This window comes from Dreissena polymorpha, unplaced genomic scaffold (genome assembly GCF_020536995.1).
Source record: "Dreissena polymorpha isolate Duluth1 unplaced genomic scaffold, UMN_Dpol_1.0 chrUn012, whole genome shotgun sequence".
In the NCBI taxonomy this organism is placed as follows: domain Eukaryota; kingdom Metazoa; phylum Mollusca; class Bivalvia; order Myida; family Dreissenidae; genus Dreissena; species Dreissena polymorpha.
This window is the reverse complement of record NW_026273326.1, coordinates 207370-279458: the sequence shown is the minus strand read 5'-3', so window position 1 is coordinate 279458 and position 72089 is coordinate 207370. Positions and strand designations below refer to the sequence as shown.

At 34.7% G+C, this 72089-nt stretch overlaps 1 protein-coding gene and 2 non-coding genes across 3 annotated transcripts; 2 read left to right on the top strand and 1 right to left on the bottom strand.

Moving 5' to 3' along the window:
* Positions 1-32067: 32067 nt before the first annotated feature.
* Positions 32068-32138, bottom strand: Trnag-gcc (transfer RNA glycine (anticodon GCC)). The gene has a single exon. It is a non-coding gene; the product is annotated as a tRNA-Gly (tRNA).
* A 1928-nt stretch (positions 32139-34066) lies between these two features.
* Trnag-gcc (transfer RNA glycine (anticodon GCC)) lies at positions 34067-34137 on the top strand. The gene has a single exon. It is a non-coding gene; the product is annotated as a tRNA-Gly (tRNA).
* Positions 34138-45321: 11184 nt separating this feature from the next.
* LOC127863523 (DBH-like monooxygenase protein 1) lies at positions 45322-61506 on the top strand. Its single transcript, XM_052403069.1, has 13 exons — positions 45322-45522; positions 46537-46627; positions 51848-51997; positions 52327-52509; positions 53194-53274; positions 55482-55652; positions 56225-56336; positions 57063-57247; positions 58887-59075; positions 59549-59608; positions 60451-60573; positions 60946-61080; positions 61241-61506. Exons 1-13 carry the CDS (start codon positions 45329-45331, stop codon positions 61307-61309), a joined length of 1743 nt encoding a protein of 580 aa, XP_052259029.1. The 5' UTR covers positions 45322-45328; the 3' UTR covers positions 61310-61506.
* Positions 61507-72089: the final 10583 nt, after the last annotated feature.

Here is a 72089-nt window from a genome sequence, read left to right as displayed (position 1 = left end):
GGTTACAGCGCATGTTATTGCGCATGCAGCCCTATGACATGCACGTAAGATATCGCCCAGTAGGGACATTCCTGTTCCAGACACATTGTCTCGGACACCGTTAAGTGAGACGGGCCCTGACCTATCAGACCAAGCAGACATCCAGGTCAATATGGTTATGTCATGTTTACATGTACTTAGCAAGAAAATGCAGGAAATAAGGGAAGTAACAGAGAAAGATACAATACTTTCAAGTCTCAAACAATTATTTCCGGTTGGCCTACCACAAAAAAAGCATGTGCATCTCAAATCTTATATTTCTGGAATTATCGGGACGAATTAGCAGTTGTTGAAGGAATTACTTTGAACTGGGTAGATTAAACAGCATCAATTCCTCACGTGTCATTAAACATCTTCAATCGTGGTTTTTACGCCATGGTATCCCAGACATCAATCATGTTCAGTCATCACCCCACTACCCGAGGTCAAATGCCTTGGCAGAATCTTGTGTGAAAAGAGCTTAAACTCTTATGTTAAAGGCAAGATAAAGTATTCAAGATATACAGGTTGCACTTTTGGAATACCGTGTAACGCCATTGTGTTCAGTTTATTCTCCAGCAGAATTACTTATGGGGAGGAAAATAAGGTAATTTTACCAACCACAAGTGACAAACGTGTACCTTACAACATAAATCACCAAACTGTTAGAGACAAATTTAAGATTGAGAAAGAAAAACAAAAGAAAAATTATGACAAACACTCAAAACAATTACATCAACTATACAAATGTCAGTCCGTGAGGTTTCAGCAAGTAGAGAAGGATTCATGGAAACCAGCTGTTAGGTTACACAGGTACACATTAACAGGTCATACACTATTCAGACACCTGAAGGCGTTTCGTACAGGCGTAATCGACATCACCTCACGAAAACCAATGAGTAATTTCCTGAAATACCAAGCTTTGATTGTCAGACTTTGGCAGAGGAAACAATTAACAATGAAAGCAATGGCTTCATTCCTTTGAACCCTGAGTCATTGCAAGCCAATTACCGGCAATACTACCATCCCCAGTTCCTGCAAAATCTAAACCACCTGATCAGCCAGTGTACACCACAAGATACGGTCGCAAGGTGAAGCCCAGGCAAATAATGGGCATTTAATGAACTGTTCAGTTAACATCGAGTCCTTGTTTTACCTGTATCAGTGTATAAGTGGCAAATAAACAGGTTTACTGAAACAGCCGTGGTTTAAGCTAGGACCTCTGCTATTCATGTATTATCTATCGGTTAACAGTGTTTGAATATACCTATAACTACATGATTGTACTGTATTGTATACAATTTATTTTGCATTACATACTGAAACTAATTAAAAGGGGAGATGTTATATACTATCTTTCTAATCTTTACAGGTAGCCAGTCTACTATGAGCCACAAGGTTTATCAGTATAAATAACACGCGCCAGCATGACAGTTCAATTTAACCAGTCTCTCTCTTAACAATAGTACTCTTGTTCATCAAGTAGATTCATATAGTTGTTGTGTGTTAATAAATATTAAGATTAGTAACATAGACTTGTTGTTAATTAACACCCTAACAAAACGCAACCGTAAAGCATTTCGCCAAAAAAAGCATTTCAAGTAAACTTTGTCCTGTATATATGTCTGTACAACGGGCATTTATGGGTCAATAATTAAAAAGGATATTACTTTTATCTAATGATACTCTCTGGAAAAAATGTTTCAACACATCATCCATTCTAATGGTCAGGGTCCAGAGTGTTTGCAAATATTTCTTTGTCATTGGTACACATGGAAATGAGACAATCCTTTAGTTCGCAATATATTAGAAACGAGGGAGTTGCCTATATTGGCCAATTGAATATTATGTTAGTGTTGAATACAGATAAAGTTTAATCATAGCCGTTAATCACGCGCGCCACCTCTTTTTTGAGATGCATTAATAAATTAGCCAATGCTTCTTCCGAGGTGGCGCTCTGGTTTGGATGTTTTGAAACTTTACAGATAATTTTACAGGGTGATTAGGTTTTATATGTTGTTTTTTTTCAACATATTTCGCATTAATTTATATATCGGGCTAATGTAGTGCGATTATTAATCCAAAGACGTACAGAAACATGCAATCACAACCCATTTGCAAACTTGAGGACCTTTGTAAGTTGTGGCATGGTAGAATTCGTAAAAGTAAATCGATGTCTTTGCCTGTGTGACGAGCAAATTCCGCGCAAATGAAATCGCTCATAACATTAAACCATTGCTTTGAACCTGTACAAGTTAATGCGTGCACAAAACAACGGCGTCTAGCCGATCTAAAATATATTTTGCATTTTTTCAGAAAGAGATGGAGCCAAAGCCAAGGAGGTGGCGCTTAGATTAGGAGTTGGCACCAATGCATATTTTTAGCTATTTTAAAGTGAAATATTTTATGTAATAATTTCTATGATGTTTACAGGACTTATATTGTTTTTTGTTGACTACTTCAGCACATTTGAGTCGCGTGCGTTTTTCATTAGAAAAAGTAGTTTTATAATTATGTATTGATGGATTTAAACATTCGTTTTTGTAAGATAAGAACATTTAAAGAAATCAAGATCTATCTTATTGTTATTCAGTTGATAGTTAGAAAAAATATACCATATATGAGCCTAATTAAAATTCGTTGATCTTGGCCTTTTAGTAAATTTAGCATGTGAATTAAGGGGCACACATCATTGTTTCAAGAAGAAGTATTATCATACTGTTTACAAATCTTGCTGTCGATGAATTATTTTGGATTATGTTCAACATTAAGTTATTACAAGTATTACAAATTATTAGTGTATATCGTACAATATGTTTTATTCACGTAGTGGCTTCTTAATTGAGTTGATGAATTACATATTTAAAACACTACATCTTATTTATTTTAGAATGTGTTTATGTTCTGTAAATATCTGGGCATTCGTTTGTACGTTGAAAAATAAGTTTAATAAAACTAACAACAGTATCTATCAAATGTTTGTCATGTGATAATGTCATAGCGAAACGACTGTTAATTGATACATACTGCATTTGCGCCACTTCCTTTCATTAGCGCCATATCCTTAGCTCCATCTGTTTTGGAAAAATGCAAAATTATCGACTACGTCGGCAAGAAGTCAATATATTTGTGCATGCAGCATCTAATGTATGTTGTACACAGTCGTTTGAAGCCATAAGCGATTTAATTGGGTTGAAATGTTATCGTCACACAGGAAAAACTCATCAAAATGCTCCACCATGCCACAACTTATAAAGGTTTTCACGTTTTAAAATTTGTTGATAATGTATGTTTCTGTACATTTGTGGATTAATTTATCTTCGCTGAACCGCACTACATTGCCCGATTTAAAAAAATAATGCGAAATATGTTGAAAAAACATATAAAACCTTATCACCCTGTTAACTTATCGATTAAATTTCAAAACATCCGGGCCTGAGTGCCAGCTCGGAAGTTGCATAGGCTCTTTTATTAATACATCTACCAAAAGAGGTGGCGCTCGTTTTACGGCCGTGTTAATGTTGTAATATCAATCATCAAACTGAGTGACTATTTGTTTGCGTACATAACACGCCCATCACCATACATCCAACTAGCGATGCAATAAAGATAATATCTTCAATTTATGTAGCAGACAAATGAGTTGCAGCAAAATATATTTGCATTGGAATACCTATTTGAGGAAGGCATTACCGTTGTATTAATCGATCTCAGTCATGATATTTAAATGTCATTCGTTATTCACCGTTATCCAAGTTTAATACCAGCAATATACGTGGCTAATCACCTTAAGCATTTAGAGTATCCAGACAGGATGCTTTTTGAACATTGCTTGTTCAAGTATATTGTGAGTGGTCGTCATCCATTTTTCCGATAAATAAATACAAATTCTAAATCTGGTGCGTTATTATTTACCGTAAAGTAGAATAACAGAGATCTTATTGGTTATTCAAGAGTTTAGACGACAGGACACCTTTGGAACAATGCGTGTTCCTGGTTTTAATGGATGGCAAAGTAGACGAATGTTGCAGCCGTTTAGAAGCAAGTTATAATACTAAATCATTTCTCGACTGATAACAAGTGTAACAGAGAAGCAATTAGCATATATATTGACCTGTACATACGCTTTAATCTATAATGTAGAAATAGTTGTGTTTTAATATACGCAAAACACGTTGTAATGCATATTAATTGTTAAAAAAGGTCCTAATTAATTGTGTCACCGTGATTTCAAATGATACTTCAAGATTAGGATACATGCTCGATGATCATCGAATAGCAGCTAGTCCTCAATTAAATAATAATTAAGTGTCATTTCGGAACAGAAAATTAACACATGATATTTTTAAGAAGTACTAACAAATGCAAGATTCAATTATAATTATTTGTAAGGCAATGTTATTTTGAATAGGTGACAATCTCTATAGCATTGGTCAGTTAATAAACACATCGCAAATAATTCGATCGTGTATTGGAGCATTATATCAATTCGAAGCGTCAGTTGATCAAAATAATTCCAGGGTATCTCAATTTAAACTCATGGGTAACGATAAGTTAACTGTCATATTATCTTATTTTAATTTCGCATACATATATTTTAGTTGATGAAATATCACAATAACTATTATATTGCAAGACGACCTCGGATTTCATTCGTATATTACAACATACAAAAACACATTTATCAAACTGGTGAAGGAAAAAATAATAAAATTCATTTAAAAAATATATTTAAGAGTATAATTAAAATGTACCCACATCTTCTTGTGCAAAGATGATGTATAAAGACGCTACCATATTAAATATATCACCAGTTAAAAGATACTACATAACAGTAGATATACCTTGCTATGAAGTTGAGGTGGCTATAAATAGCGCAGCAAGATATCGTATAAAAACAACAAATAGTCATGCGAATATGTCATTTTCATTATCGCTAATTATTCCATTTTTTAAATAATGTTCTTGAATATGTAATACTAGTAATTTCTTCAAGAGATTACACTTGGGTGGGCCGTTCCAAGAAATTGAAAGTAGAAAGGATCCTTCCAAACACGCAAACGCCAGATGTTAACTGAGTCATCAGTATAACTGCACACGTATATATTATGAAAATAATGGCATAATTAAAAAAAACTTCAGATGGTCAATTAACTTCAAACTCTGAAGCAGTGTCTTTTTTCTCCATAAAGTACAATACCATTTGTGTAAGTTACATGAATCTCAAAACGAAACAACGTAGCTTTGTTTCAAAGTCTGTCAAAAGGCTTTTATCCGCACGTATTGCCCTTCGTTTAGCACATATCGGTTTAAGTTTAACGCTTAATAAACAATTAAAATGACTTAAAATGAAGTTTTAATTGATCCAAAATTGATTTAACAAATACGAAAAACACGTCTTTAAATGTCATGAATAATAAAATCCAGATTTATACGTTTTTCTAAGTATCGGGCAAAATGCATCCATTTACAATTTTGACTGCTGTGTGTACTAACATATTGTCAATCTATTTTCGCACACGTTTTTAATTGGCCTTTATTAGACATTGACGTGTATACAATAGTTCATTCATTCGTGAACATTTAAAGAAATTTGCATATGATATGTATAACCCTGGGCTTCCGTAATCGATTTCCAATTTGTATCGTTAATATAATTTAATGGTTGAAGCCAATACTGATGCGTCAAGTAAACAACGAGTAAATATAATAATGCTTCTGGCATTGTTAGCCCAGTAATAACAGTAATTAGCATCTTTTATTGCTTTTTCAGTTTATGTTTCCAACATCTACGAATACCTTTTTATATTGATTGTTACATTGACATGCGTGTTCATTCATTGTTACGCATAAACATGAAATTCTTTTTATAAAATCATATTATCATAACGTGCATATCGTTTGATCAAATTCATGTTTAGTTGGGTTTTGATGTGTTTAGTTGTTTTATCAAGGCCAATTGTCTTTAATAAAACACTATCTAATGCTAACTATAATCGATCTCATAAATAATGATTAGTTTATAATTTTTAAAACTTTTTCATATGCATTTATACAAAATATGTGCATAGAATTGAACACGTTTTAATGACTCTGACGTTGAGTTTCACGCAACAAACAAAAAGGGTGAGGGAACAAGTTTTAAAAACATTAGATAACGATCCTTCCCAACAGATTGACTACCAAAGCATGAACATGGTTTTGTATAAGCAATTAAATACCGGGAATGAAGCGCACAATAAGCATCATTGTGAATAAGTATACATAATTTAAGATTTGAATTATGAAATACATCATTATTTATTTCATTGATCGTGTCCTTTACGTATATGTATCGTTCTAGTCATTTCTATTTATTTACATTTTAAAATACAATATTTTGAAATTTGAAACAAAAAGCCAATGTTAGTTTTATTTTCATTAGTCATTTTCTAAATGGTTATAAGTAATATGATTAATTATTATTTTTTATATATAAATAATGGGTTTTTGTCTGTACTAAAAACCGTATGCATGTTTATTTATTTTATAAAATTTTATGTATAACGAGCATTATGTGAACCTGATATAATTCGTCTAACAGCTCCTCAATAAATGTTAAACTTTTCAAACAAAAACAAATACAATGTACCAGTACATCCCACTCAACAAAGCAAACAAACAAAGGGTTAGTTAACATCCATCCATACCTGCTTTTAAATTTTAAGTCCAAAACAATATCCTATATCCTATCTGAACTCAAATTAATTTCATATGGAGCCAAAACTCTCTAAATTTCGTCCTGTCACTAATATTTACCGTTGCTAATTGTGTTACGACTTAATAGCATTTTTCACGCATGCGCATATTACTGGAGTATTTGACGCACATTTGAGCATTTACAAAATAACTTAGCAGCGTCGTTCACACTATTTAAAAATTGACATGGATTAATACATCGGGTCTAATTCTCATCTGACTTTGTATTATTTTGAACAAACTTTTTAAAACTTTTTTCCAATTGTTTGCACGGCGAATAAACTTGAAACCCATTGAATTGCTTTCATTACATATTTAACACTAGACACATTCATGCATAATACACCCATTAATGCATAAGAATCAAATGACAAGAACGGCAGCAATTTCGAAATCATTTTTTATATCGAATTAAATTATCTCTAAGCATTAGCCAAGGAAAATTTAATTTTAGTTATTATTTAGTTAATGTGATGTATTACTTTACGATCAGACTTTTAAACAATATCAAAGCATTTGGAAATTAGTAAGCACAATTAAAGACATCAATCATGTATGAAAGAAATGCCTTTAAAAATGACAATTAGACGTTGTTAAATTTTTAGATGTCATGCTCAAACTAAGAAGAGTACAAAGAGGATCGATGATCTAACTTCCAAGAGCCAATTGCATACTATATGTGTGTGTGAGTCGTTCATAGTGCACACATACAGATATTTAACACTGTTGCTCATGTTTGTCACACAAAAAATGGATGCATAAGGATCTCTCGAGTGGAGTTGGAGTTTTCTTACTGTTTTTTGCGAGCTGTATGATTAATATTAGAACCATAGAAAATGTGTGTGTTTTGTTTCACTCTGAAATCACTTAAAATTCACTTGAATGTTAAATGAACAATAAATAACATCGTTGCTACGTCGTGATTTCTATAAACGTTTTTATACGCGATAAATATGTTAGTAAAAAAAATAAATTCATTGCTGCAGTTGATGTATATCTAATGTCACAAATACATTCATTACTGGTTTTGTATACATTTGTCGGCTTGGTGTGTCAGCTTTTTGTAAACACGCGTGTTCTCATGCTAGTATATGTAAGCAACGAACGGAAAATTCGTTATTATTATCCATTTTTTGTTCCCATTTAATTGAAAAGTGTACCTCACATTAAGTTTTTCTACTTTATCCATATAACCGGTTAAGATCCGTAAACGCCATAGAAGAAATAACGAGTATATAAGATGGTCTGTCCATTGTTTTATACACCTCACGTGCAAATTATGGACCAAGTGACGTCATTATCGGGCCACACAGAGCTATGTTGCACGTTGCAGTAGCATTATAATGAATTTCGCTGTTGATTCTGGTACTGTTTGCAGCATAAATGTATTTAAAATAATACATTTTTAAGGTTTTATCAACCCATCGGACTTCAACGTTTGACGATGTACTGGATAAGAACTTTTAAGAGCTTAACCAGTTTTGCCAAGTTCCGGGAAAACAACTTTTTTTATTTTACACTTATTTATACACAGTTACAAGATGCAAATGCTCTGTATACTATACGAAATAAAAACCAGCACTCCGGGCCCAATGGCATAATAATAATCAGCCATGAAGCCCGGAACGATATGATGACCTAAACCTTAGGCCTAGGTCCTTCTACAAGTTGGGGCTGACTGTCTTGTCACTTTCATGTCATAGGCCCCTCCGTGAGGTTGCTTTTCTTAAATAACTCATGTTTGCTCGTGTCAATCAAATTACTTAAAATACGTGGACAAACACCATAATACAAACAATGCATGAACAACTGGTAAATTAAAGAAACATTGTTAATTCAAAACTAACCATACAACCAATATGCCTTTTTTAATAAATATAACTTTCAAATGTTAATATTGGAACATTTCAAAGTCCATTAAATGGTCCGTTCATGAAATTAAAAGTTAAAAGTTTGATCCAAAAAGCAATTTCAACCTGCTAGAAGACGTAATGTGGTCCTTCATTTTACACCATTACATGTATGTATGATAAATAACTTATTTAGTTACCGGTTTTAAGCAAATCATTATCAAAGACTCTTTGACATTGCGAACTTTTTCTTCACAGCCCATCAACCTAATAGTCGTGGTAGACTTTGCGTTCAAGAATGTGTTCATAAATGGAGATTTTCCATCCACCCAACCACGTGTATAATACAGGCGTTTGATCAATAGCAAGCGCTCATGTAATAGCATGGGTTTCTCACATTAAACGGGTACCTTATGCAAATGTTGATTTTCTGTTCCATTAGTCGCTCAAACTCTGTATAAAATATTGACTCAAAAATTATTGCTCCAAAGCTAATGTTTTCGATGTGCTTTTGGAATGATAATTCTTAAGGTTCATGGGAGGGATGAAATTCATTAAAACTTTGCTTTGGTTTTTCTTCATTCAATGTGGTACAATATGGTCAAACTATATATCATTTTAAAGTTAAAGACGAATAGAATAACATTAACACATTTTTGACATTCAATATATTTTTGCTTTATTCATATTTTTGTTTAAAACCAATACATTTTTACACTAATTTACAAACTCTCAATCTAAAGTTAGGAAGGATATGCACGACCGTAAGTTGAATAAATACAAAGTTATATACATATAAAAGGTCAAGTTAGCAACATTTCACAGAAAAATATTGTCGGAAAACAACAAATGAGTTATTATTCAACTGCATTATTTGGATAATTTTCCTAAACAAAGCTCTACAAATAACTAAACTGAATTACTTTTTAAAAAATTCAGGTATGGTGGATAATAAGAGTCACCATTCTATTTCAAGAGCTTAACAATTTTGCTATAACCAAATGGAAAATTTTAAACCATCTCAAATTGAAAGAAATTGCAGACGACATATAAAATTGTAAATAATAATAAAGAAATAGGTTTGGCTGGGTAGAAACCATTATGATAAAAGGAGATATTGCTTATCAATAACAAGATTTTATGATTTTTGTGCAGACGACTCTAAAAAGCATAGTTTTACATAGAAATACACAGCTAGGTATTATGTTTTTTTTCTTTCTTCCTTCCTAAACAACTACTGTCCTTGTACCGTTTTGAATAATGTGTTACTTTTGGCAAACCGAATCTTGTTTATACATGTGTATATCGAGTCCTTCTACCCATTTTTAAAGCGTGGCACTCGCTGTGCTCCGTAGAAAAACGTGCATTACAAATCGGTCGAAATCACGTGAAGGAGTTAGAAAACGTGGTATGTGTATACACATACCTGAGAAAACACATCATTATTTTGAAAGTTGGGACGCGACTAGTAAAAAAACTGTTAACATTTATCAGGAAGAGATCGCGCTTAATAACAGAAATGATCACGCAGAGATATAATCACTTAACCCATTTCAAATATTTTCCAGCTTAAAATTTCCCCCCACACGTCTTGTTTTAGTGTATTTGTATTGTTTTTCTGGAGCCGAAGTGCATCTCATAGAATATCCATCCGACTTCCGTTGTTTTCACTTTCGTTATTTAAAACTCCGTTTAAAAGATTTTTTTTAACATTTAGGTTGTTGAAGCGAATTATTATTATATATTATCAATGAAATAGTATACCGTGATGAATTGAACGGAGTTTGGTATCGATCTTTCTGTCAGTCTGTAAGCGTACTATTTTGTGCGCAATAATACAAGTGCATGTGATTCGACAACAATTGTAAACATTGGTGAAATGCTTCTTACAAAGTTATTTTTTGGAGTGTTTATGAGGTCTGATCATAAAGTTTGCACCAGCAACGGAAAGATTACAATTCAATGCATTTGTCATCGTCAACCGTTTGGAATGTCAATAAGCGATGAGTGAGTTTTTAGCATGTTTCTTTCGATTTTATTAATTTAAAAATGGCTGCCCCCATCGTCATGAAATGACATGTGTTCGAGTTTTGATATTTCTAGATATGTAAACTTGTTTTTACTATTTAAGCGTAACTTGCCCTCATCAATGTAGATATTATTAAATAGTTATGTAATTTTCCGCCGAAAAACGTTGAATAAACATCATTCAGATTTTGGAAAATGATGTCTATTTTTGTGTTAAAATAGCTTTGTATTTTGATTGATTTTGTCGATGTTATGATACGTTGCTGCACAAAATTGGTAGCAGTTTGAAGGAAAACCATCCTTTTAAGCAAACATGTATACATTGCCAATGTGGCACTCTTCGTTTAGTTAAATTTGAGGTCAATGCTAGGGGTCCCACATTTTTCAAACTGAAGCCTCTACATGAACCTTAAGATTGATTGAATATCAGACATTATTTAAACAGGCTGTTTCATTGCAGGTCATAATAGTACTAAAGGCACATTTAAGTAAAGGCAGCAATTTAAATCGATAATTTGAAATATATGTGTGTAAAGAATATTGCTTTAAAATAGTATTAATTTTACCACTCTATCAGCTTATTTGTAGTTGTGTATGATTAGTTCAAACATTTGCTACTAAAAAATGTTTTTCACCATACTTCAACTATTTTAAAATACATTTTAAGAAGAACATTTCAATATAAACCATACATATGCTTATAAAGCTGTAACCGCAATGTAATAAACCTTGTTCGTTTATTTGAGTGCATATGTTTTGTATGGAACTTACGTCAAACATGCGTTGGTCTTCTGTTGTTTAGACGTTTCTATTGATATTCAAACGTTTGAACGATTTTCATTCATGGAAGCATCACAACACTCTGTGAGGTAAAAACATTGACATGTTTATCATGAACTTGGTTTGAACAGCATCAATGGCTTTGTGTTCGCCAAAAGATATGAAAGCCTGTAGATTCGTGGCAGATAATCAAGAAAGGATGCATACATTTATATTCTTGCAACTTTAAGACATTCTGAGAATTCAGTGAAACAATTTGTGGAGAGATAGTCTCATGATAATCCGATAGTCTTTTATAATACATGTTTTTGACCAATATCAGTAAAATTTCAGTACATGTCTAATGCAGACCATCACAAAACGCTCAATATCAGAACATGATTTACGACCTTTTAACACAATGAAAAACTGGCAATTTCCAAAGCTCTTTGGCTGGAGTCCCGTTGAAGCATTGTTAATTATGTTTAATGTTTCTACTTATATATATATATTTGAGTTTAGTAAGGAAATTTAGTAAGTGAAAACTTTTTTAAAATATAAGACACTGTCCCTATATACTGTATTCACATATGCATTTAATCTTAAGGTTGTTAATATAAATCTAAACTTATTGAAAAACCGTTTGTTTACAACACAGTCGATACATTATTTGCGTACACGTGCATCAGCAACATTGTTTGGGTTTCAAAATGTTTATGGCTAACCTATTGTCAATATTATTTTAAGCAGGTGAACATAATGAAAACCATCTAGTTTTACTAAGGCCAACAACACGTGACAAAGTATTGAAAGAAAAGTTTGATTAATACATCCTTTCCTGAAGACTTAGGTTTACTGAACGTGACAACTATTGAGAAGGAAAATATCATGAATAACTTGTTTTAGGAGACTAGAGTACAGTTGGTGTCTTTCAATGCCTGCGTTAGACGTTCAAGCTTAAGGGGCATGTGGATATCGACATGAACATCGTTATGTTTTTTAACGACATTCAATTCGCAAGTCAGCAACACGACACTTGTGCAATTTTGCATCAAACACAAAAGGTTACCGCAACTTTAAAAAGCAGATCAATTAATACTCAGTCGATAATAAATATTAATAATACTACTGGTACAATTTTTTTCAACTTCAATCACGATACACTTTGGCCTTTACAATCTGCAAGATAGGTAAATAGAAAATAATAATAAAACATGCAACATTTTGCTATTTTGGGGTTAAATTTGAAAACATTTTAAAATCATAAATTTGACGAGCTCTTAAATACACGGTTGTTCGTCTGTTAGTGGTTTTATCTGAAATGTTATTTATCTATAAGTGCATTTAATCAACCTATATTAAATCATAATTCTTAATTGAACTTTATTTTTCTGTTGAGTTTTCAATGCAAAACTTAAACAAGGTTGCACTCTGTGAATATGTTTAATTATTGAATTAAGAGGACGCATGTGCTATGTGAATTTGTTTCCCAATAATGTTCATGTTCATCTCTTAAACTCAATAAAATTAAAACATGAAGTACCATTTTGCCAAATTCTAGGCGTTATCTGTGTTATTTTTAAATTCATTCCCATGAGAGGAAACAGTTGATGTTTTCCAGATTTTGTTAAATTATAAATTAAAAAAAAAAAAAAAAAGTTTTCACAAGTAACTTGTCAACAAAATAATCTTTATAACATAGGTGTGCATTTTTGTCAGAGTAAAAACACTTAATTTTTTTTCTAATTGTTGAAGTTATAGTATTATAGCGAGCACACTGGTAAATTGTCGTTATTTTTTACAATTCCATGTATTTCCATAGTATCTCGTTCTTTAACAAACATAAGATATTTTCTGATAGTGTCATTTTAATAACAGCAACAACAACGACAATAGCAAAAAATTGTGTGTATATATCGTAAAACAATATTTGAAATATGCTTCATTACAAAATAAATTCATCACTAAATAGTACCACTACGTATGTGTTATAAATGTACGTAACTGTATATGTCAATAATATTACCGTTCATTTCAGGGAATACGTGTAGGTATAACACAACTTCAATATCATTGTTTATCTGAGTTTGAGGAACCAATTTAGAGTTTTATTATAATTGTATTCACGACGGCAAATGTCCATAATACATAGTGCCAGTTACGCGGTCTCGGTAATTTTCAGACTATACTTACGAGGTCAATATAAAAAACGGGGTCTGTATACAACCCCGCGTTCTAGGCACCTTTAATTACTATGAGGGGGTGTAGGAGAGTTAATGCAATCAAATGACACTAAAAAGGTCTTTAATCGAAAACCACAATCACGTCTGAAATTGAAATTGTATTTACCTCGCAATTAATTTCGCTATATATTTTCTTGTATAAGAAGTTAAATAAATGACGTATCTATATATAATAATATATAAGGTACCCCTATATACCTTAATTCGATCTTATATCGGATAAAAAAGGGTATGGAGATACATGTGTTTAAAGTGGGAACCCCATGACCTATTTCTAAATCAGAGACCCCGTAACTGGCCAAATGTGTGTATATATATACACTTTACACTTTATTAACTTTGCAGCAAATCCACTTGTATAGCTCTTATTTTCTAATTTTTCTGTTAAGAAACCTGACACCGAAAACGTCACGTTTTTGACTTCCAATCTGTATCAAATAGGCATTCGTCGTTGTGGTTATTTTCGTGTCGTTTATGATATACTCAAGACTAAGTCCGTTGATTTACATATTGAAATGAAGGAACACTTGACAATCCGATGTAATTACTTCAAATCCGATATCCGATATAAATATGTATTACACGCGTCATGCGGAAAAGGATCCAATGACTTATTTGGCCAGCGAAGCTATTAACCAGCCTGAGCATGCGAGCAGTCTGTAACGGAGCTACACTGTCCGCTAAAAAGTCAAGCCATATTGCCTGGCCTCACGCGCAGGCTGTTTTGGAGCTACGCTTGAGCATATGACATAATACCCATATTCGCATGACGCGGCTGGTTATGTTTAAAGAGGACAAATGACCTCAAGCGTCTTCTCTAAAATACTCTCGGTTTTCTCTTCAATGCGTCAATTCCAATATTTACCACGTCATAATTTCAAATATAAATTAAAAATAATTATAATGTTGTTAGTCGAGGCATTTTATGACATTCAAAAATAGTAATGAACCAGTCCCTTTTAGTCTTAAAAGACAAATTATGGCTCGCATCTTACACGTAGGCTGGATATAATTTTTCGTTTGATAGAATTTCGAAACCGTGTCAAGGATTGTCAGATATTTAGTTCATAAATATGATCCGTTGTATTCTCCATGACACCGGGGGATATGTTCAGCCGAAAGATACCATCTGCTTATTCCATGTCCTAAATAGTTGTTAGAATTTGAACTGTTTATCAAAAGCAGTAAGTGCCAGTTAAAATAATCGCAATAACAATGCCGTCACATATGTTGGCGTGTATAAGAGTTTGCCATTAAATGCTTGAAATTGATACATGTTAACATCGGAAATAAAGAGCTACAGTAAAAAAAAAACAATAATAAAATTAAACACAATAAAAAAGTAATAACCAACACGACTCGAACCAATGACTCTTGGAGTAAAATACTTGCATTTAAACCACTCGGCCATCCGAATAACGACCGGCTATCAAGCCATACGAGGTCATGTAGTAAAAACCAATCAACGTAATGTCACAAAATATAAAGATACCATCAGAACTCTCCAACTTTTTCAGTCGGTTTGTTACGCATTATAATGATCACGTTTTTAAATCGTAAACAGACGCATATCATTGTATATTTTAGAACATAGCACATTTTCAGTACTGTTAATGTTTCATCGCAAATATGATCCCCGAATAGAAAGCAGAAACAGTTTTTTTTTCAATTTTATCATTTCACCAAAACGTGAAGGTCCCTTTAAATATAAATTAAAAAATTGCGCATAATAAGACATATATTTAAACAATGACAGAAGCATATTATAAATAATAATTAACGGTAACTGTTTTTGTTTGTAAATAGGTCGATAAGGGTTCACATAAATTGTATTGTATTTGTCTTTAAACTCGAATCAGTTTTTGGCGTGGTTTGACCAGTGCATGTGTTTATCCATAAGAAAAGGTGAAACCTCTTAACAAAAAAAAGAACGAATCATATTTTTGACAAAACGATTTTTTTAGGCATATTATTGCAAAAGTATAAACACCAAAACACTATGAAATCACATAGGCTGTTACAACTTGTGTCTGTTGTAGTGACCTTGAAATATAACGATGTCTTTCGCCGTTCTATTCTATATCATAGAATTATCAGAGCGAAAAGTCAAGCCAAACATAAAATAGCATAGCTCATTAAATATTGAAATTGTTTAGAATGCCGTATATAAGAACACGTATTCATAGACAATTAATGATAGGCATACCATTTAAGTTCACACTGATTAAGGTCTGTTTAGTATGTATTTGAACTTCTTTTTTATATACAGAAAGTGCCAAAATGTAACAATTAAAAGCAATAACCAAACAACAAACATAATAACATGGATATCGGTGTTCATTTCATTACTAATTTTTAAATATGCTTCGCGCTTAGTCCTCTTTCCTTTGTTATAATGTGAGCCGCGTTCTGGTAAAACTGGGCTTAATTCATGTGCGTAAAATGTCGTCCCGTATTAGCCTGTGCAGTTCGCACATGCAAATCATGGACGATACTCTGCTTTTAAGTTGTTTAGTCGTTTTAAATTATCAAACATCAAGCTTAGGCGAAGCGTGTCGTTCCAGAATAGCCTGTGATGACATGTTTGACATATATTTAACGTGAAAAGAACTGTAGTCTGCTTATAGTATAAGCTTATTACATTAGTATGAATCCGTTTTTATAAGCACTGTGAATGTAAAATAGCTCACATGCAAATGTATATTTTGTATAATGTTCCACATATATACATTTAGTTCAAAGGGAACTAATTCATATTAATTGTTTGTAACCAATCTTGGATATTTAGAAGTACTTGTGTGATGTCATTTCACTCATGCCTAATTAACTTACTAAACATTTTTATTTATGTTGGGCATATGGTTAGTAAAAATTGCAGCTTATGTACGTTTTCTTGAAAAGAATGAAATTCTTCTTAGATATTGTTCTATTAATGGGACCATTTGTAGCGCAACCTGCTCAGATCAGGAATTATGTGTAGACTACCGTTATTTATTAGATTCATTGATGGCATTGATTTTACAAGGCAGCGAATCACTGAATAATGCATTTGCTAAAAACGACGACTCTATTCGCAATGATGCAGATACTATTTTAATGGAAAATAATAATTCAAAAATGGAAAATATTGTATTATAAATCGTTCAGACTGGTTAGATGTAGATTCATCATCATCATCATCATCATCATCATCATCATCATCATCATCATCATCATCATCATCATCATAACAACCACCACCACCACCATTATCATCATCATCATCATTATCACCACCATCATCTTCTTCTTCTTCATCATCATCATTATCACTTTTATTATTATAATAATTATAATATGTACATAACATACATGATAGCGCTCTTCATTCAAACTTGCGGAGTAGACTTTTACTCACAATATTGGGCAGTTTACCGCTTGAACAACAAGCAGACGTATTAATGTGTTTAACGTTCCTCAACGCAAGCGCGTTAAACTTTACAATGCTTAAAACATTGTGGGCTGAAGGGATACACATAAAAAGTAAAAAACTTGATCTTATTATTTGTTAAGCTTTTCATGTATGTTGCGGAAATATAGTTATACAGTTAAGTAAACGTCATTTTCTTTTAATAGGCATCATGTTATTTTAGCATACATTTAATTATGTTCACAATACTGCTATCGATTATATTTACAATTTTAACCCAAAACATTATTAAAATACCTTCTCAAGATAGTTTTTTGATCAAGCAATCCGAAAAGAAAAAAATATATTTCCGGTTTTTGTGAATATTTAGAACCTCAAGTACTATAAATCCTTTAATAAATTAGTACTTTACAGGAAACGATTGCAACATTTGAGCCCATTGGCGGTCCAAAAGTCTCAGAACTAACCAATAGTGTAATTCAATATACATAGAAATAATAAATAATAGAAGAGACGTGCGGGGAATGGGTGGTGGCAGAAAAGAAGCAAGAAGTTTCGATTGAACGTGTAATCAAAATACGATCATCTTAAAGCGTGACCAGCAACAGTACGTTTACATTAGTCGACTGTTCATATCGGCTCGGAAGTGTTACAACAAAGTCCTTCTCATATTTGATATCAGTTAATTTACATCTACTGGATTTGTTCTTATAAGTAAAACGGAGAGCATAACTCGTATATTTCTACTAGATGTGCCTAATATATTTGTTCCGTTTCCCGACCGACTAACAAAAACTGACAGTGGTAAAAAGCATGGCATTGATCACTAGTTTCTTTTTTGGTGATATTGTTGAATGGACAGTAAGCTAGTTCCTTTTTCCTTGTTATCTATCAGGGCGCATAATCAATGGGGTTTTTAGGGGTTTGCACGCGGGCTAGACATAATGTAAACACACCGTTAAGAACTTTGTTTTTCAAATATCCCAAATTATTGAAATACATTTGCAAAATGTTAACTGCACACAAGACAGTTTTTCTTGAAGTTTATTCCGATATCTTTATGTATAAGAATAGATCCTTGAATACGTCTGAAATCGGTGACAAAATTTCACGTTGCGTGAAGCATAACCGTGCAGTTCACCAGGATTTGTTTAACAAGAACACAGGCTTATTAAATGATTTAATTCTTATTGCTCACACAACGATAAAATCATATGCAAAAATGTATCGTTGTCTCAAATGATATCGACACTCGAAAAAAAGACATACCTATCAAGGTAAATGTAACGCTTTTATCGTTAATATGATATATGTGTACATTGCATAACAAATAATAGTGTTATCTTCTCAGCTCTATTCGCTTATTGGAAGCATTGAGCGGTTGCTTACAACTTCCCCGGGTTTATATTTGTATTTAAATATTGTTTTCTTGCTAATTAACCCATTTATGCCCAGTGGACTCTCCCATCCTTTTAAATTGGATCAATTTATTTCCAAAATTAGAGATGTCTAGTATATTTATTTCTATATTTCTAATATATCTTACATAAATTTCTGTAAGCAACCAGCGCAGACCCTGATGAGACGCCGCATAATGCGGCGTCTCATCTGGGTCTACGCTGTTTGTCAATGCCTTTTTTCTAGACGCTAGGCATAAATGGGTTAAAGTAATTTAAAATATGACAAATATAGTTGTTAGTAAATACATTTCAATCTCATCTCAGGTATGCTTATACAACTCCAAACGCAATGCAGCATTCAGTTTCGCATATTTGTTGGTATGTTTGCTTAAGTAATTGCCAAAAATCTGCGTTGGTCTTCTGATGGTGCTGACATTTCCTGTTAATATTCAAACATGTGAAAGCTTTCCATTCACGGAAGCACCAGCTCACTCTGTGTGATAAACAAACTTTATATTTCGCACGGAATTGAAACTTCTTTTACCAAGACGTAGTGAATGCGAAAAGTGTTGCCTATATACTGGCATGTTTAATGTGCGTCATACGTTGTGTAAGCATGTTACTTGTTGGCAGAAATCTTGAAGAAAAAATGCATACGTTTATATCTAAAACTTTTTGAAATATTAAACATTTTAGAGACGATATGTGGAAAGACATTGTCGTAATCATCTGTAAGTCTTTTAATAACTGATTTGAAAAAAGATAATGCAGATCACAACATAATGCTGAATAGCAGTAATTAAAGGCATTTGTTGTAAAAAATCGTAAAAGAAAGTTTTGAAACAAAATGTCGAATAAAATAAATATATATAGATCAGCGAGATCAAACTTATGCGTTGAAAAGTACTTACACAAATGTTGCTTTGGATAAGTATCTCGCGAAAAAGACATATGTGCATATTGGTTATTACGCTTTATCGATTCCTTGAAAAGATACAGACAAAACAACATGTATTACCTATATGTAATTGACGACATTCTGCTTAATTAGAAAACATGATTTCTCCGGTGCTAGCTGCTTAGATTATTTTTAATAATGGGCCCCCGGTCGGAAACCCGTTGCAGCATTTTTTTAAATTATTTTATTGTTTCTACTAAAATAACTTGAATATTTAAAACATCACAGCGTAGTTAGTAAACAAATTTCGTGACATCTTCAAAATACTAAAGTCTTTGAACACGTCAATTTATAAATTTTAACAAATACATTTCATCTCACGTGTTGCACAACCGTTTGTTTACAACACAGTCGATACATACTTTTCAACTCACTTAAACGTGCGTCAGAGACACTGTGTGGGTCTCAACATATTTACGGCATGAGAACAAACACAACTGGCTAGAAAGATCGCAACAAAACAATATTTGTTTTTAAAGGAGTTAAGCGCGCAACAAAATATTTAAACAAAATCCGACATCGGTAATTTTGCTTTAAATGGTGAATGTCTCTCTTTTGAGTTTTGATACATAGGAATTTTAACATGACTTCCTTGGCCCGGTGTATATTGCACTAGTTGTTGTGACCACGGAGTGAACACACTGAACTAATTTAACATATAACACTGCCCAAAGCCCTCTGAAAACGAACAAATTCATGTTTTGTTGTTTCCGTTCTATCGATTGTTGTACAATTCAATGTTTAAAAAAATCTAAATTCACACAAATTATGTTTATAATATTTCATGTTTCTACATACATGTACACTTTTCACGCTATAGTTGTATTGTTGGCTATAAGTATACATTGTGCTATTTTATGCCAGAATAAAGTTATGTTATGTTATGTTTATTGTGGTAATATTCCTCATAATAAGAATTTTGATTGGCATATAATAACACGCGGTAACACACAACAAACATGTATTTGCTAAAGACCGTGATTTAACGATGATAAATAGTTTAATTGTATCTACAACTTTCAGAGAATAAGACAGGGGGTTCAACAATAAACATAAAGCACACCTTTTACATGACCTCGTATTACATTTCTATGATACAATAGTATAAAGACTATTTGATTTCAAATCTTTTGTTATAAAATCGCAATTTCGACACGCACTTAAATATTCGACTGTTGGTGGATTCCTCCAAAATGTATAGTGTCATTGAATAAAAATGGTTTTTGAGTTTGAATTGCTAATTGAAGCAAACTTCATTAATTTTGTATAATGTTGATTGGTTTGAAATGTTTTGCGCGTTTCGGTAAAACTAAAAAAACTGTGAACACTCAATAAGTAATTCGCCAATATTTTCATGTTCTTGTTCATGTTGTTAAATTAAGAGAATTGGAACATCAAGGACCGTTTTTCCAAAATATAGAAATACATTTAAAATGCAAGCCTGCTCGAGGCAAAGGTAGTGGTCAATATTTTTGGTAAATTATTATGAGCAAGAAAACAACAACAACAAAGATATTTTCATACGTCATTTTTCATCAAACTCATCTAAAACACACTTTTTCTTTTCTAATTAAATGCACTAAATCGTGTTTTATGAATGTTTTCGTTATGGTATTATGACAATCACGCTGGTGATTGATACTGATTTTGTGCAGTCAGTGTATTTCCCCAGTATATTGTTGTTTAGCAAATAATAGAAGTTGTCTACAATTGTCCTTTGAACAACAAAAACAACAACAACAAAGATTTTAATTTATAATTTGTTTCGTGTTTGCACTTCTCAAAAATAGCATACACATTATGTAAAAAAATTGTCTTAAAATACCCTGCATTACATCACATGTTCATCATTTAATAGCGCCACTAATTGTGAAGTATATGCACGTTAATGTATATTACAATTTAGAAAAAACTCACAACATCATTGTTTCTCTGAGCTTGGAGATCCATTTTATTATTATCATTACAGTTACAATGTCAATTGATTATTAATGTTGGTGAGGGGATTTATATGTAAAACAAGCACATTAATTTACCAAGAATAGTTTTTGTTACTGTGATATATGCAATATGTGCAATTCCTTCCAAACCGTATTAACCTGTTATTTGCGATGAAGCAAATCATGTCCTATAGTTTTTATTGTCTTCTTCTGCTGCTAAGAAGACTGACACCAAAAAGCGTCGCGTTATCTGCTTACAATCTGTATAAAATAGACGTCAATATATAAAAAGGTATCAGCTATAACAATATATTAACCGCGTCATGCGGTAAATAGATCTTAAGCAATATGCGGCTTGCGAAACTCAGGACTAGCCTGCGCGTGCGTCTGTTGCGGTGCTACGCTGTCCGCTATGACCTCACGCCAGATTGCGTCGTCTCATGCGCAGGCTTGTCTGGAGCCACTCAGGTCGCATTTGACATAAGACCCCTTTTTGAATTGCGCGACTCATTTTGTTATAGGTTTAAGAACACGCAACATTAAACATGTACTTTATATACTCTTATTTCTCTCACTGTTATGCCTCAATTTATATATTGAAATGACATCTTTTCAAACATATCTACACACATTTATTATGATGTAGGTAGCATTTTATTTCGCTGTTGTAATTTTTTTCGAAACAGCGACATGTGATGTCAGTTTGTTGGTCTATAAATATCACTCGTTAGTCTCCATGACTTCGCGGACTGTGTTTAGCCGAAAGTCACCACCTGCTGGTTTAACACAAACATTATACGAAATTTGCGGAAGGTGAAATACTGAGAAGCTGGCGTGTCCTTTTTGTAAAGCAATTTTTTTATAAATATTTGCCGTGCTCTGTGAAAAGCAGATTAAATGCATGTGCATTAAGTGTCGTCCCAGATTAGGGACGACATTTTCCGCTTTAATGGTATTTTTCGTTTAAAGAAAGTCTCTTCTCAGCCAAAATGCAATTTAGGCGGGAAGTGTCGTCCCTGATTAGCGTATGAGGACTGCAAAGCCTAATCTGGGACGATACTTTACGCACATGCATTAAGCCCCCTTTTCACAGAACACGGCCTTTATTAATTAATACATATTTATTTTATAATATGTAACCTAAATATGTGTTCTCAGTTGAACTGTTTTTCTTTAAGAAGTAGTACGCTTCAGTTCCAATAATAGAAATAACAAGGCTATGAAATATAAATTAAAGTTGCCCAAAGCCATCAGTAGACATTAATTTGATTTGAACAGATACTGAAGATGATTTTAAAATAACATAATATATATTATAAATAATAACTGTTTTTGTTTGTAAATGGGTCAGTATTACTACTTTTATATTCTTCTTCATTTTGGTCTCGAATCAGATGGTGTTTTGGGTAGTTTTAACAATTGATGCATATATCCATCAAAAAAGGTAAAGTCTTCTTAATAAAAATAACTTCTTAACAGAATGACCATCTTCTATTGTTAAAATGGGTCTTATTGCGCAAGCATAAATACCAAATACTCTGCAATCACGTAAAAGAGTATAACTGTTGTTATTTATTTACATAACGATGTTTTTAAACTTTTTAATATACCATATGATTGACTATAACTTTCAAATAATTTCGGATCGTTTTTCTGACATTCAATGTAATAAAATCCTCTGAGTAAAATGTCAAAAATAAGATTGCATAGCTCATTAAATATTAAAACCGTCTGGAATGGCAAAAATGAGAAAACTGATTTACAGACAATAACAGAGTAATAAAAGCCAAGGTCATAACGAGGATATTCGGGAAAATCTGTGATTTAGCTACTTGTGTTTATATCAAAAAAGGGAAAACACATAAAATAAAAAGCATGTAGAAAACAGCACAAAATAACTACATGTATATCGTGGTGTATGTGTAACTCCTTGTAACCCATTTTAGAATCAATTCATTGGGATTGGTCCTTTGTTTGTGAAATAGGTGGACAGAGCGTGTTTGTTATACAGCATACGTTTTCCTACAAACGATTAAATTAAATCACACGCACTATGAATGTAGAAATAGGTCACATACATGTATAGTTTTGTATGATTTTCATATATCTGCATGTTAGGGCAAATAGGTTTTGTTCATTAGGAACGCATTCACATTAATGGTCGTAATCAATACTGTATTTTTCGAAGTTCATGTGTGAGGTCCTTTGATCCTACCTAATTAACTTACTTTTATAATGTTTAGTTTCGGTTTAAATTAACAGCTTTGAAAGTTTTACGTAAGATTACTTAAAAGTATTTCATTTCGCTGTGGTATTGTGCTACGGATGTCCACTTTATCGCGTAACCTGTTCTGATCAAGCATACTTTGTAGCCTACATAACATTTATTAGAATTATTGATTTATATTGAACGTACACGCAGAGAATCTCTGAAAAACGCATGACATAAAGTAACCGATGCAATTCATTTCAAAGGAACAATGCATATCTAACAAGTCGAAATGTGAAAAAAATGTTCAATTATTTAGCTTGCAGACTGTTGTATAATTGTTGAATTTTAAAACGGAGTTAAGAAAACATATACATTAAACAAACAAAAATATTGAAGAGCTATCGTCATTGATATTGAACGATTACAAGCCACATTCTATAAAATATTTAGAAAATTCTTCATGTCAAATACTAATTAGAAAAGCGATAATATATTAATAGCAGATAGCAGATTTCAGCAATGTTTTCTCTATATCAGTAACGTTTTTCCATGTTGTAAACGATGGTCTGAACTATGGTCTGTCTGAAAGTTTTGCTCCGCACGCAATTCTGAAATACCGAATACGTTTCTTTGAATTAGACCAGCCTTCAATCATTAAAACGATTAAATCCGATGCTATGTTGTTGACACGTAACAAAACGTAGAGAAGCGATTGTATTTTAAACGATACTTTAATCAAATGAATTGAATTTTATAATTGCAAATATTATGGGATTTGTGTAATGCTGTTTTGAACTCTGATCATTATCCTGAGAACGACAGTTTGTTTGACCCCATAACATGAGAAAGGCGATAGTACCGATATTTATTATCATAGAGGAATTACGCAACTTAGTCGTTTATCAAAACAATTTACTTCAGTTGGTAATAATATTATAATTTCTTTGTTTCTACATGATGTTATTGGGCGGGATTAAAAGTTAATACTTGTAAGCTAAAATAGTGCATTTCGAAAACCATATATATGCACATATATAAGAACCCCGTCCATTTCAAATAAAGTATGTTCACAGTGTTTCATAATAGAATAAATTAATTTGTATTCTGATACTAGTAGAATATTTTTATGAAGTAGAAAACAAAATGATTTTTTTCTCCTACCTGCCTGCCTTACCTTGTTTGAATGGGTATGAAAGGGTTGACAATCATGTTTGTTTTGTACTAAGCGATTCCCATGAGTATATTTGTCACTTAATTCATGGAATCGTTTGACATTTCTAGTATTTGCCAATAAAATATTCAATTGCAAACGGTAAAGGCTTTGAATTGACAAACATGATCTCAATAAAAGAAACATTAATACAATTATTCAACAACATTTTGTTTTGTTTTGTTTCGAATTTAATGCGAACTACTGCCTGTATAGCTTTGTGTACATCCAGACTCATGGGAAAAAACATTAACGATTTATTAGTTCACTTAAAATGTTATTTGACGGGCGTGGTATTTCACATTTTACAATATAGATGTAACGCTCTTGGAAACTAATTTGATTTACTCAACGTGAAGATATTGATTGCAAATATCACAACATTAATTTAGTTGTATTCAAGGACGCACATCGTAGAGGACCTATGAAACACATAAGATGAATACACGTTGTTTATATGTTTTTCTCCAGAGCATAACAGCAATACATTTCGATTTACGCTCGCGTATTTCTAACATAAGTGGTAAAACAATGTATAAGTGTCAACGTAACTAGGATACGCATGTCATTTGCCCTTACCTTGATTTATGTAATGGAGGCGAATGTTGAGACATTGGAATTGAATGTAGCGATTACAGTGGGAGTTTGTATAATTTTATGCATACGCAAACCATGTTTTATTAAAATAATGTTTATGTGTTTAACAAAATTAAGGAAAACGTATGACATCATACATGGAAACAACTACCTACGTATGTATTTGGTTTATACATATATAGAAAATACAAGGTAAGCGTTGAATAGAGAGAAGTTTATGTTGCGAGGCTTAGAACACCGGGTGCGCGAGCCTTGGCGAGCGCTTTCGGTGTTTGAGCCGAGCAACATAAGCTTCTCAGTATTCAACGCTAATCCTAGTATTCTATTTATCCCATTGAATTTTGTGCAACGTGTCATTTAACATAAATAGATCTAATAACCATAACAATAATTTTAACTCATTCTTAAAAGCGCTTAAAATCTATATCTTACGAATGTAACCATGCGTTGTGATATAGAATGTATTTGTTCTGGTACGCAAAATAGTCTTAAAAAATGTCACAAAAAACTGTAAAACGAGACCAAAAATCACTATATGCCTCGATTTAATTGTACTCAGCATGCAAATTGTAACACATTACGACCGCGATAAGAAGATTTTATTTTAATATAATTCATTTTATTTTTGAAAGAAAATGATCAAAATCCAATATGGCGGCGATTGCTCCTGACAAATTTGTTCAAAGACGCTGCCGATTTTGATGGCGACTAGATCTAGCCTTCACATCATGTAGTTTGTGACCCGAACACAACATAATCCGTAATAACTCTATTAAGCTTTGAAACACTTGTTGCAAACGGGTTATTCTTGCTGAATAGACTTTCTTTGATAAAATAACAAAGACAAAGTTTATTCATCAAAGAAAATACCCTAACGTTTACTTACATCCAAAAGCAAAATAATTCGAATTGACTACTGAACCAAAATAAACACCCATCCGTATGTTTACACACACCATTTCACATCCAAATAGGCACGCACATTCTGAAAATCAATAACACGAATAAGCTAGATCTACACGTAGATCTAAATCTTTCGTCTCACCGGTTCCATCCGAGGTAAGTAGTCCATAGAATATGCACTTTTTCATAATTACATCCAGGATACATTAACACGAAAAAAAAATGCGCGTCTTCAATGTTCAATTCCCAGACATCGCATACTAGTTTCGTGTACACCAACAGATGACATCACATATTTTTAAAAAATGACACAATAAGTATGTCATTTTATGACGCCGTCAATCAGCTGATTCATTATACGGATGTCGAAAAATTATGTCCCTTGACTAGATCTAAAGGTTGAAGGTGCACGCGACAGGTTTATTCAACAAGGTGGGATAAAGGTTAGTTTATTCCATGGGGTGTTATACCGTAAATGCCGAAGTGAAGATGGGATAAAAGAGTATCTCCAACATAGATTGTTAAAAAAAATAATATACCAACACTGCTAATTATTTTTGTTATTTTGTATTAACGCGTTTTATTAGGCGTTCTAGTGTAACGTCATGTTGACATTCTTCTTACAATACGACATTAAATAACTATAAATATTGGTGAATCTAAGACAAATGTAAAAGCGTCTTGCAGAATGGCAAGACGGCATTTGAATTATTCATTATAGCGTTCTTATTGGTCGTATTGGTACTGCCTATGTTCGAAACATGCAAGACGCCACCACGCCAAATGATTTTTGGAAAAAACAAATGACGTTTATTTCGTTGAAAATACAAACTTGTCGTATTCGCGCTCTAAGTTTGTTGTCGTAAATGCTCCAATTTGAGTCGGTCTTGTGTGTCGGTGCGTGTTATATTATCTCAAATACGACAGACCGCAATAACACAATTTCAGAAATGAACCGCAACAGATTTTCACGCACTTTACACGAGTCTTATGTAAACAACTACGACAAAATGAGTTATATGTTATGGCATATCACTATGGTTAATATTAAATATTAAACGGTAACAAATGAGGATATACGTTTGTTTCACGGTTCCGTGCCCACAAAATTCACTTTTTTAAGCCTTACCGACCAATTTCGTTATCCATGATAAATATTATATATATATATATATATATATATATATATATATATATATATATATATATATATATATATATATATATATATATATATATATATATATATATATATATATATATATATATATATATATACATATATGTATATACAAACACGCGAAGGTAATAACACAAAAACCACGAACATCAAAAGACGGATGACACTTTAAAAATCAACGACGTCGGAGTAGTAATGCGCACGTTTACTTGAATCTACACTGTTATAGCAACGTCTATTCCTACAAATAGTTAGTGGTTTTATTACTTTTTGAAAACCAGTTATCGCGAAATGTTCGGCTTGAAGATTAGTCCCGGTTTAGCAGGTATTTCAAATCCAGTAACTAATAGACCAATGGCCACCTTTTTGAATGGGACGTCTCCTTTATCTAGCAATACCACGTTACGTTATTTACTGGTCTCGGGAGATGCGTCCATAGTCATTTGAAAAGAATCCATTTTTAAATTACAACTAATATTACAGATGTATTTAACCTTCCTTTAAAGAATTTTGGTGTGCTGTCTTCACCCCTTGGCGGTGAACTTGTTTAATATAATATTTATGATACGTTTGTTTAGACACTTTTCTTATAAGTGTAGAACATTATAACGTTCAAGGCTGGCATTTGGTATTTGAAGTTTCTTTGCAAATGATGTTGGTGTGTGTCAGTTGCTAATTGGGCAACATCCACACGAAGAATAACCTTTTCCAAGCATTGAAATGTTCCACCGACAATAGTAATAGTTAAAACGTCTTGTTGTACATTTAAATAGTGTTTATGAATGCAGATCCGCCTAGGCACGATAGAATCGTGATGTTTTCGTTCCTTTTTTCAATAGGTTCCGTTTATGATTGACCTGAAATATCTAGAAACATGATTATAATTAACATTAATTGTTTTGACATTTAAAAAAATATTAATAAATTATCCGGACATATACTTCGGTAATCAAAGTATATTTTACGTGCATAAATAATCTATCATATGTAACACAATGTCACGACATTCATAAGGCTTACAAATTTGCACTAAACCAATCGAAACAATTATGTTACCGATATAAACTAGTTAATTGTATTATATGATGAGTTTTCCATATCGCGTTGCTGCATTCGCTCTCTTTTTTCGGTACAATAGATCATGTTGGCAAAATATATTAACATTTACGAAAGATATATGGCACAGTAAATTTGAAGATATGTGTCGCAGAAAATCCTCATTAAACGAAATAATAATTTGGGCGACTTACCTTCCCTATATTAAGAGATGTTAGTCAGTCGAAACAAACATTTATTTTGCCATGATGTCGTGTATTGGATATTTACCATGTATATGAAACACCACTTAAATAATCTTGCCCGGGAGGATAATTCTAAATTACAGTGTAGTTCGCTAATAATTCAATCATATTTTATCATCATATATATGTATTTACATTACCAAAAGGATTTTCAGACTCGTGTTATAGTACTTACAAGACCTGTTCGCTGTAGCTAACCACGTATCGTAGGTTTACAAAGGCGTGACATATGAATGGTCCGGTATAAATCAAATATCTAGAAATGTATGCAGGAAATCAATGTTTTACAGGTACGTAGGTAAACATTCTTTGCATGTGGTATGTTTTGTGAATCTGCATTGTCAAATGTAGTCGAAATTGTAGAATAATGCCGGAAAATGTCTCGTATCGGCATACGATGTACAGTTAGGCCGCGATTGTCGTTTGATCATATGACGAGATTTTTTTAATTGTAAATTTTCGGTTTACGAGATGAATAATCTTATGATAAATCCTTTAATCATTGTCTATGTATTAAACCTATTTGGTTTTCATAAGACACGCATTAAACGTGATTAGAGTCCCACTGTTGGGGCAAGCATGTCACTGATTATGACTGTTTAAACGTTGATATCAGCCACACACATGTCAAGATCGTCACTGATGACAACAGCCTGACAAATGAAAAGGGCCTCACTAATAACACGAGTCCCGTCGATGAAAAGTGCTTTGTTAATGACAAGAATCTCACCTTTGTGAATGCTTTCAATAATGATAATAGCCCTAATGATGTCAGCAGTGTCACCTATGACATGATTTTCGCTGTTGACAAAGTTTCAACTCTGATATAGACCCCAAATAAGTGAAAGGACGTCACTGATGTAGACAAGGGCCTCACAGATGACAATAGCCTAACTGAGTGTTACTAATGCTAAAAGCATCACGGATGATAAGCGTCTCGCATATGCCACACACACGGCAATAATCTCACTGACGACCAAGGCCTATCCTGGTGTCAATGGCCTCGACGGGGACAAGAACCTCGCTACTGAGCAGGGCGGCACTGATGACCAATGCCAATCATGGTGACAATGGCCTCGATAGTGACAATAACCTCGCTATACTTGATTATACCTCCATTGCATATGCCAAAATATATTTTAATTAAAAAATGCCTTTAAACAATTATAGAACTGGATTAGCTTACCCTACCGAAATTCAGCAAAATTTATCGGAAACTTTTCCAAGCACGTCCAACTTTTCACATCATATCGGGTTTCCGTGGGTGCAGAGGAAAACATTTGTTTTGCTATGTAAAAAAATAGTGTGGAGTATTTAAACAAGAACAATTTGTGCGTATTGTTAAAAGATATACTTAGTTATTTAGAATAGTATGATGCTTGGATATGTTGGAAATAAAAATATGTTCATATCAGCCGTAAAGCGTTGAAAAAGCGACACGTGTGTTCAGCACTGGAATGAGAGACTTCACATTTCTACTAAGGCACATTTTCATAAACATATGTTCAAGAATTAAATATAAATTATTTAAATATAACTGCATAATAAAATAAATATGGGTAAAATGTATTCTGTATTCAAACATATATCATAACATATTTAATAAATATGACTGAAGTCTTGCGGCATTTAAATCTATCAAGGTAATAGCACATTATCATAGACTGCTCATGATTTTAATATGTTACAGAAACTGGCTGTAATATGAATTGTTATTAGTTTCATATAATTGCCATGGTAACATCTGCAAGCAGGATAGACGGGAACTGTTTGTTTTGCACAGCGTTCCTATTCTCCCCTTTTATATCACAAGTATTGCGCACATAGGCTAAGTATATTCTGTAGGTGTGGTATACAGTTATTTATAAAATTTCTTCTAAAGAAGGTCATATATTCCTTAACATCTTATGCACAATGACCATGTCTGGCTTTTAACCTTCCAGCTGGCGTGTCTGATGTTATTGTGTTTTTAAACAAAAATAAGATATAAACAGTTGTCACGAATTAAATAAACAAATTGAGGCCATTATACTGCAAGACATTGACTGAATTAGAATTTACATACAAGGAGTTCTCCAAAACAAAAATGTGATTTTATTGGGAAAAAAAATTAGATGGAAAATATATATAATTAACAGATGGAATTTCTCATATATTATCGTAAGAAAACTTTGACAATAATTTATTAAATTAAAATGTAAACAAAATATAACAGGAAATGAGAGCAGTCACAGTCGCCTTTGTACTTTCCGTTTTATTGTAAATATGTTGTTTTTTTGTAATTATTTTGAGTATTTAACCAAAAAAAGTAAAATTGACTAAAAGAATAACACTAACGTTGTTCAAAAACAAATTAAATCCAAAAAATATTAATAGCATCAAGCTAAAATCGGTATCAACATTTTTTGAAGCATTGTGTGTGGCTATAAATCAGCCATAGCCATTTTTGGAAAATTGGGAGTAATAAGCTCATTGAAATTAAAAGATCAAAATCAACTATTTGTTTGACAGAAAATACTTTCAAGGACCAGTGTATGTCCATTTTTATATCACTTAAATACGATAAAAAGTATAATCACAAAAAATATACATTATATAGCAATTTAAACAAAATAAAACGCAAGTTTAGCGACGTCATTTCGGATGAGTTTTCTTATTATGAGGCTTGCCGAATTAGCACCAAAAGTCTCAGAACACGCCATAATACTATTCTATTAAATAATGTCTAAATCTAATTATCGCATTATTAACAACTGGGAAAAAACGTCTTACACAAAGTATGTTGTTGAATGTAAAATATGTTTTAGTAAGGATTGAAATACATATGAAGGTATTAACCCATTTATGCCTAGCGTCTAGAAAAAAGGCTTTGGCAAACAGCCGCATCATGGGGCGTCTCATCAGGGTCTGCGCTGTTTGCTTAAAGGAATTTCTGTAAGAAACATTCTAAATATAGAAATAAACATACTAGACATCCCTAATTTAGGAAATAAATTGATCCAATTTAGAAGGATGGGAGAGTCTACTAGGCATAAATGGGTTAAGGTTGCCGTGGTGTAATAGATATGGTGTCCGCCTAGCGACCGGGACGTCACGGGTTCGATCCCCACCGTGGAAGCGTTCTTTTAATCTCCCCCAAAGACACCAAGTACCAAGCCCCGGAAACGGACTCGAAAGCGTCTACATTTAAGCCATAGGCTTTCGATGCAATCGAGCTAAAATACATAGGTTTAAACTAAATACATATGAAATGTGTTGTAATGTTATTATTATTCTTTATTTTTAAACGATCAAATATAGCATTTTTAAACAATAAAAATGTGCATCGGCCGGGAATCGAACCCGGGCCGCCCGCGTGGCAGGCGAGCATTCTACCACTGAACCACCGATGCGTTTATTTTATAAGGCCACTTTTAACAATTCAAAATGCATTCGACGTAAATGGATTAATCTTTTTATTGTTTTAAACCGATGGAACATTTAACATTTTTAAAATAAAACGCCGTATAGTATACAGTAATGTTATATACGTTTCACTTTAAGCTGTTGCGTGAAACATTTGTCTATTACCGGTATACATAGGTATAGATGTACAGAATAACGCAGATGTAGAGCCATTTTCATTAAAGTATTCGTCAGCTAGGTTTTATTACCTCAATACGTTTTGTAAAAAAGCATGATCAAAGTTACACCAGATAAACAAAACGGGGCAAAATTCTGATGCAACAGCACTGTAAAATAAACTTTCCCAAAATGGTAGACTCATAAATTATGGAAAAAACGTATTGCCGAAAATTTACGTCACGACAAGTTATAAATATTTAGAAGATCTTATTGAGTATCAATCTATAAAATCTATAAAATGTATGGATGTTCATTCATTTGAGCATGGAAATATAACTTTAATATTGAAAAGCATTGTTTGATTATTCCACCGATGTTTCAGGTAAATAAATTATATAAAATTATGAAGTTTAAAACGTTGGGCTCGTTCCTTATTTGAACGAGCACAATACAATATCGAAAATCGATACATTAAGATTACAGAAAATTATCAAAGACACATTTTGATTTAAGATTTATTTTATTAAGATGTATTTTATTCGTCATTATTCAAATAGATTGTTTATAAACATTTATAAAACCTGCATCGCCCGGGAATCGAACTCGGGCCACCCGCGTGGCAGGCGATGCACTCATTGTTAAAGACCACTTTCAACGTTTCCAAACGCACTCGGCGTAAACCGATGAACCATTTAACATTTTAAACAAACTTGTTCTTTTGACAAAATGGGGTATGATGTGTTGGTGGAATTTATCACCAAATCTAGAATTTGGTTTTAAAGTATATAAATTGTTTTGGCATGGTATTGCCATATTTCCACTGTATTCCCGTCATATCTTTGGTAAGTCTTTCACATTTAAAACGTTTCATTCTCAACTACGGTAAATATTCCAAGCTTAACGACACTTAAAAATAAATGTGTTTTGTAACCGCAAATAAATATTTTAAAGTAAGTATGAAGTTGTCCGGAAATACAGAGACAAAAATGATAGAGGTGTTCGAAAATTAAGAGACACGGTATAAATATTGCACTGATGATCGGATACGCGTATGAAATGTGTAAAGCGCGAATTGTTCCAAAGAATAATAATTTGTGCTTGAAAAATACCATGCCGTATAGTATATATTGATGACATATACGTTGCAATATAACCCGTTCTGTGAGACCTATATATATTACCTGTATACATAATTATGTACCCAATAACGCAAATGTAATGGTCATTTGCATATAAGTTTTTGCCCGCAAGGTTATATTTCCTCAATATGTTTGTAAAATTACCATGGAAAAAGTGCCACCGAAAAAAAAACAGGATAGATTTCTGCTAAAAAAAGCATTGTAACTAATTTTCCGAAAAATGGAGTCACGAAAAAAATAGTTTGGCTCAAAACGGAGTTGTCCAGTGCTTTTTTGTTTTTTCTCTTAATTTCCGAACACAAAAAATGTATCTTAATTTTCAGATACGAAAAAAAAAAATTCAAGTGTCGTAAAACTTAGAAATTACGGTAGTTGAAAATGAAACGCTTTAAATGTAAAAGATTTATCCAAGATATGCCACGAGTAATATGAAAATATATAGCATGAACGTGCCAAAAGAATGTATGCGCATTGAAACCGAATTCTAGATTTGGTGATAAATTCAACCACACATTTGCCAATTGGTAAGCAGAACATAGTTTTAAAAAATGTTTAACGATCCATCGGTTAACGACGAGTGCGTTTCGAATTGTTGAAAGTGGCCTTTTACAATAAGCGCATCGGTGGTTCAGTTGTAGAATACTCGCCTGCCACGCGGGCGGCCCTGGTTCGATTCCCGGCCGATGCACGTTTTATAAATATTTATAAAACTGTATTTGATCGTTATGTATAATGACGAATGTTACATTCTACATAAATCTTAAATCAATATGTGTTGGTAAGGTGGCATATAGCAGTTGACCAGTCCGTCAGTATGTCAATCTGTACGTCCGTCCGAAAAAAAACTTTAACGTTGGCCATAAATTTTGCAATATTGAAGATAGCAACTTGATATTTGGCATGCATGTGTATCTCATGAAGCTGCACATTTTGAGTGGTGAAAGTTCAAGGTTAAGGTCATCCTTCAAGGGCAAAGGTCAACAACAACAACAACACAAATAATAATATATTTCAAAGCGGCGCAGTAGGGGGCATTGTGTTTCTGACGCACACATCTCTTGTTGATATATAAAATATTCAAGAATCTTACTGTATCGATTTTCGAGTTGTATTGTTCTCTCTCAAATAAGGAACGATTTATTAACAGTGACCTCTACGACCGCAAACTTCAAACAGACTGCAGTCTACTTCAGAACAATCCCAGACCAGACGCGGGCTCAGAAAGTTCACCCATATTAAAGCAGAGGTGGAGACGGCAGTGCGTAGTTTTAAGGCAGGAAAACCTCCGGGAATGGAAAACGTTCCTACCGAAATGATTACGCTCGGAGACAAAGCAACAACTGCAGCAATGACGGCACTATGCCAAAAGATCTGGGAGAATAATAATTTGCCCAAGGATGAGAGCCAGTCACTGGTCACATCCCTACCTTAAAATGGGCAACCTCATGGTTTGCACTAAATACCGCACCATCGGCCTCATCAGTCACCCCAGCAAAGTCCTGCTACGCATTATCTTTAATTGATTGAAACGTAAGGCCGAGGAACTACTGGTCGAAGAGCAGGCTGGATTCTGAGCTGGGCGAAGCACAGTGGAACACATTTTCAACTGCAGAATCATCATTGAGAAACACCAGCAACACCATTGTGAACTCTTTCACAACTTCATTGACTTTCAGAAAGCTTTCGACCGCTTGTGGCATGATGGCCTATGGCTTGATATGAGATGATTCAACATTGACGAAGGGCTGGTGCAAGTCATACAAGAACTTTATGTAAGGGATGTCTGCTCTCTCCCGTCGCTTTCAACCTGTTCCTTGAGAAGATACATGTAATACATAAGACTGCTCATTACCACAACCATCTACCTACATCGGTTAAAGACCCATCTCCATCTTGAAAATCGATGATGACGTTGGCCTCAAGCACATCTCTTTTTGCAAGACTGTTCTCTAGGGCACGCTAGAGGGAGGTAAACGTCGAGGCCATCAGAGAAAAAAACTGGAAAGGAAATGTAAAATAGTGGACGTCCCTTCCCATGGACGAATAACCTTCAGCAGCACAAACATGACCTGACTGTAGGAGGATTTCTGTATCATCTCCCCTTATTTCCCTCCATCGGCCAAAGCGGTCAAGGGAATGGTGATTGTGATTTGCTTGACACACCGCTGGAAAAATCCGACAATACTTTTCAATAGTGAGGTTATATTTCTAATGCTCAATTAAATCAAAAGTATGTATTAAATCACGGTTAAATTTCTAAAAGAGCTACAAGTCTTTTTAATTAATAATTGATTACGATTTCACAATATTAACTAGCATTTAAAAAAATGTAACGTTCTCATCATACTGCGTTTAAAATACGCTGAGCAAGAGTGTCTCGTTGGTCTTTGGTATGATTCTCGCTTTGAGAGCTTCAAATCCCCGACAAACCCTAATATTTTGAAGGTTATTAAGTATCGAACTAATATAAATGTCTGGATATTTATTTTATTAAGCATTGGAAATATAACATCAATAGTGTAAAGCATTGTCGGATTATTCCAGCGATGCTTAATGTAAATCATCATCATCATCATTCCATTGACCAGTTTATCCGTTGGAGGAAAATGAGGGACAACGATACAAATATCCTCCTCCTGTCAAATCTAATGTGTCTTGCTGAGAATAATTTACCCATGGGAAGGGATATCAACTCTTTGACATCATCGATCCAGCTTTTCTTCTGACGGCCTTGAGGTCGTCCTCCCTCTAGCTTGCCCTAGAGATCAGTCGTGCACAGAGAGTACTTTCTGGTGACGTGTCCAAACCAAGCCAGCTTTCGTCGTTTGACGGTCGACAGTAGGGCTATGAAAAAACAAACTAGGCCACCATGCCACACGCTTTCGAACGCTTTCTTAAAGTCAATGAAGCTGTGGAATAGCTCACTTCGGTGTTACAGGTGTTTCTCAATGATGATTCTGAAGTTAAAGATGGATTCCACTGTGCTCCGCCAAACTCTGAATCAGCCTGCTCTTCAGCCAGCAATGCCTCGGCCTTACTTTTCAATTGATTAAGGATTATGCGTAGCATGACTTTGCCGGGATGACTGATGAGGCTTATTGTGTGGTAATTATCGCACAACTTGAGATTCCCCTTTTTCGGTAGAGGTATGAACAGTGACTGGGGCAACTCATTTGGGCCATTTCTTCTCCTCAAAAATATTTTGGCATAGTGCCATCATAGTGCCATTATCGCTGCAGTCGTTGCCTCTCCTCCGTGCTAAATCAGCTCAGAAGGGACGTTGTCCATCCGGGGATTTCCCGGCCTTAAGACTACGCACTGCCTCCTCCACCTCTGCCTTAAGTATAGACGGACTTTCGTTGTCCGCTTCTGCTCTGAGATCGTTCCTGAGAGAATGGAGTCTAGTTGAAGTGGGTAGTTGTACAGGTCAATATGATGTAAATAAATTGTCATATACATAAAATATGAGAAATAAAACGTTTAAACGCCTGACTCGTTCCATATGTGAACGAGAACAATACAACTCAAAAATAGATACATTAAGAATCTCGAAAAATTTAAATATCAAAGACACATGCCGATTAAAGACTTATTAAGAACACTCGTCATCATTCATCTTTAATCATAACGTGCAAATAAAGTATTAATAAACATTTTTTAAAACGTGCATCGGCCGGGAATCGAACCGCGTGGCAGGCGAGCATTCAACCACTGATCCACCGATGCGCTTATTTTATAAAGGCCACTTTCAACGTCTCCAAACGCATTCGACGTAAATCGATCAATCATTTTTAATGTTTTAAAGCGATGGACAATTTAACATTTTAAAAATAAAACGCCGTATATTATACAGTAATATTATATACGTTTCACTTTAATCTGTTGCGTGAAACAATTGTCTATTACCGGGATACATAGGTATGTACAGAATAACGCAGATGTAATGCCGTTTTCATTAAAGTATTCGTCTGCTAGGTTTTATTACCTCAATACGTTTTGTAAAAAAGCATAATCAAAGTGTCACCAAATAAACACAACGGAGCAAAATTCTGATACAACAGCACTGTAAAATAAACTTTCCGAAAAAAGGTCGACTCATAAATTATGGAAAAACGTATTGCCGAAAATTTAGAGTCACGACAAGTAATAAATATTTAGAAGATCTTATTGAGTATTAACCTATAAAATGTATGGATGTTCATTCATTTGAGCATGGAAATATAACTTCAATATTGAAAAGCATTGTTTGATTATTCCACCGATGTTTCATGTAAATACATTATATGAAATTATGAAGTTTAAAACGTTCGGCTCGTTCCTTTTTTGAACGAGCACAATACAATATCGGACACCGATACATTAAGACTACAGAAAATTATCATAGACAAATGTTGGTTTAAGATTTTTTTCATTCGTTATTATTCGTCTTTATTCATAACGATCAAATAGATTATTTATAAACATTTATAAAACCTGCATCGGCCGGGAATCGAACTCGAGCCACCCGCGTGGCAGGCGATGCATTCATTGTTAAAGACCACTTTCAACGCACTCGGCCTTTTACAATAAGCGCATCGGTGGTTCAGTGGTTAAATGCTTGCCTGCCACGCGGGCGCCCCGGGTTTGATTCCCAGCCGATGCACGTTTTATAAATATTTATAAATACTGTATTTGATCGTTATTCATAATGACGAATGTCACATTCTTCATAAATCTTAAATCAATATGTGTTTTTGATATATAAAATATTCAAAAATCTTACTGTATCGATTTTCGAGTTGTATCGTTTTCGTTCAAATAAGGAACGATTTATTAACAGTGATCTCTATAACAGCCAACTTCAAACAAACTCCAGTCTACTTCAGAACAATCCTAGACCATAAGCGGACTACGAAAAATCATCCATACTTAAAGCAGAGGCGGAGGCGGCAGTGCGTAGTCTTAAGGCAGGAAAACCTCCGGGAATGGAAAACGATCCTACCGAAATGATTGCGCTCGGAGGAAAAGCAACAACTGCATCAATTACGACACTATGCCAAAAGATCTTGGAGAATAATAATTGACCCAAGGACTAGAGCCAGTCACTGGTCACATCCCTACCTTAAAATGGGCAACCTCATGATATGCACTAAATACCGCACCATCGGCCTCATCAGTCATCCCAGCAAAGTCCTGCTGCGCATTATCTTTGATTGATTGAAAAGTAAGGCCGAGGCACTACTGGTAGTAGAGCAGGCTGGATTCTGAGCTGGGCGGAGCACATTGGAACAGATTTTCAACTGCAGAATTATTATTGAAAAACAACTGCAACACCATTGTGAACTCTTCCACAACTTCATTGACTTTCAGAAAGCTTTCGACCGCGTGCGGCATGATGGCCTATGGCATGATATGAGATGATTCAATATTGACGAAGGGCTGGTGCAAGTCATACGAGAACTTTACGTAAGTCTTGTCAGCTCTCTCCCGTCCCTTTCAACCTTGTCCTCGAGAAGATACATGTAATACATTAGACTGCTCATTACCACAACCTTCTATCTACATCGGTAAAAGACCCATCTCCAACTGAGATTCGCTGATGACATTGGCCACATGGGTGGCGCCAGCAATAAACTTCAAGATCTCAACAACAGACTCTATGAAAGAGCAGGAGCATATGTGATGCAGGTCAGCACAGAGAAGTCGAAGATCATGGTGAAAAGCACGGCCAACACCAGTGCAGATATAAACTTGGTGAGGTCCGAAAAAGAATCGCCATGGCGACCGCAGAAATCGCCGGACTGAGCAAGTTTTGGACAAGCGGTTCCATCAGATTTTCCACCACGTAAGGCTCTTCTTGTCCCGCGCAGTATCCATCCTACATTACGGCTGCGAGACTTGCACGCTTCACGCGCTTAACGAACGCAGAGTAGATGTATTTAAACATATATGTTTCTAAGATTGCTCCGCATCTCCTACACGGGGCATAGGACCAACAAGTATTTAAGGATATGATTGCAGCATTTGTTGGTCCACAAAGGCCGTTACTAGCGACCGAAATCTGGCTTGGTTTGATAACGTCACAAAGTACGTCTGTTTTTGCAGGGCACGCTAGGGGGAGGTATACGTCGAGGCCATCAGAGAAAAAGAAACTGGAAGGACAATGTAAAATAGTGGACATCCCTTCCCATGGACGAATAACATTCAGCAGCACAAACTGACCTGACTGGAGGAGGATTTCTGTATCATCTCTCTTTATTTCCCTCCATCGGCCAAAGCGGTCAAGGGAATTATGATGATTGTGATTTGCATGACACACCGCTGGAATAATCAGACAATGCTTTTCAATAGTGAAGTAATATTTCTAATGCTCAATTAAATCAATAGTAAGTATTAAATCACGGTTTAATTACTAAAAGAGCTACAAGTCTTTTAAATTAATAATTGATTACGATTTCACAATATTCACTTGCATTTCAACAATTGTAACGTTCTCATCATACTGCGATGAAAATACGCTGAGCAAGAGTGTCTCGTTGGTCTTTGGTATGATTCTCGCTTTGAATGCTTCAAATCCCGGACAAGCCCTAATATTTTGAAGGTTATTCAGTATCAAAATAATTTAAATGTCTGGATGTTTATTTTATTTAGCATTGGAAATATAACAGCAAAAGTGTTAAGCATTGTCTGATTATTCCAGCGATGTTTAATGTAAATCATCATCATCATCATCATCATTCCCTTGACCGGTTTTTCCGTTGGAGGAAAATGAGGGACAACGATACACATATCCTCTTCCTGTCAAATCTAATGTGTCTTGCTGAGAATAATTCACCCATGGGAAGGGATATCTACTCTTTGACATCGTCAATCCAGCTTTTCTTCCGACGGCCTCGAGGTCGTCCTCCCTCTAGCTTGCCCTTGAAAACAGTCGTGCACAGAGAGTACTTTCTGGTGACGTGTCCAAACCAAGCCAGCTTTCGTCGTTTGACGGTCGACAGTAGGGGCTCTGGTAAACAAACATAGGCCACCATGCCACACGCTTTCTAACGCTTTCTTAAAGTCAGTGAAGCTGTGGAATACCTCACTTCGGTATTACAGGTGTTTCTCAATGATGATTCTGAAGTTAAAGATGGGTTCCACTGTGCTCCGCCAAGCTCTGAATCAGCCTGCTCATCGGCAAGCTGTTTCTCGGCCTTACTATTCAATTGATTAAGGATGCTGCGTAGCATGCCTTTGCCGGGATGACTGGTAAGGCTTATTGTGCGGTAATTATCGCACAACTTAAGTTTGCCCTTTTTCGGTAGAGGTATGAACAGTGTCTGGGGCCACTCATTTGGGCCATTTTTCATCCTCAAAAATCGTTTGGCATAGTGCCATCATCGCTGCAGTCGTTGCCTCTCCTCCATGCTAAATAAGGGACGTTGTCCATCCGGGGATTTCCCTGCCTTAAGACTACGCACTGCCTCCTCCACCTCTGCCTTAAGTATAGACGGACTTTAGTTGTCCGCTTCTGCTCTGAGATCGTTCCTGAGAGAATGGAGTCTAGTTGAAGTGGGTTGTTAAACAGGTCGGTGTACTGTAAATAAATTGTCATGTACATAAATTATGAGAAATAATAAACTTTTAAACGCTTATGTGAACGATAACAATACAACTCAAAAATCGATACATTAAGAATCTCGAAAAATTTAAATGTCAAAGACACGTGCCGATTAAAGACTTATTATAAATGTTACACCCGTCATTATTCTTCTTTATTGATAACGTGCAAATAAAGTATTAATAAACATTCTTAAAAACGTGTATCGGCCGGGAATCGAACCGCGTGGCAGGCGAGCATTCTACCACTGAACCACCGATGCGCTTATGTCTACGCCACCTTTAATGTTTCTAAACCCAGTCGGCGTATATCTATGGATCGCTTTAGTAGTATTTTAAATGTTGAATTTATGATCAAATCTACAATTTGGTTAAACTGCGTATACATTCTTTTGGCACGGTAATGCCATATTTGCATATTAATCGGATCATGTCTTTGATAAATCTTTTGCATTTAAATAGTTTCATTTTAAAGGGGCCTTTTCACAAATTTTGGCATGTTTTTAAGTTTGTCATTATATGCTTTATATTGATAAATGTAAACATAGGATCTTACAATTAAGCTTCAGTAAAAATCAAGAATTAAATTTTCAACACGCTTTATAATTTTCAGATTTTTAAATCGTTAAAATATAATGACTTTTTTAGAACATGGGGAATGTTCAGTATTACTGTTTCGTCACAAATATCATAACTAAAAACGGAAATTTGCGAATGTGAAACAACTTTTTTCAATTTTGTGAATTTACCCAACCGTGAAAAGGCCCCTTTAAACTACCGGACTTGCTAAACGTTTTACGACACTTAAAAATAATTATTGTTTTCATATTCGAAAATTAAGATACAAAAATATGTATATGTGTCGGGAAATTTAAAGAAAAAATACAGATGTTCGAACATTAAAAGACTAACAATATTGCAATGCCGATCGGAAACGGGTATACAATATATGTAGCGTATATTGCTTCAAAGAATAATAGCTCGTGCTTGTTAAATACCTCGCCTTATAATATACAGCAATGCTATATACGTTTCACGTTAAGATGTTGCGTAAAACCGTTGTCTATTACCGGTATACATAGTTATGAACCCAATAACGCAAATGTAATGGTCTTTTGCATAAAAGTAATCGGCTGCTAGGTTTATTACCTCAATACATTTTGTAAAAAGGCAGGATCAAAGTGTCACCAGAAAAACGCAACGGGGAAGAATTCAGTTAACGAAGAATTGTAAATTAAGTATTCCGTAAAAGGTAGAGTCATACATTATGAAAAAAAAACGTATTTCTAAAAATGTCGAATCACGAAAAATAATAAATATTTTCAAGATGTTATTCAGTATGAAACTAACTTAAATGCCTTTATGTTCATCCAATTGAGCATTCTAAATAAAACCTCAATACTCCACAGCATTGTCTGATTACCAGGGTATTTCGCCGATGTAGCATGTAAATATATTATGAGAAATAAGGATAAGGAAGTTTAAAACGCTGTGCTCATTCTTTATTTGAACGAAAACAATACAACTCGAGAATCGATACATTAAGATTCTTGCAAATTTTAAATATCAATATCACACATGTCGATTACAGATTTATGAAAAATGCTACATTCGTCATTATTCTTCTTTTAAACGATAAAGTTTATTTATTATTATGTATAAACATTTATTAAAATGTGCATCGTCCGGGAATCGAACCCGTAACGCCCGCGTGGCAGGCGAGTAATCTACCACTGAACCTCCGATGCGCTTTTTTTAATGCAACTTTCAACTTTATGAAACGCAAACGGCGTAAACATATAACATATGGACCGTCAATACGTTTGCAAAAAACGCAAGAACAAATCGTCACCGAAAAACCCCAACAAGACATAATTCCGGTAAAAAGCATTGTTACCACTTGTCCGAAAAATGCAGAATCACTAATTATGGTAAAAAACGTATGTCCGAAAATTTAAAGTCACGACAAAATAATTAGTTTGGCTAAAAACGGGTTTGTCAGAAAATTCAGAGTCTCCGAAATGTTAAAGTAATAACAGTATATTTGAAGTCAAAATCCTCTGACAGCTCGTGATGAAGTTTAAGATGCGTCCTTGTATGTATGTATGTATGTATGTATGTATGTATGTATGTATGTATGTATGTATGTATGTATGTATGTATGTATGTATGTATGTATGTATGTATGTATGTATGTATGTATGTATGTATGTATGTATGTATGTATGTATGTATGTATGTATGTATGTATGTATGTATGTATGTATGTATGTATGTATGTATGTATGTATGTATGTATGTATGTATGTATGTATGTATGTATGTATGTATGTCTGTATGTATGTCTGTATGTATGTATGTCTGTATGTATGTATGTCTGTCTGTCTGTATGTATGTATGTCTGTATGTCTGTCTGTATGTATGTATGTATGTATGTATGTATTTCTTTTGACCTTGCGATCAAGGATAACCCATGAAAGTGCAAGCACTTATTTCCAATGGGTTCTTTTGTTTTGTTTTTTTGTTGTTGTTTTTTATGAAGAGACAGCAAGCAGAAGAGCCAGTATTGGGATATAAGGAATCCGGGTACGATACCCTAGCTCTTAGCGAATAGATCCCGTGGTTCTTTTACGTGCTCAATGTATAGCACCGATACACGCGAGAATTACCTGGGTTTCATACCAGTACATGTCTAGTTGGATGGGAAACACTTGAAGCATTTCTGTAATTTCCAGTAACCCGGTCGGGAATAGAACCGGGGACCTCTGGAATGGTAGACCAGAGTGTTACCACTCGACCACCGCACCACCACGACAGTATTACAGAATAACAGTTATTATGTTGTCAGTAGAATGCAAAGTAATCAGCGTATTCAATTATAAATTTAATTCCTAAGTACTTAATAATTTGACAATAATACCGATTAAATCATTTAATAACGTGTTTCTGTTGGTATTTCTACGGGCATAGCACAAGATACAGGAGACGATCTGTTTTAGAGAAAACTCGGAGTCGTTAATTGACTGGATGAACCGGAGGCCACTTGCATTGTTTTCAAACGCACGCGGCGTACACCAATGGACCGTTTTACATTTTTAAAAACTATATTGTTTTGACCAATGGGGTATGATATGATGTGCCGTTGAATTTATCACCAAATCAAGGATTTTGTTTTAATGCACATAACTTGTTTGGCACGCTTACGCCATATTTCTCTATCATTCGGGCATATCTTTTGGAAATCTTTTACATTTAAAACGTTTCAGTTTCTACTACCACGGAAATTAAAAGGGACTTCACTGATGTTCACAAATTTGAACATTGTAAATTAATGAATTCACTGACAAAATAATAACATTTTGAAGCCTAGAAATTAAGTTTAATATCAGGAAATCAGTTTCAACAAAGAAAAATTCACATAGTTATCACATAATAATACAATTGCTGATTTTACCATATTTTACTCAAAATGCAAAGTTTTCCTAGCTGTTTATGTAAAAAAATATGCAAACAAAAAAGATTATTTCGGCGTTAAAAAAAACTGGCTGTGTAATTACGCGCAGATTGGTTTGTGCGAGATATTTTTCAAACATGAGAATAGCGAAACTCTAAGTATTATAGGCGCTTTAACGAAATGTTTTCCAATACGTTGTTTTCAATTCTGATGGTAAATTTTGGAATAAATACTTGAATTCCGGAAAAATATATATTAAAACCTCAAAAGAATAACACAACTAAATACAAGCCAAATACTATGTCAGCAGTCAGCAGACACTGTAACGAAATAAATCAGTATTATATATTATAACAATTTTGCCCATTTTCTTAACAAGCGCACCCAAAGTTTAAAACATGCCAGAAAAGGGGCCAATATTTCATAATAAACGACTCAGCCGACGTGACGGTCAGTTTAACGTCGCCAGCCTACATGTACAGGCGTCCAATCAGCGTTCACGCTCTGACATGTAAATAACGTCTTCTTTGAGCAGATGTCATGTTGATATTATGACAAGCGAATCAAGACAAGATGGATGACGCATGCGTAGTTGACGCGTGCAAGACAATCGTAAATCGACCTTTAACGTACGTTATTAACGTCATTGTAGCTAGATCGCGACGTAACGCATGTTTTATTAATGTTAAATGAATGATAAGTGCACTTCAGTAATCAAACGGAAATTCATTACGCGTGCGAATATAATTCGTCTTTTGATCGTCGGCTGTCTTAAGTTTCAAACATAAAAATGCAGCTCGCGTTACCGTGTCTTAGTTACCACTGCACTACGCCTAGCGGAGATATGGCGGTTTGGATGTACTTCTTGTTAACGTATTTTTTGAACGTTCAAACGTCTTTGGCGCAAACGGACGCGCCGGCGGTGTTCACACCGGTGTACGACCACTATAGAGCTTTGGATTATCAGGGGAACTTTGTTCTTGGCTGGTCTACGAATGCCACCGACATTGACATCGAGATCACGGCTAGAACCACTGGGTAGGTTTTGCCCCTGATCTTTATTTAATACAAAATAATATGAATAATAATTGGTTTTGATACCATCGAATTCATATCAATGTGCAACACTCATATTTTGCGTTCAAATATATTTTAAATACTTTAACACGTGTTTTTTTACTTTACATTGAAAACACATCATTTATGATTCAATAACAATATGTTTCAGTTATAAGGCCCATGCCAAACTATGTTATATAACATGAAATATGTATTGGCTTTGTCGGCTTTTATGTGTGATTTCAGTTAAATAATGCATGGTTTTGATACCATGAACTTCAAAACAATGTTTAAGGATACAGCATTTATATTTTGAGTTTTTACACATATATATTAGAACAATGATAAGCATTTTTTAGAAACAAAATGATTGTAGCTAGTTTCAGAGGTTCGTGATAGAAGATATTAATAAATAAAAAAATAGACATAAACATTAATGTATTTTTGCAAGTTTAATTTGTATATATTTTGTTTTCTTTGTAAAGTAAGCTTTATTTAAGGCTAAGTTTCAAGTTAATGCAACATCTATACTCCATATTTGGTGTTTACAATTGTATCTTACTATTTTGATGTCGGGTGTTTCTTAAATCAAACTCAAATTACGTCTCTTATGATTATTCATATACATGCACATGTAGTACAAAACCCTTCTGTATTGATCTAGATAGATCTACATTAAATTTACTTAATTAATAGTTGTAAAACCTAATATAAATTCAAGACGTAAGACATATTTCTGCGTCATTGTAAATTGCTCAAAACAGATTCGTTTCGAAATTAGTTTTACTTTAAGTAAAGCATAATTATCTTTTAAAATAATAAATTAAATTTGAATTGCAACGCTTCCAGTTAAAATTTAAACAAAACATGCGGGTATCGTGATTACTTCTTGACTTTGTATTTATTTCTTAGAATCGGCGTTTTTTGGCATGCTTATCATAACTGAAACGCTAGTAAAAATATCCCACTGATCACTTGCAATTGGTTTTGAAGGTACGTCGGTCTGGGTCTCTCCCCTACAGGAACCATGACTCCCGCGGACATGGTGATTGGTTGGATAGCGGATGGACAAATGTATCTAGGGGTAAGGGATTATACTTTGTTAAAGGTGCTTCTTGAGTGTTTCCAGTATGTTTTTAATGTCATTTTTCATGAAATTGACAGACGTTGACATCGGGACAAAACTGTTTCATGCGTACATGTATATACGCACAAGCATTCTTCTTGTCCCTGTGCGAAGGCTGACCAAACAACAATATATCTGAGCCGTCCTCTGTCATAAGGGGGTTTTATGCATGCGCGTAAAGTGTCGTACCAGATTAGCCTGTGCAGTCCTCACAGGCTAATCAGGGACGACACTTTCCGCTTTTATGATATTTTCTGTTTGAAGAAAGTCATTTCTTAGCAAAAATCCTGTTTAGACAGAAAGTGTCGTCCTTGATTAGCCTGTGAGGACAGCACAGGCTAATCTGGTACGACACTTAACGCACATGTATTCCTACCCCCTTTCCACAGACCACGGCTCATATTCATGTTGTAGTATATTTTCGCCTTAAAACAACCATATATTTTTTTCTAAAAGTTTAAGCTATTTCATTATTATGATTTATTGTTTACATGCAATTGAATAAATCGTATCACTATAAATTATTTTGAAACCGCAACCATCACATACACGTAATTCTATTTTTGAACTTACGTGTTTAAATGTGTCTTCATTGTTATTCGTGTAGTAGTATATTTACGCATTATAATCAATCATCATATATTTTTTTCTAAAAGTGCGAGCTATACCATCATTTAATTGCATTTAATTGCATAATTCATATTACTAAAAGGTATATGTAAACCGCAACCACGACAAGGCATTCGATTTTTATATACGTTTACGCAATCAAATAAAAAGGAATCAATTGAAAGCTTTGAGCGTGGGTTGGCGAAAATAATGGTATGTAATTAAATAAGAATATAAATTAATTCGGATGGATTGCCTTTGTAAAATAAACACGATTTCGGACTAGAAAAAACAACAACATTACATTCACGTATTGTTGTTAAAACCACAGGAAAGGAGGTATATAATTTGTTGCAACTTGGTTTGAATGAAAGTTGTATCCGATGGGAATTCGTGCATTGATATCGAAAATTCATGGAAAATAAACGCATGTATGGCTCTTAAACATGAATCTTACACTGACCGTCATGTATTATTAAATTACAATACCATTCCATAGAATAAATAACTTTCAGTTCGAAAATATCGTATATCAAAACAAACCGCATAAATGCTGTATTTGCATCCTCACACTCCTTATCAACAATCACGAACAAAAACGAAAACAAATTCAAGCGCTTAAGTTACAAGTTAAGTTACACATGGTAAGCGAGATTACGGCTAATGATGGGAAGCGATCGAATCAAAGCATTTGTGAATGGTTGCTACACGCGCTTCTCGCCTGGGTTCGATCCCCGAAGCATGTGAGTTTGATTTGTGTCACCATACCGGACGGGTGGGGTGACTTCCTGCCCGCCCCCCACCAATGCCAGACGACACCGAAAAATAAAAAATATTTTGGTTACAACTAATAACTTGGATTTTTTTTGCAGCTCTAATTCTAAATTCGTCCCAACGTCCGTTAGTCTAGAAACTCGATTAGTTAGGAGTGCTGAGACACACTCAAGATCAATAAATAATACAACCTCAGGCGCGGAAGGACCTTATAAACTGTGAAATACACACCCACATATTTTTTGTTATTGAAAACCATTGGCTGGTTCATCATCCTATTTATCTGATGTAATTTCGATATTACAATATCATAGTTCAATATGTTTAAGCAATTATTTGATCTTCAAATATATAAGGATACACATGCAGCTGGAAACTAGAACTTGCCAAGATGTGTGATTTAAATAGTATATTCAAACGAAGGGTATTAAGTAAGAAGTAATTGGATAAATATTTATTTTTTGGTCAATGTATGGTTTGTATTTAATACGTTCAATCTGACATTACATATTATTTATACTTTTTAATTGCACATAATCCCTTGTAAACTCCAATTTTCTGGAAATAGCTAGCAAATAGAGGTTCAATCATTTCGTGCTAAATAAATATTTACGTGTACGGGTATAACACATAAATCAAATGTATGTGACAAATAGAGAAATTCAAAGCTTAGGTATTTAAGTACTGATAACTTAATATGGCTTGATATTAATTAATCGGGATTATTTAGTGTAGATTATTAAACACGAACGACCTATATACAACTCATATTAAGTGGTTCTTAATGCGTTTGAATCGCGCGTTTCAGTCTCTTTTTCAAACACTGTCAAAAGTTCAAAACGGAGTTGACCGCGGGCAAAATGTTTGAGACGTGTTTATGTTCTGATCAAGGAAATATGAGTATATATGATGAATAAACTTATCAAAAAAGTTGAATATAAACTGGTCGGAATGTCATTATAAATGTGACTAATCTGTCATCGGTCAGTTAACACAATGTAGCTAGCGGGCATGGGCATTAGTAGTAGTAGTAGTAGTAGTAGTAGTAGTAGTAGTAGTAGTAGTAGTAGTAGTAGTAGTAGTAGTAGCAGTAGTAGTAGTAGTAGTAGTAGTAGTAGTAGTAGTAGTAGTTGTTGTAATAGTATTTGTAATAGTAGTAGTTGTTGTAGTAGTATTTGATGTTGTAGTAGTAGTAGTGATAGTAGTAGTGATAGTAGTAGTAGTAGTAGTAGTAGTAGTAGTAGTAGTAGTAGTAGTAGTAGTAGTAGTAGTAGTAGTAGTAGTAGTAGTAGTAGTAGTAGTAGTAGTAGTAGTAGAAGTGGTAGTAGTAGTAGCAGTAGTAGTAATAGTAGTAGTAGTAGTAGTAGTAGTAGTAGCAGTAGTAGTAGTAGTAGTAGTAGTAGTAGTAGTAGTAGTAGTAGTAGTAGTAGTAGTAGTAGTAGTAGTAGTAGTAGTAGTAGTAGTAGTAGTAGTAGTAGTAGTAGTAGTAGTAGTAGTAGTAGTAGCAGTTTTAGTAGTAGTAGTAGTAGTAGTAGAAGTAGTAGTAGTAGTAGTAGTAGTAGTAGTAGTAGTAGTAGTAGTAGTAGTAGTAGTAGTAGTAGTAGTAGTAGTAGTAGTAGTAGTAGTTGTTGTTGTGATAGTAGTTGTAATAGTAGTTGTTGTTGTAGTAGTATTTGATGTTGTAGTAGTAGTAGTGATATTAGTAGTAGTAGTAGTAGTAGTAGTAGTAGTAGTAGTAGTAGTAGTAGTAGTAGTAGTAGTAGTAGTAGTAGTAGTAGTAGTAGTAGTAGTAGTAGTAATAGTAGTAGTAGTAGTAGTAGTAGTAGTAGTAGTAGTAGTAGTAGTAGTAGTAGTAGTAGTAGTAGTAGTAGTAGTAGTAGTAGTAGTAGTAGTAGTAGTAGTAGTAGTAGTAGTGTAGTAGTAGTAGTAGTAGTAGTAGTAGTAGTAGTAGTAGTTGTAGTAGGAGTAGTAGTAGTAGTAGTAGTAGTAGTAGTAGTAGTAGTAGTAGTAGTAGTAGTAGTAGTAGTAGTAGTAGTAGTAGTAGTAGTAGTAGTAGTAGTAGTTGTAGTAGTAGTAGTAGTAGTAGTAGTAGTAGTAGTAGTAGTAGTAGTAATAGTAGTAGTAGTAGTAGTAGTAGTAGTAGTATAGTAGTAATAGTAGGAGGAGCAGGAGGAGGAGGAGTAGTAGCAGTAGAAGTAGTTGTGTTAGTTGTAGTAGTAGTAGTTGTAGTAGTATTAGTTTTAGTATTATAAGTTTTAGTAGTAGTTGAGTAGGAGTTGTAGTAGACTGCACAGGGCGACACTTTACGCACATGCATTAAACCCTTTTTCACGGCGCTCGGCTAAAATGGAAAATACCGGATTGTGAATTTGTACCATTGACACTAAATTTTTCTTATTTCCGATGCATATAAGTAGCGATAAAAATTGACAGCTCTACACATATGCACACATTTAAAAAAAAGGTTAATTTGTAATGACTGACTAATCATATAAATTTGTATTGCTTTCTACGTTAGTTGACATGTAATGCCTATGGAAAACATGAAACTGTATTAGCAATCGATACGCTTTCAAAATGACATCTGAACATTTTGTCCAAAGAGGTCGCTCATTAACTTCCCCGTGTGATAACGCGAGTTTTATGATAAGTTAAATTGTAAGACTATTTGCATTTTAGGCCACATTGTGCACGAGACGCTCCCACTTAATATTTGCACAAATAACCATATTGTATATGGTTTGACTAGAATATTTTCATGCACTCACTCTGCGCAGCATTAAACCTGTTTCTAAATGCTTATCCACCGGATTCTATAAAATAAAAGGGACTATGCACTTATTAAAGAGAAGTTGAACCGAGATCCACCCAGTTGTTAGAGTGGAGTTCAAAATAAAATCGGGATGTACTAACGAACGGACAGATAAGTGCAATTCTTTATGCCGCCCAAGCCATGGAGCATAAAAATCGTCCGGATTCTACTAAATTCGCTATGTGAAAGATTAAATATAAGCGATTAATCACCATAATCGACATTGTTAAAAGTTAAAACACAATCATCAGTTTGAAATTGCGATATATTTTTAAGGAGGTTATTTGCAATGTCGCGTTGACTTAATATAATGAACATCTACACATATTAAAGTCAGATTTAAGACCAATTATGATAAGTAAAGTATTTATTGTGACATGTCAGGATTGTATACGTATTATACCTCGCATAAACGTATTATACAGTCTAGTCCACTTGAATCTGTATGACATGCATATCGAGCATCGAACTCATTTCCCAGCCAGTGTTGTTCAATCTTGAACACGTGCATTTCATTTTCAATGAATATCAAAATAAAAATGTAAATGGCAAAGCAATTTTAATCCCTACCTTCATAGCCCTAATTTGCATTGGCTTGGATGAAGGAACAAACATTTTTTGTCATAAACGGTGGTCTCGATATAAAACATCCCTAAACCGTGACGTGGCAAATAAAAGAGCTCTCAACCATAACCTCGCAAATACAACATCCCTCAACCGTGACCACACAAATAAACTAAGTCTAAACCTTGACCTCGAAAATATAACATCCCTCTACCGTGACCTCGCTTATAAAACATCCCTCAACCGTTACCACACAAATAAACTAAGTCTAAACCTTGACCTCGAAAATAGAACATCCCTCTACCGTGACCTCGCTTATAAAACATCCCTCAACCGTTACCACACAAATAAACTAGTCTAAACCTTGACCTCGCAAATAGAACATACCTCAACCGTGACCTCAAACATGTCTCTTGCAGGACTACTACACGCGGGAAGGGGATCGCACCCCGTATATAGACGTGTCCCAGGACTGGATCGTGCAGGCCGGAAACGAGGTCAACGGCACCACCGTTCTCAGGTTTTCCCGAAAGTTGCGGACGTGCGATGTTAACGACGTCAACATAACGGTACGCAGCTGTTGTAGCATTAAATTTGTGTGATTTTATTGTAGGGATTTTATGTTGTTTTGTGGTTGAACACAAGCGATTGCTTTGATATGTCCCTATCACTCGGGTCTCGGAAGTTAAGAGTGTAAATGTGTAACTGCGAAAAAGAAGAAACAAAATGTAGAAGAAGAGAAGGTGAAGAAGATGAATGGAAGAAGATAATTTAGATGATCAGATTTGGACCATTTTATTAAATGGCGGATATATATTGTTATTTAATATTCTTGCTTTGTGTGGCTATTTAAATTTGCTTTAAGCATGTAATAGAAAAAAACTAAAAAATGTTTCAGGCCTCGAGAATGTCCGTGATCTGGAGTTACCATGAGTCTGATCCCAACGTCACTTCCGGTCTTATGCCTTACCACGGACCGGAAACACGTGGTAGTCGGGACATGTACCTGATAAACGATGACGTCGTCCCGAAATCGTACCCACCCCCTAACACGTTCATGATCGACATAGCCCACTCTGAGGTACAGTTCTATAATCTTCAAAACATTTGACCGCATTTTACTGTTTACATGTCTCATATAGGTGCCGAAATGCGGCTCCAACGTGGCGTAAGTGATTTTGTTTGATGTCAGACCCGGAATTTTAAAAATGATCTTCAATCAATGTCTCGGAATAAGTTTTGTTGACACACATTAGAATAAAGCTTACACGCTCTGTTTTCTTATGTCACTTTTTGTTCGTGCTATTTTGGAATTAAGATTATTTTGACCTCACTAAGTGATCACAGTATTTGTCTCAAATGTCTAAGCAAATAGACACTCAGACGTCTAATCAAGCTATACCCGCGCTTCTGCATTAAAGTCATCTTATTCCTGAAGAATTCCTCTAAGGTATATACGTTCCTCAGCAGTCTTACTTACATCTTTCACGAGTCTTGCTCTTGGTAAACGGGGTTAAATGTTTGTGCGTGAAATGTCGTCCCATATTATCCTGTGCAATCCGCACAGGCTAATCAGGGACGACACTTTCCGCCGAAACTGGATATTTGCTTAGAGAATACTTCATTTAAAAAAAATGTAAAAGCGGAAAGTGTCGTCCCTGATTAGCCTGTGCGGACTGCACATGCTAATCTGGCACGACACTTTACGCACATGCAGTAAGCGCCTTCTTCGCAGTGCGAGACTCACACCTAATATTGCTTTCAGTACGTGATCCCGGCGGTGGGCTCCTCATTGCAGTGCCGTGTGTTCCAGAGAGGAATCATCCCAGCAGGCAACATGATCAAGGTGAGAGTCAACATTATGTGTCACAAAAGTGTGAAGAGAATCGCGAAGCAGTGCATGTTTTATCACACATGTGTGAACAATAGTGCGAGAATTTTTTTGTTACATATGTGTAAAAGAAATGTGTGAGAAAAGTCGTCTTGACAAACATGTGTGCAGAAAAGCGTGAAACAGTGGTCTTCTTTTCCCACATGTGTGAAAAAATGAGTGAAAGATCTCCTTAAATATTTGGAGAATAATGCACGAGGGCAATCGTCTTTTCACGCATGTGTGAACAATCATGTGAGAGAAAAATCGCCTCAACGCACATGTGTACAACTTAAGGCGTGAGCAAAGTCGGCTTAACACACATGTGTGAAGCATGGCGTGGGAGAAAGTTGCAAAAATAAGACGCAAGTGCTGATTATCGGCACTTTTGATCTTATTTCAATGTAAACTATATAATGGACAGTTTCTATGCCAGTCCATAAGCAGTGTCACCGAAAACAATCAACAAATGTAACCTAAAACCAATCTATTAAATATTAAAACAAACACGTTATTTGCAAACATACCAATTTATATAATAGCAATGCGTCTAGACCTAGTCGGACAGTGCAATAATTTAATATAATGTGTAATCTAACAAGAATTTGTGGGATTCACTAGCCAATCAGTGTCTATCAAACGCGTCAATAAAGCTTAATAACATTTAAATAAACATACATTTTAAAACTTATTTTGCTGAGTTACACACCTCGGTATCTTAATCACCACCAAGAGCTTTATATATTTGCTAGATCAAATACATATTTGATGAAGTTTGCTTTTAAATCACATGTCATTACTTACACAGGGGACACTGGTTACGTTTTTTTCTTCTCACATTCAGTTGTTTTATTTAATGCGTAACACACGACAACAAGCTCCCGTTGGGAATATAAAGCATAATGCAGGCGTTTTTGGTTTCGCAGAGCATTTAAAAACTGATGTTTTGATTAGAAATCAAAGCCTTGTTGAGAATTTTAATTGATGGAATAATCACTGGGGAAACATGATGGTTACTCGACCTTTTAAAGGGTTAGTAATATTTGTCTAACCAGTCTGAATTAATATCTGTCTAACTAGAATGTGTGACACATGAATAAACTCTGAGCTGAAACGAATAATTCCGTACTGATAACAGTGTAACCCTTAATTTCCCACAGCTTATACAGTAATTTATGGCAGGTACTACTATTTAATCGTATTGCTGATTTATAGTGGCAAGTTTTTTATTGAAATTAATGAGTGTCGTTTACAAATCTTTCATGCTCAACGATCAATTATTATCAGCGATTACAGCTGACACCCGAACAATGTTCGTAGATGAGGAGACCTTAAATATCATGTTCAAGCATAAATGCAGCATAGTGAAACCAGTTCACATTCAAATGTATTGCATGTTTAATATTCCGCTTAAAATCGCCTTATTGTACTTTTGCACTGTTCTATATGTTCTTGCCTGTCATTATTCATTTGATGCTTGAAAGAGTCATTTTAGTCCATAGTCATATTTTAATATCAATATCCTACTTAGAGTTACGCAAACTTCGTGTTACAAATACAAATATAATGCTGTATTTCTTTGTTATTCGTATGATACAATCCATAATTAATATAGTTTCGTTTTCGAATATCGCTTTATCGATCATTGTTTATGAAACAAGTTAAGCCGTTTTTTATTTTAAAATAAAACGTATTTGACTGGTATGTCTGTATAAAATATAAATGTATGCGTGAAATAAAACATAATTGATGTTAACTTTGAAATGATGTACATTTTGTGTGATTCATGTCAGTTTTTTATATCGGTGTATGTCGATCAAGACATTGTGAACAAGTGTGAGCTAATGTATTTGATTATATCTTTTTTTCTATAATAAACAGCATCAATTTAAAGCATCAGTACTTAATTCTGTAATAAAATACAAAGAATTATTTATAAATGAACTACACATTTCTGCTTGTTTCTTATATTGAAAAACATAGTGTATGAACATCTCAATTCAGTCAATTCTAACACTGAGCGTATCATCGTTGCATGCAAACGTACATGAAAAAGGTACCTTTGTAAAAAAAATTATCGACTCACTATTTTAATTTCCCCACAACTGTTAACACCAGATAACTTAACATAGAATGCAATAAGAAAAGCTATATATATTGCGTTTGATACATTTGCATTGCAGTACGAACCGTTCATCACCCCCGGTAACGAGGCCTACGTGTACCGTATGACGTTATACCGTTGCTCCAACATCAGCGTCGATCTCGCGGGGCAGGCGTTCGACTGTGATGAGGCTCCGAATGACGTCAAATCGTGCAAGACCATCGTGGCGTCATGGTCCATGGGGGCGGAGGTAAGGTCACGATGAAGAGTGACATCCGCGAATAAATTTGTACCGACCAAAGCTCTTATCGTATCGCTACCGTCTTTTCAACCTACGTGATGATAATCGAATCTACTAGTCCTATTATAATGTAAGGCGTACATTACTAAATTTATATGTCCATTCTAAATTTGAACTGCGCCCATATAAAAAAGAATCAAAGGCAGTAGTAAAATGCACAATTATACAACATGATTAAGGTTAAAAAAGAAATCTTTTCAGATTTGGAAGGATTTTACTCGTGGTCGCTGTTGTAACCTGTTATATACGGTGGGAGTTCATCGTAGCCAGTGGTTATGATAAACGCAATGTTTACAGCTGGCGCTTTAAGTGCAATTACCTTAATTTCATTCCATATGTTTCGAGCTGTCAAAATACAAATAACAATTTAAGTAAAATGTGCCTATTAAGAAATAAAACATCTTCTTTTGATAACATATACTTCTATTCTAAAGTTAAAGCAATTCAATTCAACAGTTGAATTTTGTTTGTTTTTTCGTAATATTTTTTATATATAATCATTTTAACTCCGTTCTTTGCAGGCGTTCCACTTTCCCGAGGGTGTGGGAATGTCCGTGGGAGGCCCCAGTGACCCTAACGACTATGTCCTTGAAATCCAGTACTCCAAGTGGCAGGATACCGTTGGGCCAGACGGTAAGGGGCGGGCCGGGGCCATATTCACAAATTTATGCTTAGACTTAAGACAAATCGTGCCGAATATTTTTCAAATTGTAATACAAGAATTGTTTTAATATCACACTTGGTAATTACCACCTGCAATTACCTCATGCTTCACGGAGATCATTTTATTACATAAGATAAGCACCAGTTTAAGCCTTCATAGATGACAAGTCTGAATCACCTGGCTTAAGTCTGCTATGCATTTAAGTTCAACAATGAGTATATACGGACCCTAGTGTCAAGCATTAAAGATACCGTTGATAGATGAATCGAAATGATGACTCAAATTCACAAACCAGTAAATACTTGGGAATTTATCCATAATAGACTAGTTTTCCATACTGCTTTAAAATATTTTCTTTCTTCTGTAATAAACAAAAATTGCAATCGCCGAAAATCCTGTTGAGGTTATTTACAAATAATATACTTGTCTGAAACATAACATCATGTCGCTTTTTTTTAAACTAAATGAACATGTCACCTACCGCCCCCCCCCCCCCCCCCCCCACTCACCACCTTCAATATAATCAAGTGAAACTCTTTAAGCCAAAAAACAAAACCAACCAGTTCATTTCCACAGACACGGACTGTGCGTCACATATACATTTTTCGGCGTTATTTGCCTCACAATATAGAAGTCCCTTTATTCATCAAATTCATGGCCTTCCCTGCGTACAACATATAGTGTCGTTTTCGCAGGCACGGCAGTCACCATCCCGGACAGTTCCGGTCTGCGCGTTACGTACACGACTTCCGCCGTGCAGCAGCAGGCTGGCGTTTTGGAACTGGGCAAGGTGATCAGCGCTGGCTGGCGGGAGTTCATACCGGATGGGGAGGCCGCGTTTACCACTAACGCATTTTGCTCCCCGAGATGCATGAACTGGGTAAGCGAGTGCTTTTATGAGGCGATTATACAAGAGAAAAAAAACAACATGCACACTTTTCACCTCACGGCCTCCACCTCCAAATCAATAGCAACACTTACTTAAAATATATCAAAACGTTCAAGTCAATTATCTTCGGTTTGTGGCGGTGTTTTTGCTTTTCCTGCCATTACAGAAGTTAGTTTACTTTTGGGGTCAGCTATTTTTAAATAGTTCCTTTGTTCGATTGCAGTTTGGAATTTTTGCAGCTTTCAATAGCATTTCAGTTATATCCCGGATTAAGTCAACAAGCTTGTTTATCGGTAGTTAGCTGATAGACATGCGAGTAACAAATAAATGCCGCACTTAAAACAGAAGTAAGATGTGAAGGCCGAATGCCGTGAAAAAAATCTGAGCCTCACTCTTGCAACATCGGGCTTAACTCATGTGCGTAAATTGTCGTCCCAGAATAACCCGTCAAGTCCCCACAGACTAATCAGGTTCGATACTTTCCGCATACACTAGGTATTTTCTGAGAAAAGACCGCCTTTCAACGAAAAATGCTGCCATCAAAATGAAAGTGTCGTCCTTGACTAGACTTTGCTGACTGCACAGACTAATCTGGGACGACACTCTACGCCCAGCATTTAGCCCGTTTTTCCACAGCGCGGCTAGGATCGGGGGTAAATTGTTTTTGGCCTGTCTGTCTGTATGTCATTGTACGTGTGTGTGTCTGTCTGTCCCAAAACTGTAACCTTGCTCATAAAATCAAAGCTCTTAGGGCTATGTTCTTTAAACTTCACATGTGCATGCATCTCATTGAGATCTACAATCAAACATGGTTTGAGGTCACTAGGTCAAAGGTCAAGGTCACTGTGAATATTACATTCAAAATATTACCTTGTTTCTAAAATAGGTGCCGTGCGGCTTCAAAGCGCAGTAGGTGGGCATTGTGTTTTACAAACACAGCTATTGTGGGCTTATCTTCACTTATAAGTTATAACATATAGATTTAGTAAATACTCGTGTTATTATAACATGTTCAGGATGTATGTGTGTAAATGTAGCTTTATCACTGTCTATGATGCGCATGTACTTCTATTTATTATAAAAGTAAGGCCCCAATTTCACTTACGCGCCAAATATATTATTATACGGCAATATAGCAGGACGAAAATATCGCTTTCGGACGAAGACCTTTCCATTTGCAACATCAAAATAGAAGGTGGACATGTCCAGTTAATGAACGAGTAATTGAAGATAATGGCAAAAACGTGTATATCGAGCCCACTTGCTGATAGTACATCGACACTAACTAGTACCCAACGACAATATGCATAGTTCTATTAAAACGAAAGGTTACGACCTAGTTTATTTTACTATTTATACTATCACTAAAACAATTAAAACATCATGCTTTCTCATTTCTTTACATTAATTTTTAATGGCATTTTAAGCATATATCAGTGGGTGCAATTGAAATTAACTTGATGTCACTTTAAGTTATTTAATGAAGGCGAAACACAAATAAACTAACACAAACATAAAATAAAGCGCACACTCAAACTTAACTTACTTTGGAACATCTACTTTTTAAAAGTAATAGCCATAAGCAGAATATCATTTGCGTTGAACTATTTGACTCTATGTAATTTTGCAGGGATTCTCTCCCGAAAAAAGCGCAATCAGCATATTCGGAGTTATCCTGAAAGGTAACGACGTCGCCAGAGACATAAAATTACGTCATTTCCGGGGGAGCAATGAACTTCCTTGGATCGCCGTAGACACAACATTTTCCAATTTCTTCCAGGCTCCACGTTTGCTGAAAAACTCTGTGTCCGTTGAAGCAGTAAGTTTAGCTTGGTGTTTGCTAGAGCTATATGGAACTCATGTAACATGCACCATGCACGATGTAGCATGATATACCCGCGTCATTCAAAAATGGGTCTAATGCCCACGCGCAGTCTGGTCAGGCGCTTCCCTGTCTGCTATAACGTCGCGTAAGGTTTCGTGGTCTCTTTAGCGCAGGCTGGTCTGGATCGACGCTGGCCTCATATGACATAAAACCCATTGCCGCATGACGCGGCTCAAGTATCCTGCCACATGTATTCATGTTAACTGTCCATATATACCAATGTATTAAATGTATTTCCGTTTGTTTGTTTGTTTGTTTGAAGGGAAAAGTCCTTAGATGTATTTCTTTAAAGCAAGATAGTTTATACTTGGAGAGTGTTTTCTCTTGCATCAATAACGAATTCTCGATTGATCAATAAAGACTATTTCACCATGCATCAGTCATCATTATCTTTCGACGTTTTACAGACGGACACGCTTTCTGTTCAGTGCACATACAACACCATGGATCGCCAGGGTATCACTCGGGTAAGTCAATGGTACAAAACTTCGTAAGCCGAGTAACATTACACATGCATTCGACCTTCTGATCAGTTCAAGACACTTAAGGCTATTAGCCAGTCGCTGTTTTCAGCCAAATTTCTGAGAAACATTTGCCAGGTCTGGACTGATTAATAAGTTATAAACAATAACACTAGGTAACTATAGAACATAATCCTAGCATATTTGTTTTGTTTTTCTTGGAATAACACCATTGGACAAACACACGATTTATTTCTGCAACTAGTATTTCACACCAAGTACATATTTAACAATGCGTGAGGCCAAATACAAAATGTGACAAGTAGAAAACTTCCTTCAAAAACACTTGTTATATAAGTCTTGGCTTATGTAAGAATCGTTTCGTAAACATGCTTTCTTTGTTGAGTAACAATGAAAAGGACGTGCTTCAGGAATGCATTCTTGGAATGGCTTTGGTGTATTGTGTGAACGTTGCGTAATTGTTCCGTGTTTGTTTCCTCATACATGTTACCTAATGTCGTGTAAACATTCCATTTTCGTTGTAAAATTATTTGTTTTTTATACGGACTAGAGAATATCGATGGCATACGCCATATTGCCTTCCTCTAAACAATCGACAAGTATTTGTCCAAGCATTACGCGATCTGAACTGTGGTTACATTAACTGAAGTATTCAATGCGTGCATATCGTTATCAACATACCAACCAGTACATTCATAAGCTATCCATTCACGCCATATCAAACAGTTTTTCGGATAGAGATTTCGTATTTTCAAATATTTTTTAAAAACAAACAACAGAACTAGTTTGCATGTTTTTCACGCACTACTTTTTTGACCTAATAAAAGGGTGGATTCTCGCGTGTGGAGGAGGTATGTCGTGCCACCGTCATGTATTACCCCGCCAAGCAGTTCGACATGTGTCTGAGCTGGTCCAGCTTCGATCAATTGAAGACCAAGACCGGACAACTGGTAAGAATGGAAAAATAGTATGCGCGGATGTCGAGTGTATTTAACAAGGACGAAATTATTCTTTTGAATGTAACGCGTATCGAAACACGTGTATACTGTCAATTTCATTGTCATGCGTTTAGAAAACGAAATGATAGTCCATTAGAAGAAAACAAAGAGAGGTATATGTGCTATAGTATTCAAAATATTTTTGAACATGGTATTTCCAATTTAAAATATCACAGGTGCTTCTTAATACAATCACTGATGTTTCATTGCGTCTGCATTTCTCAATGATCCCAACTCAATTTATGAAAGCGTCTGCAAACTAAATGGTTTTCAGAAATACAATATATAGAACTATATTTAAAAAAAACGTGGATTAATTTTCAGGTGAACGAGAACGAGGCTGTTCAATACCTGCAGAACGTGACCACGTGGGACCCCGACATGAAACGCTTGTTCAAGGACGCTCTGAGAGACTCCAGCGAGCGCACCATCTGTTCTTCCATTGCTAGGCTACCTGCTGTAAGTTCAGCTAATTATAATAAGATATTTTTATTATTGTTGTTGTTATTATAACGATGATACAATCGTTCATGCTGAAGATCTAGGTCAATCTTCATTTAAACCCCTTTCCTTGTACGGAACGAGGCTCATGTATGTATTCTTCCGGTTCCCGTTTCAGTACGCGGTGGACAGGTACCAACATCCTGCGACAACTTCCACCTACTCAGAGACACTGCCGTGTTATTAAAACGAACAACACAATAAAAAGCCACGACACTATAGATGTTAAACGTCGTTGTATAAATGGGACTATTTATTACGATTTGAATGCTCATTATGAAAGAGCAGAGGAGATGAACTATGTCATCGCATGGAAGTGAGGAATGGGCATTCCATATTTACGAACTTTTGTCGCAACTTAAGTCGAAAATAAGAATACTTTTGCAATTTAAATGTAAACAATAATATTATGTCTTTAAAAGTGTATTCATTATAGTTTGCAATGTTATATTTCTTGTGTTGTTTAAACTTAAGAAGTAGATAATTTCAGGTTTGGTCAACGTTTCACAGGCAATTCAGTAGTCAGAACATTCGAGCAACACTTTGAGACATTAATTAAACGGTCACCTTACAACACATTCAGCTGCCTACTATAAGATTCAGCATTCAAAAAAAAAACGACTGTTAATACTAATAACATTATTAATACTATTCTTAAGCGTTCGACAGCTATACCAGAAACCGCTTTGAAATAATTTTACCATACACCTATACTATCCAGCTCTCAGAAACAACTTTTCGATAAATGAATCGTTACGATATATGGCACAGATTGTCCCCAAAATAACATGTAAGGTATAGGATTTTGCTCTCAGACTGAAACTTTTGGTAATACTATTTTTTCGCTGTCAGACAGCGTTGTCCGTCACTGCTTTTAGCCAATATTATCAGCTGTATTTAGCTGTCAGAAACCGATATAAGATCAAATCCATGTAACCAATGCGACACAGCGTTTAGACAAAGCACTTGATACGCCGTAACAGTGGGAATTGACCCTATGTTAAAGGGGCCTTTTCACCGATTTTGGCATGTTGTGAAGTTTGTCATTAAATGCTGTATATTGATACATTTAAACATTGAATCAAAAAAGCTCCAAAAAAAAGAATAAAATTTAAAAAATGAAAAAAGTAACCCTCAGCAGGGCTCGAACCACTGACCCCTGGAGTCCTAGTGTAAAACCTTTTCCAATTAGACCGCTCGGACATCCTGGCAAGTATGTATGACAGACGTATTTTATACTTTATATAAGCAATTTTCGTAGTTTCACAAAATATAACGGCAACAACAGAACTCTCCAAATAATTCAATCGTTTCGCGTTGCAACGCTTCATAATTTCCAGGTTTTTAAATCGTCGAAAGATGCATATAATTGCTATATTAGAGCACGGTAAATATTCAGTATTTCTGTTTGATCACAAATATCATAACTAAAACGAAAATATGCGAATCTAAAACAGCTTTTTAATTTTGTAAATTTACCAAAACGTGAAAAGACCACTTTAAGACAAAACCATTAAAAATCAAAAACTGCTACTAACATCGTTACCTTAATATCAAATTGAGCTTTGTTTTAATATCTCTTGAAAAGAAACTGTTCGTACGTATTGACAGTAAAGTTTTGATAAACTAATTTGACTGACTACTGAGTCGTACGTTTTTTTTATTTTGTATAAACTACCTCATTAGTATAGTTATTTGATATCTGAACTAGCAGCGTGTGTAACCTTTACAACACGCATGTTTTGTCACTATGAAATACAGGCATGAACTAGTTTATATATACGTTGTAAAGCTGACAAATTCACTTAAAATATCAACTGTTATCATTTAAACAGTTTCTAATTTATCTTGTCCAATAGCGTGGGCTTCAGTTATATTCTATTTCTTTTGTATGTTCACGTTACCTTTTTTTAGTTTCATATTGATAAGTGAACGCGTATCAATATTCATATTGGCGAAAATAAAATGATCGGCTTTAAGCCAACACAAATGCATATTGTTTCTTAAGATGACATTACCACACCTATTAAAGTTCATCGGACGGTACAAAGAGAGGTTGTCTAATTTTACACTGGTTTGTTCAGAAAGGCGTCACTGGTATGTTCAGAAAGACGTCATTATTGTAAATGCTCAAGCAAAAAAGCGATGCGATATCGCGAGATAAATTTCCATCCCCTGCTTCGCTCTTCGTTGTTTCGCGATTTCGAATCGTACTGTCGCATTTTCGGGTCGTGTTTACGCCTCTACTTGCCTCCTTTTGCTTGTAATTAAAAAGTCAAGACAGCAAAACACATTTTGAAAGAAGCAAGAATACAAAAAGAGATTTACATTTCGGAACATCGAACTTTGTTGTCGATTTTGTTGTCTTTACGAAACAGCGTTTATTTTGAACTTCCAGCCATCAAAACGGCACTGTTTACTTTGTACTATAAAAACATTTGAAAAAATTTAAGAAACTTAATACTCGTGTATGCCACACTACACTTATCCGTGTTAAATAGCCAAAAAAAACACAAGCAAACAACAAACAAAATATAAACAACCGATGAAGAACTTTAAACTTAAAGACACACGTCTGAACCTATTGTAAGGCAGACTGCTTCTCTGACAACAAACAAGTATAGTTCAGAGGCAACACGATTCAAAACAAAGGAATTACTAAATATTCAAATCTTTGACTCATGCTTGTCATATAATTCACAAGGTAATTGTTTCCGCATACTTTACTAAACGAAGAAGTGTAGGCAAGAAGACTAACTGATGTTTGGTCGTTGATTTTTTTAACAATTCTAAAATTATATTGGAATACACAATGATGTGCATAAACCTATAGAATATCTTCCTTTTCTGATAACTGTATAATTCCAACAGATTCTATGTATTGTCAGGCAATTTGTACAGGAACGTAAAATGAGCTTAACGTAGAATTATTGATTTAGAATTATTGTTTACATGCAACATTGTATCCAACAATAATCAATTCTATTTGTAATAGTGAAGGTATTCCCGACAGTTGAATGACATGTTATAATGCGTCGTAAAATCCCATATGCTATAGTATGTGATATTTATGATAAAATCAGGAAGATTACAATACAGTTGATAATACCAGCCTTTTGATGGACGGTTGTGTGTGGGCATGCCGTACATACTAGTATTGAATATCTAAGCGAAAAACATCAAGTGGTGGGTATGTACATTCCTAAAGCAAATGAAATGCGGCGGACAAAAACTCTAAAAGCATTATAGTTTCTCAGGCGAAAACTAACCAAATAAGGATTTTTTAAATAAAAAACACACAAATACAATTAAATTAAAACACTATACTGATAATATTACGGTATTTTTCCATGACATAAATCGTGCATGTAATTAATTGTCCGTTTATCGGAACCTAGAAGTGCACCACATTTCTTCAAACTTACCTTTTCATAAAATGCGACGCAATGGAGAGAAACGCGTGAAGTATACGAAAAACTAAAAAAAGAAGTCTGGGATTGCTAAGTGGCTTTACTACCTGGTTACAGAATAGCATTATATACATATTTCAAAACGACCATAGAAATATCCAATGATTTGGTTTCTTAGCTAAAGGTGCAACAGATAAATGCTTTGAAAGAGTGCAACTCCCACCATATATCGCGTTAACGGTGACAAGTATTCATGCTTAGAGACAACAACAAAACCACAAATAATCATTGCTGCAAAAACGAGCACATGCGCTTATCATTACAAATATAGGCAACGATACAAAATGAAGAAAAGTACAATTTTTCCTCGATATAGTACCTTTTACCTTTCACCACCTCTTGCCAGATCAACATTATAATTGAGCCGTGCTCTGTGAAAAAAGGGTTTAATGCATGTGCGTAAAGTGTCGTCCCAAATTAGCCTGTGCAGTCCCCACAGGATAATCAAGGACGACACTTTCAGCAAAAACTTGAGACTTTCTTAAAACGAAAAATATCATAAAAGCGGAATGTGTTGTCCCTGATTAGTCTGTGTGGACTGCACGAGCTAATCTGCGACGACACTTTACGCACATGAATTAAACCCCCTTTTCACATGGCACGGCTCAATTTGAATCGACTCTAATAGTTTTGTCCGTTTTGCAAATTCATTGCGCTTGAATAGTGAGAGCTTATTTTCAAATGTGGATAGGATTTTATTGGCACTCGTCTTAAAATATTTTTAGCGAAAACGGAAATTCTGCCTACGCATTCCATACATTATGTAGAAAACACAATTCAAGTGAACAAAGCCGACTTGCACTTTGAGATTGTTTTCCTTCAATTAAATACGTGTGTACATTTTATTACATATACCGGTGTTTCCATGTAAACCACATTATTTAAACCTCAACATCTTTCCATGCACAAACACGCAGATATTTGCAAAATCAACAAAGACAACATACAAACTTAAAAAAGCTTTGGCGGGAAGGTACTTTTTGTTTTCTTTGTATTTAAATAATGTTATGAATAAAAAGGAATACATTTAAATCAAATTCATTGGTTTCATTTTATCTTTGTATACATACACATTTACAAAATTTACCTACTATCGCTTTACAAGAAAAATGATTTAGATGACTAACACACCTTATTTCCAATTTACCATGCCTAAAATGTAAAACTGTTGTAAATGTGTTAATGCCACACATGCCCAAGGGAACGCCGATTTAACCGTAGGAGGAGCCCATTGTAACTTCCTTATGGTGATCTGCACGCACAAGGGCATCATAATACGGACGACAAGGGAATAAACGCATCAAGGTTATTTATCATCTCATTTAGTATAACCATGTGATTAACCTAGCAATGGCAACCATGTCCGCCGTGACATCACCAGACAGTGACGTCGAAAAAGCACCTTTATGGCAAGCGGTTCGACGTTTAATCCCAATAAACTAGGTTTCTCAGAATGAGAACCTAGGTTCTAAGAATGAGAACCCAAGTTCTCAATTGAAGATTGCACATGGCTTCAAGAACCCAAGTTTTCAAATGAGAACCTAGGTTTTCATGAGAACCTAGGTTCTCATGATAAACCTAGTTTATTGGGATTATGCGTCGAACTGCTTGCCATAAACGTGGTTTTCATTTGGGAACCATAGTTCTCATGAGAACCTAGGTTCTCATGAGAACCTAGGTTCTCATGAGAACCTAGGTTTCCAGAAATATGCGTAGGACGGCGTGAACTTGCTCGTTTCGAATACGAGACACATATTATTCAGGGCACAAGATCAATGGGGTTTACATATGATTACACGCGGGCTGGACAGAATGAAAACACGCCGTTAAGGACTTTATTTGTGCAGATATCTTAAGTTATTGAAATATGTTTGCAAAGTCTTTAATGCATAAGTTATTCTTGCAGTATGGGCGGATATCTTACGATTGAATAATACATTATTACACATTATCAATAGATATTAAACTTCTATTTATACCATAATGATAGCTTACTATATCACAGACATACTTAAAATAGAAAACTGTACCGTACAGTCGTTTGAGGCCGGAACAAGGGAACTGAATATCTGAAACTCATTAAATGCTGTAACAATTAATTTTGTAACGATTGATCTGAATTTGTTTCAATTTTAAGTCTCAAAATAATATTTACAATTAAAGATGTATTTCATAAACAGTTTATTTTTTTATTAACGTGTTCAGACCAATGTCGACCGATTACTTTACTAATTGCATTCCTCACGGAGTTTCCTACAAGTTTCGTTGAATATTACTTAGCATTGTCTGAACATTGTTCAAACAATGTTCTTGGGGAGTAACATTCACTGCTTCACGTCTATTTCGTATCATTCTACACATATGCCACCAGCGTGTACCAAGCAATGGGAGACAATTGGAGGTTAATTATGGCAAGCGGTTCGACGCATAATCCCAATAAACTAGGTTTCTCATGAAAACCTACGTTCTCATGAGATACTTGGTTTATGAAATCCCAAGAAACCAGGTTTCTCAATAGAACCTAGTTTCTCATGAGAAACTAGGTTTATGAAATCCCAAGAAACCAGGTTTCTCATGAGAACCTAGGTTTTCATGAGAACCTACGTTCTCATTTTGAGAACTTAAGTTCTCGTTTGATATCAAATGTTTTCACAAGAACCTAGGTTCTCGACAGCTTTCGCGTCGTTCTCTCTGATAACCTAGGTTTTCATGAGAACCCAAGATTTCATTTGGGAACCATAGTTCTCATGAGAACCTAAGTTCTCATTCTGAGAACCTAGGTTATCATGAGAAACCTAGTTTCTTGGGATTATGCGTCGAACCGCTTGCCATACACCTTCATCATTCACGCCCAAACATACATTGTGAAATGTTCTTGGGGAATGTGACAATTTGCAAAAGATGTCCCTGTATACCGTGTTCCGCCGTTAAACTCATGGTGAACAGTCTCAACTCTGTGCATCACTTACTAGCCAAGTGTTCTTTCAACCCAATCTGCAAACAACACAAGTTAATATACATGTAGTGCAAATTAAAATGGATGGATGGATGAATGTATCTGTCATCACAGTAATAAGTGTTAAATAACCCGTACTATACGTATTTAAACGAGGCTGGGTACGTGTGAAGAATGTAATAATAATCATGAATTGTGCCGTATCTCTTATAGAAGAGGTACTGTTTAAACAAACACACACACATACACACACCGACACACACGAGTTGTATGCATATAATTACCGGTATATTGAGGTGTAAACAGTATATACATGCATTAAATCCCGATTAACCAGAGCGAGTCTCATGGTGGTATAAAGAAGACCATGCTACCTGTATTAGTTAATCGGCATTAGTTGCTACCCCTCCCTCCAACACACTTGTACCACTCTTGTCCAGCAGCTCCCCCCCCCCCCCCCTGCCCTCCAAAAACAATCAAATTGTCCATTTGTTATTCAAAATATCACACACACAAACAAAATTAATCGAAAACAATTACGTTTTTGTTTTCGACTATTTTGTTTTAATATATTGTAGTTACATGGAACGATTTTTTTCTACTGTAAATATTAATATATTGGTCGATTATTTGAAACAAAATAGAAAAAGATACTGGTATAACCATTACCTATGATTTTGTGTTATAACCCCCAAATAACCATTATCTATGATGTTGTGTTATAACCCCCAAATAACCATTATCTATGATTTTGTGTTGTAACCCCCAAATATTTCATAGTTCATTTTATTTACATTGGTTTCCTTTTTTACTGGCATCCGTGCGCAGTTTTCATTAATGGAACAGAACTTGAGTAGGTTTTAAAAAATCTGCTTCATCTTGTAAGCGTAATTTCATACTTTTCTCAACTTCAAGGGGAGATGATTCTGAACGTATTCTTACGTTGCTCATTTACGATAGGGGTTGAGTACGCATTGATATGAAAACACTGTAACAGTTTTAATGTGTTTCGACCCCCCCCCCCCCACCCACCCTCTCACACATATATTTCATGGGCATAATAAAAACAAAAAATGGTTACAATAAAACAGCATATTTATTTAAACTAAATGTCTACATCAAAACAAAAAGTTAACATAGAACACAAATAAAATAATTTGATTCTACTGGGGCTCGAACCTTGTGCCTCTCGCATGTGAAGCGAGCGTGTAACCACTACACTACGGAACCGCTTGAAAAATCATATTCTAGCTAAGATTTTAATAAGTGACTGTAGTGTAACGGTTATCAATAAAGCAATAAACCGTGTAGTCGCTGTCGTCTTGTAAAATTGAAGAAAATACGCGTTAACTTAAACTCGCACAGCAAAAGTCTGCGCTATTGTTAGAAAAACCACAAAATAAATATATTTTGATTATGTTTTGTTTTATACAAAACCAGAAAGTTTCACCGGTTCGCGTATTTGCCCAGTCCCTGTAATCTTTTATTATTGCCCAGTCCCTGTGATCAGTTATTAATTAAAAGAATTAGCTTTGCATTATTGGCAATAAATGTTTTAGTAAATGTAATAGGCACAAATGCAGTACTTATTTACACAAATTTACACAAAAAATCACCACTATGCAAGATATTCTGACAACAAAAATATATACATTGATCCGTAAAAAAACTTCTCCTCCCATAAGCGAAAACAAACGTATTACATACGAGTCGCCGCACTTCAGTGCGACGCCAATAATACAGAGTGCAGGGCTCGATGCAATTCCGATTTATTATGGAACTCTAAGGTGTGCGTTTTATTTTAAATAAGACCACCTTCCTATGTTTTATTAACTCAGAAGGGGACACATTCAAAACAACAGAGTTGGATTCCCTGATATTTCGTGATACACGCCAAGTCCTACAAGAAAAAAAGCCACTTAGTAAAATGTAAATTCCGAGAAAAACACTTCCCAGTTAGAAATCATATGTCATTTATTTCCCATCATGTATATATCATTAATTACAACTGACGCTTAATATTCCTATAGGGTATTGTAAATTGCACGCGACAATCGATCTCGCAGGACGCCTTTAAATTCTTCAAACCGCACCAGAAAGTCAATACCAGCTATTGTCGTATTATCGTATTTCAGAAATCTATTTTATTTTATAACCAACAAAACGTTGGTATCCTGTCATCATTGATTGACCTTCAATTAGGAGTTGAAACCAAGCATTCAGCGGCGAGAAATTTAGACAAACAAAACAAATGTTTGTATTGAGTGATACAACTGCAATGAACACGCACTCCAAATAACTGAACTCAAATTAAGACATATTCTATATAATATACAGGCGATGTCGTTATATGAACGATCGAATTTCGTAATACACGATATCCCCATACAGAGGGGGAGGGGGGAATTCCTGAACAGGAAATATGAGGAATCCCTTAGTTTAAATACTTGTGTTGCTTTACACTGCGCCTTGCTTCCCGATAATGAAAAACAAAGTCAGTGTTCAATTTGGATAGTTAAAGATGCCGCTGCAAAGGAAAATTATAGTTACATAAAACATAAGTTCTAAATTCTTAATGTTTACCGTTCATTTAAAAAAAGGCATTTTGTTCAGTCACAAACTTTATTGAGTGACAAAACAGCTAAAATACTGAATTGCGTAATAAGAAATAAAATATATGATCCGGCTATTGAAAGACAAATAATTAATACAATATAATACGAATCTTTGCCGCTAATATATAGTTTCGAAACAGGACAATTTAAGTGCAAATATACAATGCGCACTAACTGAACTCTTCGGGGAAAACGATCATATCCTTATTGTTTGTTAATAGCTTGCCATAAGTAACAAGCAGTGTTAAGTGTACCCAGTACATCTGCATTAAATTGTGTCTGAAGATGGTTTCTCTTTTAAAATATTCAGGCACAGATATTCATTTGAAAGATTGCACATGTCTTCCTATCATTGCTGAGGCCAATATCCATCGATCCTAGTTAATGGAGCTCTAGCTGCGTGTGGTCATTGATAAAAGCCCATTTACCCTAATCTTTCACTGAAAAAAATAAAGGTCCTTTTGCACTTAGAAATTAAGGTTTCCGTCCAACAAATCCTTTTCTCTATATCTACTAAAGATATTCAATAAAATTCGATACATCTATTTTGTGTCTTTATTTAATCTCACTCGAGTCAGTAAGTCTGACGTTGAAGTAAGCCGGACCATAACCCTTTTGCACATCAGAATCCTGACTAATCAAACATCTTAAAGCGGGTATATACGATTTTTTATATGTGTTTAATTGTAATATATCAAGAAAAATTATACATTAAAGCCGAATTTCATAAAATGCAGCAAAGCCAAATTAGCGCCCCGAGCCGATTGTGACGTACATATTTTCCTACAATAACCGAAGCATTCGGATTTGTATTAGGATCGGAGTTCGTGTTCGTGTGTCGTATGAATAGATATCGTTGCAGGAATTCAAATAAACCGTTAAACTAAGTTTACATTCACATCGTATATGTATGGTATACATGGTGGCGAATTCGGCTGTACAGCCGTTTTCAATCTCAGAATTAAATATCTGGCTTATTTCGCATTTTTCGACATATGTTCTTCTTAACTTTTATTATAATTTATATTGAAATATATATATATATATATATATATATATATATATATATATATATATATATATATATATATATATATATATATAATAAGTTTTTACACATTTTATATAAATTCATAAATATTTGACAAAATCGTTTATACATGTACCCGCTTTAAGATGGCATTAAGTTGCGGATGAATTTTTAAGTAAACATAATGTGCTTATTTGTACTGAAAATAATTTCAATTTGTTTATTTACAATAAGCAAACTATTGAAATCTGAAATTATATGGAGTGTAGAATAATTACAGAAATGCTTATAAGTCCATTTGCTTTTAAATATGACCTCAAACCGTCGATTTCTCAGTGTGGCGCATATAAAAAACTCGAGAGTTTTGTTTCATGGTATTTTGTGATACACGCTATGCTTTATTTTAACGAGTGCACCGACGGTTTTGCAAGTCTATTGCAAGTCTATTGGCAAGATACAGGGAAGATTCTGCTGAAGTAAAATTAAATGTTAAAAGAACAGTTGACTGAATGAAAATCAAAAAGAAAGTGTTTTTTTTAAGAGTATGTACAAATAAATTCAAAAAGAAGTGGTGAAATAATGCAAATCATCCTATATCAATCGGAATATCAGAAATATGTATCAATGGAGCTAAGTATTTTGCGAGCAAGTAAATGCCCGGATGTCAATGTTATTTCTGATTGGCAAGACGCTTATTTATTCATTTATTCTCTTGTTTCAATTGACGTTATCATTACATCAAACATATTTACGAGACTCAACAACTTTTTAATTCTGACGCTAAGGTCAAAGTTTTATCTTTTATCTTGTTTTGTTTGTTGCATTTCATTATATTGTTACGTTCGCTTCATTTTCATTTTAAGGCAGAGAGGAACAATTTGTTGTTGGTGTTGTGT

Bases quoted from the DNA above. Each gene is read 5' to 3' on its own strand.
- LOC127863523 (XM_052403069.1), top strand. From the start codon at position 45,329: ATGGCGGTTTGGATGTACTTCTTGTTAACGTATTTTTTGAACGTTCAA. The intron at 56,337-57,062 runs GTAAGGGGCGGG...TCGTTTTCGCAG, and splicing joins GGATACCGTTGGGCCAGACG to GCACGGCAGTCACCATCCCG. The intron at 59,609-60,450 runs GTAAGTCAATGG...ACCTAATAAAAG, and splicing joins ATCGCCAGGGTATCACTCGG to GGTGGATTCTCGCGTGTGGA.